The following is a 72,089-nucleotide window of genomic DNA, read 5'->3' as shown; positions in this document are numbered from 1 at the left end:
CTAATCCTAACACTCCCCCTCAACCTAACCGTAATCCTTACCCTAACCCTCACCCTAACCCTAAACCTCACCCTCCCTGAAACCCTAACCCTCAAGCTAACCCTCACCCTAACCCTAACCCAAACCTAAACCTTAATCTAACACTAACCCTAACCCTCACCCTCACTCTAGCCCTCATACTAACCCTAATCCTCATCCTCACCCTCACCCTAACCCTAAACCTAACGCTAAACCTCAACCTAACCCTAACGCTCACGTTCACCATAACCCTAACCCTAACCCTCACCCTAACCCTAAACTTAACCGAACCCTAATTCTCAAGCTAACCCTAACCCTAACTCACCCTCACCCTAACCCCCACCCTCACCCTCTCTGTTAGACTAACCCTAAGCCTAAACTTTACCCTAACCCAAACAGTCACACTCACCCTAACCCTTACCCTAAACCAATCCTAACCCTAAGTGTAACCATCACACTGAACCTAACCCTCATGCTAACCCTAACTCAAACAGTAACCCTAACCCTAACCCTCAAACTCAGCCTCATCCTAACCCTAACTCTAACCCTAAACCTCACCCTCACTCTAACCTTAACCCTAAACCTACACTTCACCCTAACCCTAACCCTAAGCCTAAACGTAACCCTAACCCTGACCCTTACAGTAACCCTCACCCTCAGCCTAAGCCTCACCTTTAACCTTACCATCATCCTCACCCTAAACCTCACCCTAACCCTAAACCTCATCCTAACACTCACCCTAACCGTAAACCTAACCATCACCCTAACCCTAACCGTCACCGTCAATCTCAGGCTCAGCCTAACCCTAAGCCTAAGCTTAAGCCTAACCCTTAGCTAAGCCTCACCCTCACGCTAGCCCTCACCCTAACCCTAATCCTAACCCTAACCATCACCCTAAACCTAATCCTTACCCCCAACCTCACTCTCTGACTAATCCTAAGCCTAAGCCTAACCCTAACCCTAACCCTCACACTCACCATCACCCTCAACCTAATCCTAACCCAACCCCTAATCATAACCCTAAAACTCAACTTAACCGTCACCCCAACCATAACCCTTAAACTAACCCTAACACTAACCCTCGACCTAACCCTCCAACTAACCCTAAATCTAACCTTAAACCTCACCCTCACCATAACCCTAATCCTAACCCTAACCCTAAACCTCATTCTAACCCTAATCCTAATCCTCACCCTGACCATCACCCTCACCCTCACCATAACTCTAAACCTAACCCTAACAATAACACTAATCCTAACCCTAAACCTAACCCTAACCCTAATCCTAACAGTCTCCCTCACCCAAACCCTAATACTAACACTTACACTAAACCTCACACTAACCCTAACCCTCACCCTTACCCTAGCCCTCACCCTAACCTTAATTCTAACTCTCACCCTCACCCTAAACCTGACCCTCATCCTCACCCTAAACCTCACACTAACCCTAACACTAATCCTCAATCTAAACCTCATCCTATACCTAACACTAACCCTTACACTAACTCTAAACCTAACCCTAACCCTCACCCTTATCTTAATCCTCACACTCAGGGTAAACCTCACCTTTACCCTTTCCATCATCCTCACCCTAACCCCAACCCTCATCCTCACTGTAAACCTAACCCTCAAACTAACCCTCACCCTAAGCCTAACTCTAACCCTAACCCTTAATCTAACACTAACCCTAAACCTCACCCTCAACCTAGCCGTCACCCTATCCCTAATCCTCATCCTTACCCTCACCCTAACCCTAATCTTAACCCTTACCCTAACCCTAATCCTAACCCTAAGCCTCAACCTAACCGTAAAACACAAGCTCACCATAAATCTAACCCTAACCCTCACCCTAACCCTAAACTTAACCAAACCCTAACTCTCACCGTAAACCTAACCCTGACCCTGACTCTCAACCTCACCCTCAGCCTAACCCTATGCCTAACCTTAACCATAACCCTCACACACACAATAACCCTTATGCTAATCCTAATCCTAAACTTAAGCCTAACCCTCAACCTCAACCTAACCCTCACCCTAACCCTAACTCTAACACTAAACCTAAACATCAATCTCAGCCTCACCCTAACTCTAACTGTAAACCTCAGCCTCACCCTAACCCTACCCCTAACCCTAACCCTAAATCTCACCCTAACTTTAACCCTAAAGCTCAACCTCAAACTAGCCCTCACCCTAACCCTAACCATAACACTAACCCTTAACCTAACCCTAACAATCACCCTCACTTTAACCCTTACCCTAACCCTCACCTAACCCTAAACTTAACACGAACCCTAACTCTCACCCCAACCCTAACACTAACCCTCACCCTAACCCTAACCCTCAACCTTACCGTAACCCTCACCCTCAGCCTAACCCTCACCTTTAACCTTACTGACACCCTCACCCTAACCCTATACCTAACCCTAAACCTCAACCTAACGCTAACCGGAAACCTCAACCTCAAACGAGGCCTCACCATAACCCTAATCCTAAACCTAACCCTCATCCTAACCCTCACTCTAACACTAACCCTAACCTTCACATTCACCCTAACCCTAATCCTAACACTAACCCTCAACCTAACCCTAACCCTCATCCTCAACATAACCCTTAACCTAACCCTCAACCAAAACGTAAACTTAACCCGAACCCTAACTCTCACCCCAACCCTTACTAACGCTCAGCCTCAGCCTAAAGTTCAACTTTAACCTTACCGACACCCTCACCCTAACTCTATCCATAACCCTAACCCTAACCCTAAACCTCAACTTAACCCTAAACCTCACCCTCACCATCAACCTCACCATAACTCTAAACCTAACCCTAACAATAACACTTACCCTAAACCTAACCCTAACCCTAACCCTAACCAAAACCCTCACCCTCAGCCTCAACCTCAGCCTAAATGTAAGCCTAAGCCTAACCCTAACCATAACCCTCACCATAATCCTAACCCTAACCCTAAACTTAACCTTAACCCTAACCCTAATTCTAACCCTCACCCTCACCCTAAACCTGACCCTCATCGTCACCCTAAACCTCACACTAACCCTAACACTAATTCTAAATGTAACACTCTTCCTATCCCTAACCCTAACCCTTACACTAACCCTAAACCTAACCCTAACCCTCACCCTTATATTAACCATTACCCTCAGCATAAACCTCACCTTTACCCTTAACATCATCCTCACCCTAACCTCACCCTAACCCTAAACTTCATCCTAACCCTCACCCTAACCGTAAACCTAAACTTCACCCAAACCCTAAACCTCACCCCCAACCTCACCCTCAGCCTAACCCTAAGCCTAAGCCTAACCCTAACCCTAAGCCTCACACTCAACCTCACCCTCACCCTAATCCTAACACTAACAATAACCCTAACCCTAAACCTCATCCTAACCCTCATCCTCACCCTCACCCTCAACCTCACTGTTACTCTAACCATATCCCTAACAATAACACTAATCCTAACGCTAAACCTAAACCTAACTCTAAACCTAACCTTAATCCTAACACTCACCCTCACCCTAACCCTAATACTAACACTGAACATCACTCTAACCCTAACCCTCACATCACCATAACACTAACTCTCATCCTAACCCTCACTCTAAACCTAACCCTAAACCTAAACCTCATCCTAACACTAACCCGAATCCTCAACCTCACCCTAGCCCTCAACCTAACCCTAATCCTAACCCTAATCCTCATCCTAACCCTCACCCTAACCCTAATATTAACCCTAACACTCACCCTAACCCTCAACTTAACCCGAACCCTAAGTCTCACCCTAACCCAAACCCTCACCCTCATCCTAACCCTAACCTTAACCCTCACCCACACATTCAGTCTAAAGGTAGCCTAACCCTAATCCTAAACCTAACCCTCACACTCACCCTAACCCTTATCCTAATCCTAATCTTAACCCTAAGCCTAAACCTCACCCTCACCCTAACCCTCACCCTAAACCTAAATCTAACACTAACCCTAACCCTAACCCTCACCCTCAGCCTCACCCTAACCATAATTCTAACCCTAAACCTCACCCTCACCCTAACCCTAACCCTAAAATTAAGCCTCACCTTACCCCTAACCCTAATCCCCACCCTCACAATAGACCTCCCCATAACCTAATCCTAACCCTAACCCTTATCCTAACCCTCACCCTAAACCTAATCCTAAACCTCACCCTCACACTCATCCTAACCCTAAACCTAACCCTAACCCTCAACATAACCCTAACCCTCACCCTCACCATAACCCTTACCCTAACCCTCACCCTAACCCTAAACTTAACCCAAAACCTAACCCTCACCCTAACCCTAACCCTCACCCTCAACCTCACGCTCAGCCTAACCCTAAGCCTAAACCTAAACCTAACCCTAACACACACACTCACCCTCACCCTGAACCAAATCCTAAACTTAACCCTAACCCTAACCCTAACCCTCCCCCTTACTCTCACTGTAACCCTAATGCTAACACTAACCCTAACCCTTTCCTAACCGTCACCCTAACCCTAACTAACTCTAAACCTCCCGCTCACAATAAACCAAACTCTAACACTAACCCAAACCCCTAAACCTCGCCGTAACCCCAAGCCTAACCCAAACCCTCACCCTAACCCTAACCCTAAACCTAAACCTCATCCTAACCCTAACCCGAACCCTCAACTTCACCCTCACCATAACCGTAACTCTAACCCTAACCCTAACAATAACCTCACCCTAACCCTAACCCTCACCTTAATACTTACCCACACACTAACATTAACCCTAACCCTAACACTAACCCTCACACTAACCCTAACCATCACCCTAACCCTAACCCTCATTCTAACCTTTTCTCTAACCCTCACCCCCACCCTAGCCCTCACCCTAACACTAAACCTCATCCTCACCCTAACCCTCACCCTCACCCTCACCCTAAGCCTAAGCCTAACCCTAAACCTAATCCTAAACCTATCCCAAACCCTCACCCTCACCCTAACCCTCACCCTAACCCTAACCCTAAAACTAACACTATCCCTAACCTTAACCCTCACCGTCACCTTCACCCTAACCCTAACTCTAAATCCGAACCTCACCGTCACCCTAACCATGAACATGAACCTCACCCTAAACCTAACCCTAAACCTCACCCTCACCCTAGCCCTTACCCTAACTCTAATCCTAACCCTAACTCTCATACTAAACCTCCCCCTAACCCTAAACCTAACCCTCACCCTAACCCTCAACCTCATGCTCACCCTCAGACTAAACCTAAGCCTAACCCTAGACCTAACCCTAACAAACACACTCACCCTCAACCTAATCCTAATCCTATCCCTAAACCTAACACTAACCATAACCCTCCCCCTAACTATCACCCTAACCCTAACCCTCACCCTAACCTTAATTATAACCCTAAACCTCACCCTCACCCATACCCTAACTATAACTCTAACCCCAACCTAAACATCAACCTAACACTAACCCTAACCCTCAACCTCACAGTAACCGTAAACCTAAACCTAACCCTAACAATAACCCTAAACCTAATCCTAACCCTCACCCTTACCATAACCCTCACCCTAACCCATACCCTCATTCTAACACTAACCCTTACCCTAACACTAACCCTCACACTAACCCTAACCCTAACCGGAAACCTCAACCAAACCCTCACCCTCAACCTAATCCTAACATTAAGCCTAATCCTAACACTCACCCTAACCCTCCCCCAAACGGTATATCGAAACCTATCCTCCAACCTAACCCTAACCCTAACCCTCACCCACCCCCTCACCTTCACTGTAACTCTAACCCTAAACCTAAAATTAACACTAACCCTAACCCTAACCATCAACCTAACCCTAATCCTCACCCCACCCTCACCCTCAGCCTAACCCTAAGCGTAAGCATAACCCTCACCCTAACCCTCACACTCACCCTCAATCTAACCCTAATCCTAAAGGTAAACCTATCCCTCAACCTCAACCTAAACTTCAACTTCAAACTAACCCAAACACTAATCCTAACCCTAAACCTCACCCTAACCCTCCCCCAACCAATAACTCTAACCCTCAACCTCACCCTCACCCTAACCCTAACCCTATCCCTAAACCCCACCCTAACCCTAACCCTCACCCTCACCCTCAACCTCACCGTAACTCTAACCCTGACCCTAAGAATAACACTAATCCTAACCCTAACCCTAACAATAACACTCACCCTCAGCCTCACCCTCACCGCAAACTTTAACCTAAACATAACCCTAACAATAACCATAACCCTAAACCTAACCCTAATCCTAACTCTAATCCTCACCCACAACCTCACCCTCAGCCTAACCCTAAGCTTAACCCTAACCCTAACCCTCACCGAAACCCTAACCCTAACCCTAACCCTAAGAGTAACCCTAAACCTAAACCTAACCCTAAACTTAACCCTAATCCTCAGCCTCACCTTCACCCTAACCCAAACCATAACATTAACACTCACCCTAACTCTAAGCCTAAACCTAACCCTAACTCTCACACTCACCCTCACCCTAACCCTAATCCTAAACCTAACTCTATTCCTATACCTAGCCCTCACCTTAACCCTCACCATAGCCCTCACACTTACCCTAATCCTAACACTAAACCTCATCCTATACCTCACTTTAACATTAACCCTAACCCTCACCCTCACCCTCACACTCAGCCTAACCCTAAGCCTAACCCGAACCATAACCCTAACCCTCACTGTAACCCTAACCCTAACCTTAACCATGACACTAACCCTAAACCTAAACCTAGCCATAAACCTAACGCTAAACCTAACCCTAATCCTCAGCCTCACACTCACCCTACCCCAAGCCCTAACCCTAACACTCACCCTAACCCTAAGCCTAAACTTAACCCTATCCCTAACCCTCACCCTAGCCCTCCAACTAACCCTATATCTAAACCTAAACCTCACCCTCACGCTAAGTCTAATCCTAACCCTAACCCTCACCCGCACCCTCACCCTCACCTTAATTCTAACACTAACGCTAACAATAAAACTAACCTTATCCCTAACCATCACCCTAACACTATTACTCACCCCCACCCTCACCATCAGCCTAACCCTAAGCCTAAACCTAACCCTCACCCTAAGCCTTACACTCACCCTCACCCTAAACCTAATCCTAAACCTAAGCCTATCCCTAAACCTCAACTTAACCCTCACCCTCACCCTCACCCTAACACTAACCCTAACCCTAAACCTCACCCTAACCCTCCAACGAATACTAACTCTTACCCTAAACCTCACGCTCACACTAACCCTAACCCTAACCATAAACCTCACCCTAAAACTCAACCTAACCCTAAACCTCACCCTCATGCTCAACCTCACCGTAACTCTAACCCTAATCCTAACAATAACATTAACCCTATCCCTACCCATAACACTAATCATAACCCTCACCCTCAGCCTCACCCTCATCGCAAACTTAACCCTAACCATAACACTAACAATACCCCTAACGCTAACCCTAAACCTAACCCTAATCCACACCCCACCCTCACCCTCAGCCTAAGCCTAAGCCTAAGCCTAAGCCTAACCCTCAACTTAACCCTAACCATAACCATAACCCTAAACCTAAACCTCACCCTCACCCTAAACCTAACCCTAATCCTCCGCCTCACCCTCAACCTAACCCACAACCTCACCCTAAGCCTTAGCCTAACCCTAAACCTAACTCTCACACTCACCCTCACCCTAAACCTAAACCTAAACCAAACCCTATCCCTAAATGTAACTCACACACTACCCTCATCCTAGCCCTCACCCTAACCCTAATCCTAACCCTAAAACTAATCCTAAGCCTCACCCTAACCCTAACCCTAACCTTCACCCTAACCCTAACCCTAAAGCTCACCCTCATTCTCTGCCTAAGCCTAAACATAGCCTAACCCTAAACCTAGCCTAACCCTAACCCTAACGTTAACCCTCATGGTAAAGATAACCCTAACACTAACCCTAACTGTAACCCTAAATCTCAACTTCATCCTAAACCTAACTCTAACCCTAACCCCAAACCTAAACCTCATCCTAACCTTAACCCTAACCCTCACCCTCACTGTAACTGTAACCCTAACCCTAACCCTAACCCTAACAATAACCCTAACCCTAACCCTAACCCTCACCCTAACCCTAACCTTAAGCGAACCCTAACTCTCACCCTAACACTATCCCTCACACTAACCCTAAACCTCACACTCACCCTCATCCTAAACCTAAGCCTAACCCTAACCCTAACCCTCACAATCACCCTAACCCTTACCCTAATACTAATCCTAACCCTAAGCCTAACCCTCACCCTCTACCTAACCCTCACCCTAACCCTAACTCTAACACTAACCCAAACCCTAACCATCAACCTCAGTCTCAACCTAACCCTAAACCTAACCCTAAACCTCACCCTCACCCTAACCCTAAACCTAACCCTAACCATAAACCTCAACCTAACCCTAAACCTAAACCTCACCCTCACCCTAGCCCTCACCCTAACCCTAATACTAACACTAACCCTCATCCTAACCCTCACCCTAACACTAACCCTAACCCTCTCCCTTACCCTAACCCTAATCGTAACCCTAACCCTCAACCTAAACCTAACTCTCACCCTCACCCTAACCCTTACCCTAACCCTCACCCTAACCCTAAAATTAACCCGATCCCTAACACTCACCGTAACCCCAACCCTAAACCTCACCCTAACCCTCACACTTAGCCTAACCCTCACGTTTACCCTTACCGTCATCCCCACCCTAAACCTCACCCTTACCCTAACATTCAACCTAACACTCACCCTAACCCTAACTCTACTCCTAAACCTCACCCTCACCATAACCCTAACTCTAACACTATCCCTAACACTAATCCACACCCTAAAACTAACCCTAACACTCAAACTAACCCTAACACTCACCCTCACCCTCACCCGCAGCCTAAACCTAAGGCTAACCCTAACCCTCACACTCACCCTAACCCTTACCCTAATCCTAATCCTAACACTTACCCTAACCCTCACCCTCTGCCTCAGCCTCACCCTAACCCTAATTCTAACTCTAAACCTCAACCTCACCGTAACCCTAACGCTATCCATAACCATAACCTTAACCCTAACCCTAACCCTCCCCCTAACTTTCACCCTCACCCTGAACCTAAGCCTAAACCTAACCCTAACTCTAACCCTCACACTCCTCCTTTCCTTAAACCTAATCCTAATCCTAACCCTAACCCTAAGAGACACCCTCACCCTAAACCTCACCTTAAACCTACCTCTAACACTAACACTAAGCCAAACCCTCACCCTAACACTCACCTTAAAACTATCTGTAACACTAAACCTCAAACTCACACTGACCCTAACCCTAACCCTAAACCTCACCCTAACCCTAACCCTAAACCTCAGCTTCAACCTAGCCCTCACCCTAAACCTAATCCAAAACCAAACCTTCATCCTAACACTCACACTAACCCTAACCCTAACCCTCACCCGAACCTTAAACCTCCCGCTCAACCTAACCCTCAGCCTAAACCTAAGCCTAACCCAAAACCTAACCCTAACCCACACACTCACCCTCACCCTAACCCTAATCTTAACCATATCCCTAACACTTAACCTCACCCTAACCCTAAACCTAAAACTAACCCTAACCCTAACCCTCATCCTAAACCTCACCTGAACCCAAACTCTAACCTTAAACCTCACACTCACCCTAACCCTAACTCTAACCCTAACCCTAAACCTAAACCTCCCCTAAACTTAACCCTCATCCTCACCCTCACCGTACCCCTAACCCTAAACCTAAAAATAACCCTAAAACTAACCGTAAACCTCACCCTAACCATAACCCTCACCCTAACACTAACCCTCACAGTAACCCTAATTCTAACCCTAACCCTAAACCTCACCCTAACCCTACCCCTCAGCCTCAACCTAGCCCCCACAATAAACTTAATTCTAACCCTAACCCTCACCATAACCTAACCCTCATCCTCACCGTAAACCTCACAATAACCCTAACCCTAATCCTCAATCTATCCCTCACCCTCACCCTAACCCTCACCCTAACCCTTACCATAACCATCACCCTAATCCTAACCCTCACGCTTAGGGAAATACTCACCCACAGCCTAACCCTCACCTTTACTCCTACGGTCACACTCATCCTAACACTCACCCTAACCCTAACCCTCATCCAAACACTCACCTTAAACCTAACCCTATCCATCACCCTAACCCTAACACTCACCGTCACCCTCACCCTCAGCCTAAACCTAAGCCTAAGCCTAACACTAACCCTAACACTCACCCTCACCCAAGCCCTCAGGCTAAACCTAATCCTAACCCTACCCTCATCATAACCCTAACCCTAACCGTAATATTAATCATCACCCAAAATATATTCCTCACCGCCACGATCACGGTCAGCCAAAACCTAAGCCAATAACTAACCCTAGCCGTAACCCTCACCCTCAGCCTCACCCTCACTGCAAACTTAACCCAAAACATAACACTAACAATAACCCTAATTTAAACCCTAACCCTAACCCTAATCCTCACCCCCACCCTCACACTCAGCCTAACCCTAAGCCTCACCCTCGGACGAACCCTAATCCTCACTGTAACCCTAAAACTATCCCTAACCCTAAACCTAAACCTAAGCCTAGTCCTCAGCCTCATCCTCACCCTAAACCAAAACCTAACCCTAACCCTCAACCTAACCCTAACCCTAACCATAACGCTCACACTCAACCTCCCCCTAACCCTAATCCTAAACCTAACCCTATCCCTAACCCTAACCCTCACCCTAACCCTCACCCTAGCCCTCACCCTAAACCTAAATCTAAACCTTAACCTCAACTTAACCCTAACCCTAACCCTAACCCTAACCCTCACAAACATGCTCAGTCTAAGCCTAAGCTTAAGCCTAAGCCTAACCCTAACCCTAAACCTAACCCTTACCCTAATCCTAAAACTAACCCTCACCCTAACCCTAACACAAACCCTAACTCTAACCCTAAACCTCACCTTCACCCTAACCCTGACCCTAAACGTAATCCTAAACCTAAACCTCATCCTAACCCCAACCCTAATCCACACCCTTACCCTCACCGTAACCCTGAACCTAACCCTAACCCTAACCCTAACCCTAACCTTCAACCTAACCCTAACCCTAACCCTAACACTAACCCTCACACTAACCCTAACCATCACCCTAACCCTAAACCTCACCCTAACACTAACCCTAACCCTCACCCTCATCCTAGACTTCACCCTAACCCTAACTCTCATCCTCACCCTAAAACTCACACTAACCCTAACACTAATCCTCAATCCAACCCTCACCTTCACCCTAACCCTATCCCTAACCCTCACCCTAACCCAAACCCTCACCCTTACAATAACCCTCGCCCTCAGCATAACCCTCATTTTTGGCTTACAATCACCCCCACCCTAACACTCACCCTAACCATAACCCTCACCCAAACCCTCCTCCCTAACACTAACTCTACCCCTAAACCTCACCCTAACCCTAAGCCTAACTCTAACCCTAACCCAAACACTAAACCTCACCCTAACCCTAACCCTCACACTCACCCTCACCGTAACCATAATACTAGACCTAAATATAACCCTCACCCTAACCCTAACTCTCAACCTAATACTATCCCTAACCCTCACACTCACCGAAACACAAACCCTAATCCTAATACTAACCCTTAGCCTCAGCTTAACCCTCACCCTAACCCTAAACCTAACACTCACCCTAACCCTAATCCTCACCCTCAGCCTCACGCTAACCCTAACTCTAACCCTAAAACTCACCCTCACCCTAACAGTAACCCTAACTGTAAACCTCAACCTAACCCTAAGCCTAAAACTCACCTTCACCCTAGCCCTTACCCTAACCCTTATCCTAACATTAAGCCTCATCCTAAACCTCCCCCTAACCCTAACTCTAACCCTAAACCTCACCCTCACCCTAACCATAACCCTAACCCTAACCCTAAACCTCACCCTAAACCTCACCCTAACCAAAACCCTCACTCTCACCCTCAACCTCAACGTAACTCTAACCCTAAACATAACAATAACACTAACACTAACCCTAACGCAGACCCAAACCCTAAGCCTAACAATAACCCTCACCCTAACCCGAACCCTCACTTTAACACTTACCCTCACACTAACACTAACTCTAACCCTAACACTAACCCTCACACTAACCTAAACATCACCCTAAACCTCACCCGCAATCTAACCCTTTCCCTAACCCTCATCCTCACCCTAACCCTCACCCTCACCCTCACCCTCAGCCTAACCCTAATCCTAATCCTAATCTTAAACCTATCCCTAAACCTCAACCTCACCCTAACTCTCACCCTAACACTAACCCTAAAACTAACACTAACCCTAAACCTAACCCTCACTCTCAGCCTCACCCTAAACCGAACTCTAAAATTAAACCTCAGGGTCACCCTAACCCAAACCCTAAGCGTAAACATAAACCTCACCCTAAACCTAAACCTAAACCTCACCCTCACCCTAGCACTTACCCTAACCCTAATCCTAAACCTAATCCTCATTCTAATCCTCCCACTAACCCTAGCCCTAACCCTCACCCTAATCCTAAAACTCAACCTCACCCTCACCCTCAGCCTAAACCTAAGCCTAACCCTACACCTAAAGCTAACACACACACTCAGCCTCAACCTAATCCTAATCCTATCCCAAACACTAACCCTAAACTTAAACCTCCCCCTAACTATCACCCTAACCCTAACCCTAACCCTCACCCTAACCCTAAACCTCACCCTCAACCATACCCTATCCCTAACCCTCACCCTAACCCTCACCCTCACCCTAACCCTAATCCTAAACCTAACCCTATTCCTATCCCTAGCCCTCACCCTAACCCTCACCATAGCTCTCACCCTTACCCTATTGCTAACATTAAACCTCATCATAAACCTCACACTAACCCTAACCCTAAACCTCACCCTCACCCTCATCCTCAGCCTAACCCTAAGGCTAAGCCTAACCCTAAACCTAACCTTAACCCTAAACCTCACCGTAACCCTAACCCTAACCCTAACACTAACACTAACCCTAAACCTAAACCTAACCCTAAACGTAACCCTAACCCTAACACTAACACTAACCCTAAACCTAAACCTAACCCTAAACGTAACCCTAAACTTAATCCCAAACCTCAGCCTCACTCTCACCCTAACCCAAACCCTAACCATAACTCTCAAACTAACTCTCAGCCTAACCCTAACCCTAACCCTAACCTTCATGTTAACCCTCACTCTAAACCTAACCCTAACACTAACCCTAACTCTAACCCTAAATCTTACCCACATCCTAAACCTAACTCTAAACATAACCTAAACCTAAACCTCATCCTAACCCAAACCCTAACCCTCACCCTCACTGTAACTGTAACCCTAACCCTAACCCTAACCCTAAAAATAACCCTAAACCTAATCCTAACTCTCACCCTAGCTCTAAACTTAACTGAACCCTAACTCTCACCCTAACCCTAACCTTAACACTCAACTTTACCCTAACCCTGACCCGTACCCTCACCCTCAGCCTAAACCTAAGCCTAAACCAAAACCTAACCTTAACACGCACAGTCACCATAACCCTTACCCTAATCCTATTCCTAACTCTAAGCCTAACCCTCATCCTCAACCTAACCCTCACCCTAACACTAACTCTAACACTAACCCTAACCCTAACGCTCAACCTCAGTCTCAACCTAACCCTAAATCTAACCCTAATCCTTTCCCTCACCCTAACCCCAAACCTAACCCTAACCCTAAGCCTCACCCAAAACCTAATCCTAAACCTCACCCTCAGCCTACCCCTCCCCCTAACCCTAACCCTAACCATAACCCTCATCCTAACCCTCACCGTAACCCTCACCCGCAACCTCACCCTCACCTTAACTCTAACACTAACCCTAACAATAAAACTAACCTTAACCCTAACCATCACCCTAACACTATTCCTCACCCTCACCCTCACCCTAAGCCTAAACCTAAGCATAAGCCTAACCCTGACCCTAAGCCTTACACTCACCCTCACCCTAAACCTAATCCTAAACCTAACCCTATCCCTAAAACTCAAACTAACCCTCACCCTCACCCTAACCCTAACCCTAACCCTAAACCTCACCCTAACCCTCCCCTAACCCTAACTCTAACCCTAAACCTCAACCTAACCCTAACCCTCACCCTCACGCTCAACCTCACCTTAACTCTAACCCTAAGCCTAAAAATAACACTAAACCTAACCCGAACCATCACCCTAACCCTAATCCTCACCCCACCCTCACCCTCGGCCTAACCCTAAGCGTAAGCCTAACACTCACCCTAACCCTCACACTCACCCTCAAACTGACCCTCATCCTAAAGTTAACCCTATCCCTCAACCTCAAAATAACCTTCACCTTCACACTAACCAAAACACTAACCTAAACTCTAAACCTCACCCTAACCCTCCCCCTAACAATAACTCTAACCCGAAACCTCACACTCACCCTAACCCTCACCCTCACCCTCAAACTCACCGTAATTTTAACCCTAACCCTAACAATAACACTAACCCTAACCCTAACCCTAACGATAACCCTCACCTTCAGCCTCAACCGCACCGCAAACTTAAACCTAAGTATAACTCTAACAATAAACCTAACCCTAAGCCTAAGCCTAACTCTAACTCTAATCCTCACCCCAACCCTCACCATCAGCCTAACACTAAGACTAACCATAACCCTAACCCTAACCCTCACCATAACCCTAACCCTAACCCTAACCCTAACCTTAAACCTAAACCTAACGCTAAACCTAACCCTAATCCTCAGCCTCACCCTCACCCTAACCCAAACCCTAACCCTAATCCTCACCCTAACTCTAAGCCTAAACCTACCACTAACCCTAACTCTCACACTCACCCTCACCCTAACCCTAATCCTAAACCTAACTCTATTCCTATTCATAGCCCTCAACCTAGCCCTCACCATAGTCCTCACGCTTACCCTAATCCTAACACTAAACTTCAACCTAAACCTCACCGTAACCCTAACCCTAAACCTCAGCCTCACCCTCACCCTCAGCCTAACCCTAAGCCTAAGCCTAAGCCTAACCCTAACCCTAACCTTAACCCTCACCGTAACCCTAACCCTAACCCTAACACTAACCCTAAACCTAAACTTAACCCTAAACCTAACTCTAAACTTAACCCTAATCCTTAGCCTCACCCTCACCCTAAACAAAACCATAACCCTAACCCTCCCCCTAACTCTAAGCCTAAACCTAACCCTAACCCTAACTCTCACACTCACCCTCACCCTAACCCTAATCCTAAACCTAACCCTATCCCTATCCCTAGCCCTCACCCTAACCCTCAAACTAGCCCTCACTCTTAGCCTAATCCTAACCCTAAAACTCATCAATGACCTCACCCTCAACTAACCCTAACCCTCACCCTAACCCTAATCCAAAACCTCACCCTCATGCTCAGCCTAAGCCTAAGCCTAACCCTAACCCAAACGTTAACCCTCACCCTAAACCTAACCCTAACACTAACCCTAACTCTAACCCTAAATCGCACCCTCATCCTAAACCTAACTCTAAACATAACCTAAACCTAAACTTCATCCTAAGCCTAAACCTAACCCTCACCCTCACTGTAACTGTAACCCTAACCTTAACCATAACCCTAACAATAACCCTAACCCTAACCTAACCCTCACCCTAACCCTAAACTTAAGCGAACCCTAATTCTCACCCTAAACTTAACCCTAACCCTAACCCTAACCCTAATCCACACCCTCAACCTCACGCTCAGCCTAAGCCTAAGCTTAAGCCTAACCCTCAACTTAACCCTTACCCTAACCCTAACCCTAATCCTAACCCTAACCCTAACCCTAACCGTCAGCCTCACCCTCAACCTAAACCAAAACCTCACCCTAACCCTAAGCCTAACCCTAACCCTAACCCTCACACTCACCCTCACCCTAAACCTAATCCTAAATCTAACCCTACCCCTAAAAGTAACCCACACCCTAACCCTCACACTAGCCCTCACCCTAACCTTAATCCTAACCCTAAAACTCATCATAAGCCTCACCCTAACCCTAACCCTAACACTCACCCTAACCCTAACCATAAACCTCACCCACATTCTCTGCCTAAGTCTAAGCCTAAGCCTAACCCTAACCCAAACGTTAACCCTCACCCTAAACCTAACCCTAACACTAACCCTAACTCTAACCCTAAATCTCATCCTCATCCTAAACCTAATTCTAAACCTAACCCAAAACCTAAACCTCATCCTAACCTTAACCCTAACCCTCACCCTCACTACAATTGTAACCCTAACTCCAACCCTAACCCTAACAATAACCCTAACCCTCACCATAACCCTAACCCTAACCCTAACCCTAAACCTCACTCTAAACCTAATCCTAAACCTCACCCTCAGCCTAGCACTCACCCTAACCCTAATCCTAACCATAACCCTCATCCTAACCCTCACCGTAACCCTCACCCGCACCCTCACCCTCACCTTAACTCTAACACTAACCCTAACAATAAAACTAACCTTAACCCTAATCATCACCCTAACCCTATTCCTCACCCCGACCCTCACCCTAAGCCTAACCCTAAGCCTAAGCCTAACCCTCACCCTAAGCCTTACACTCACTCTCACCCTAAACCTAACACTATCCCTAAACCTCAACCTAACCCTCACCCTCACCTTAACCCTAACACTAACCCTAAACCTATACATCCCCCTAACCCTCCCCCTAACCCTAACTCTAACCCTAAACCTAAACCTAACCCTAACCCTCACCCTCACGCTCAACCTCACCGTAACTCTCACCCTGACCCTAAGAATAACACTAACCCTAAACCTAACCCTAACGATAACACGCACCGTCAGTCTCACCCTCACCGCAAACTTAAACCTAAACATAACCCTAACAAGAAGCCTAGACCTAAGCCTAAGCCTAACCCTAACTATAATCTTCAGCCCCAACGTCACCCTGAGCCTAACCCTAAGCCTAACCCTAACCCTAACCCTAACCCTCACCTTAACCCTAACCCTAACACTAACCCTAACACTAACCCTAAACCTAACCCTAAACCTAACCCTAATCCTCAGCCTCACCCTCACCCTAACCCAAACCCTAACCCTAACCCTCACATTAACTCTAAGCCTAAACCTAACCTAACCCTAACTCTCACACTCACCCTCACCCTAACCCTAATCCTAAACCTAACCCTATCCCTATCCCTAGCCCTCACCCTAACCCTCACCATGGCCCTCACCCATACCCTAATCCTAACACTAAATCTTATCCTAAACCTCACCCTAACCCTAAACCTAACCCTCACCCTCACCCTCATCCTCAACCTAACCATAAGCCTAACCGTAAACCTAACCCTAACGCTAACCCTCACCATAGCCCTAACCATAACCATAACCCTAACACTAACCCTAAACCTAAACCTGACCCTAAACCTAAGCCTAATTCTTTGCCTCACCCTCACCCTAACCCAAACCCTAACCCTAACCCTCACCCTACCCCTAAACTTAACCGAACCCTAACTCTCACCCTAAACCTAACCCTAAACCTCACCCTTAACCTAAGCCTCAACCTCACCCTCACCCTCAGACTAAACCTAAGCCTAACCCTAACCCTAACCCTCACACTCAGCAAAACCCTTACTCTAATCCTAATCCTAACCCTAACCCTAACCGAACCCTCAACCTAACTCTCACACGAACCCTAACTCTAACACTAACCCTAATACTAACCCTCAACCTCAGTCTCAACCTAACCCTAAATCTAACCCTAAACCTCACCCTCACCCTCACCCTCACCCTAACCCTAATGCTAAACCTCACCCTAACCCTAATCCTAAACATCACCCTCAGCCTAGCCCTCACCCTAACCCTAATCCTAAACCTAACCCTCATCCTAACCCTCACCCTAACACTAACCCTAACCCTCACCTTCACCCTAACCCTAATCGTATCCCTAACCCTCAAGCTAACCCTAACTCTCACCCTAACCGTAACCCTCACCCTAACCCTCACCCTAACCCTAAACTTAACCTGAACCCAAACTCTCACCATAACCCTAACCCTAACCCTAACCCTAACCCTAACCCTCACTTTTACATTAACCCTCAACCTTAGCCTAACCCTGACGTTTACTTTTACCATCACCCCCACCTTAACACTCACCCTAACACTAACACTCTACCTAAACCTTACCCTAGCCCTAACTCTACACTTAAACCTCACTCTCACCCCACCCCTAACTCTAACACTAACCCTAACACTAAACCACACCCTAACCCTAACCCTAACATTCAAACTAACCTTAACACTCACCCTCACCCTCACCCTCAGCCTAAACCTAAGGCTAACACTAAACTTCACACTCACCCTAACCCTAATCCTAAGTCTAATCCTAACCCTAACCCTAACACTCACCCTCTCCCTCAGCCTCATGCTAACCCTAATTCTAACCTTAAACCTTACCCTCAACCTAACCATAATGCTAAGCCTAACACCCAACCTAACCCTAACCCTAAGCCTCACCCGCACCCTCACCCTCACTTTAACTCTAACCCTAACCCTAAAAATAACACTAACCCTAACCCGAACCATCACCCTAACCCTAATCCTCACCCCACCCTCACACTCGGCCTAACCCAAAGCGTATGGCTAACCCTCACCCTAACAATCACACTCACCCTCAAAGTGACCCTCATTCTAAAGGTAACCCTATCCCTCAACCTCAACATAACATTCACCCTCACACTAACATAAACACTAACCTTAACTCTAAAACTTACCCTAACCCTCCCCCTAACAATAACTTTAACCCTAAACCTCACCCTCACCCTAACCCTAACCCTAACCCTAAACCTCACCCTAACCCTAACCCTTACCCTCACCCTCAAACTCACCTTAACTTTAACCCTAACCCTAACAATAACACTAACCCTTACCCTAACCCTAACGAGAACTCTCACCCTCAGCCTCACCCTCACCACAAACTAAAACCTAAATATAACGCTAACAATAAACTTAACCCTAAGCCTAACCCTAAACTTAACTCTAATCATCACCACAATCCATACCCTCAGCCTAACCCTAAGCCTAACCCTAAACCTAACCTCAACCCTCACCGTAAACCTAAGCCTAAACCTAACCCTAACCCTAACCTTAACCTTCACCGTAACCATAACCCTAACCCTAACACTAACCCTAAACCTAAACTTAACCCTAAACCTAACTCTAAACTTAACCCTATTCCTTAGGCTCACCCTCACCCTAACCCAAACCATAACCCTAACCCTCCCCCTAACTCTAAGCCTAAACCTAACCCTAACCCTAACTCTCACACTCACCCTCACCCTAACCCTAATCCTAAACCTAACACTATCCCTATCCCTAGCCCTCACCCTAACCCTCAAACTAGCCCTCACCCTTAGCCTAATCCTAACCCTAAAACTCATCAATGACCTCACCCTAAACCTAACCCTAACCCTCACCCTAACCCTAACCCAAAACCTCACCTTCATGCTCAGCCTAAGCCTAAGCCTAACCCTAACCCAAACGTTAACCCTCACCCTAAACCTAACCCTAACATTAACCCTAACTTTAATCCTAAATCTCACCCTCATCCTAAACCTAACTCTAAACATAACCTTAACCTAAACCTCATCCTAACCCTAACCCTAACAATAACCTTAACCCTCACCCTAACTCTAAACTTAACCGAACCCTAATTCTCACCCTAAACCTAACACTAACCTCACCCTTACCCAAACCCTCACACTTACCCTCATCTTCAGCCTAAACCTAAGCCTAACCCTAACCCTAACATTAACCCTCACAGCCACCCTAACCTTTACCCTAATCCTAATCCTAACTCTAAGCCTAACCCTCACCCTCAACCTAACCCTCACCCTAACCCTAACTCTAACACTAACCCTAACCCTAACCCTCAACCTCAGTCTCACCCTAACCCTAAATCTAACCCTAAACCTCACCCTCACCCTAACCCTAATCCAAAACCGCACACTAATCCTAATCCTAAACCTCACCCTCAGCCTAGCCCTCACCCTAACCCTAATCCTAACCCTAACCCTCATCCTAACCCTCACCCTAACCCTCACCCGCAACCTCACCCTCACCTTAACTCTAACACTAACCCTAACAATAAAACTAACCTTAACCCTAAACATCACACTAACCCTATTCCTCACCCCCACCCTCATCCTCAGCATAACCCTAAGCGTAAGCCTAACCCTCACCCTAAGCCTTACATTCACCCTAACACTAAACCTAACCCTAAACCTAACCCTATCCCTAAATCTCAACCTAACCCTCACCCTCACCCTAACCCTCACACTAACCCTAACCCTAAACCTCAACCTAACCCTGCCCCTAACCCTAACTCTAACCCTAAACCTCACCCTCACCTTAACACTAACCCTAACCCTAACCCTATACCTCACCCTAAAACTCAACCTAACCTAACCCTCACCCTCACGCTCAAACTCACCGTAACTCTAACCCTAACACTAACAATAACACTAACACTAACCCTACCCCTAACACTAATTATAACCCTCACCCTCAGCCTCACCCACAAGGCAAAATAAACCCTAATCATAACACTAACAATACCCCTAACCATAGCACTAACCCTAACACAAATCCACATCCCCACCCTCACACTCAGCCTAAGCCTAAGCCTAAGCCTAACCCTCTACTTAACCCTAACCCTAACCCTAAACCAAACCCTAACCCTAAACCTAACCCTAAACCTAACCCTAACCATAACCCTAATCCTCAGCATCAAACTCAATCTAACCCAAAACCTCACCCTAACCCTAAGCCTAACCCTAACCCTAACCCTCACACTCACCATCACCCTAACCCTTATCCTAAATCTAACCCTACCCCTTAACGTAACCCACACCCTAACCCTCACCATAGCCCTCACCCTAACCCTAATCCTAACCCTAAAACTCATCATAAGCCTCACCCTAACAATAACCCTAACACTCACCCTAACCCTAACCCTAAACCTCACCCTCATTCTCTGCCTAAGTCTAAGCCTAAGCCTAACTCTAACCCAAACGTGAACCCTCACCCTAAACCTAACCCTAACACTAACCCTAACTCTAACCCTAAATCTCACCCTCATCCTAAACCTAACTCTAATCCTAACCCAAAACCTAAACCTCATCCTAACCTTAACCCTAACCCTCACCCTCACTACAACTATAACCCTAACCCCAACCCTAAACCTAACAATAACCCTAACCCTCACCCTAACCCTAACCCTAACACTAACACTAAAACTCACCCTAACCCTAATCCTAAACCTCACCCTCAGCCTAGCCCTCACCCTAACCTTAATCCTATTCCTAACCCTCATCCTAAAACTCACCCTAAAACTAACCCTAACCCTCACCCTCACCCTAAACCTAATCCTAACCCTAACCCTCAACCTAATCCTAACTCTCACCCTAACCATAAACCTAACCATCACTGTAACACTAACCCTAACCCTAACCCTAAACCTAAACCTAGTCCTCAGCCTCACCCTCACCCTAACCCAAAACCTAACCCTAACTCCCACCCTAACCCTAAGCCTAACCCTAACCCTAACCCTAATGCTCACACTCAACCTCACCCTTACTCTAATCCTAAACCTAACCCTATCCCTAAAACTAACCCTCACCCTAACCCTAAACCTAAACCAAAACCTCAACCTAACCCTAACCCTAATCCTAACCCTCACACTCATGCTCAGTCTAAGCCTTAGCTTAAGCCTAAGCCTAACCCTAACCCTATCCCTTACCCTAATCCTAACAATAACCGAACCCTAACCCTAACACTAACCCTAAATCTAACCCTAAACCTCACCCTCATGGTAACCCTAACCCTAACCTAATGCTAAACCTGAACTTCATCCTAACCCCAACCCAAACCCAACCGCTTAGCCTCACCGTAACCCTAACCCTAACCCTACCACTAAACTTAACCCTAACCCTAACCCTAACCCTCAACCTAACGCTAACCCTAACCCTAACACTAACCCTCACACTAACCCTAACCCTCACCCTCACCCTAGCCCTCACCCTAACCCTAACTCTCATCCTCATCCTAAACCTCACACTAACCCTAACACTAATCATCAATCTAACCCTCACCTTCACCCTAAACCTAACCCTTACCCTCACCCTAACCCTAACCCTCACCCTAACCGTAACCCTCACCCTCAGCATAACCCTAAAATTTATCCTTACCATCACCCCCAACCTAACCGTCACCCTAACCATAACCCTCAATCATACCCTCCTCCCTAACCCTAACTCTACCCCTAAACCTTACCCTAAACCTAAGCCTAACTCTAACCCTAAACCAAACACTTAACCTCACCCTAACCCTAATCTTCACACTCAACCTCAGCTTAACCGTATTCCTAGCCCTAACCATAACTCTCACGCTAACCCTAACACTCAACCTAACACTATCCCTAACCCTCACACTCACAGAAACCCTAACCCTAATCCTAATCCTAACCCTAACCCTAACCCTCACCCTCAGCTTAACCCTCACCCTACCCCAAACCCTAACACTCACCTTAACCCTAATCCTCACCCTCAGCCTCACGCTAACCATAACTCTAACCCTAAACCTCACCGTCACCCTAACCCTAACCCTAACCCTAAACCTCACCTAACCCTAACCCTAAAACTCACCCTCAACCTAGCCCTTACACTAACCCTAATCCTAACCCTAACCCTCATCCTAAACCTCCCCCTAACCCTAACTCTAACATTAAACCTCACCCTCACCCTCACACTAACCCTAACACTAACCCTAACCCTTAACCTCACACTAAACCTCACCCTAACCAAAACCCTCAGCCTCAACCTCAACATAACTCTAACCCTAAACCAAACAATAACACTAACCTTAACCCTAACCCTGACCCTAACCCTAACACTAACAATAACCCTCAGCCTAACCCTAACCATCACCTTAACACTTACCTTTACACTAACACTAACTCTAACCCTTACACTAACCCTCAAACTAACCCTAAACATCACCCAACCCTCACCCTCACTCTAACACTATCCCTAACCCTCACCCTCACGCTAGCCCTCACCTTAACACTAACCCTCATCCTCACCATAACACTCACCCTCACCCTCACCCTCAGGCTAACTCTAACCCTAATCCTAATCCTAAACCTATCTATAAACCTCACTCTCATCCTAACCCTAACCCTCATCCTAACACTAACCCTAAACCTCACCCTCACCCTCAACCTAACCCTAACCCTAACTCTAAACCTAAACCTCACTGTGACTCTAATCCTAACACTAATCCTAAACATAAACCTCACCCTAAACCTAACCCTAAACCTCACCCTCACCCTAGCCCTTACCCTAACCCTAATCCTAACCCTAACCCTCATCCTAACCCTCCCATTAACCCTAACCCTAACCCTCACCCTAAACCTAACCCTCAACCTGACCCTCACCCTCAGCCTAAACCTAAGCCTAACCCTAGACTTAACGCTAACACACACACCCTCAACCTAATCCTAATCCTATCCCTAACTCTAACCCTAACCATAACCCTCCCCCTAACTATCACCCTAACCCTCATCCTAACCCTAACTATAACCCTAAACCTCACCCTCACCCAAACCCTAACTCTAACCCTAACCCCAACCAAACCTCAACCTAACCCTAACACTAACCCTCACCATCACATTAACTGTAACACTAAACCTAACCAACACAATAAACCTAACACTAATCCTAACCTTCAACCTTACCATACTCCTCACCCTAACGATACCCTCAACCTAAAATGGAACCTCATCCTAACACTAACCCTAACCCTAACACTAACCCTCACACTCACCCTAACCCTAAACCACAACCTAACCCTCACCCTCACCCTAACCCTAAGCCTAACCCTAAACCCAAACCTAACCCTAACCTTAACCCTCACCTGCACCCTCCCCCTTACTTTAACTCTAAACCTAACCCTAAAAATAACACTAACCCTAACCTGAACCATCACCCTAACCCTAATCCTCACCCCATCCTCACCCTCAGCCTAACCCTAAGGGTAAGCCTAACCCTCACCCTAAGCCTCACACTCACCCTCAACCTGACCCAAATCCTAAAGGTAACCCTAACCCTCACCCTCAACCTAACCTTCAACCCCACACTAACCCAAACACTAACCTTAACTCTAAACCTCAACGTAACCCTAACTCTAACCCTAAACCTCACACTCACCCTAACCCTAACCCTAACCCTAAACCTCACCCTAAACCTAACCCTCAACCTCACCCTCAACCTCACCATAACTCTAACCCTAACCCTAACAATAACACTAACCCTAACCCTAACCCTAAAGATAATCCTCACCCTCAGTCTCACCCTCACCACAAACTTAAACCTAAACATAACCCTAACAATAACCCTAAACCTAACCCTATCCCTAACCCTAACTCTAATCCTCACCCCCCACACTCACCCTCACCGTAACCCTAAGCCTAACACTAACCCTAACCCTAACACTAACCCTAAACCTAAACCTAAGCATAAACCTAACCCTAATCCTCAGCCTCACCCTCACACCCTAACCCAAACCCTAACGCTAACCCTCACCCTAACTCTAACCATAAACCTAACCCTAACCCTCACTCTCACACTCACCCTCACCCTAACCCTAATCCTAAACCTAAACCTATTCTTACCACTAGCCCTCACCCTAAACCTCACCATAGCCCTCAACCTTACCCTAATCCTAACACAAAACTTCATCCTAAACTTCACCCTAAACCTAACCCTAACCCTCACCCTCACCCTCACCCTCAGCCTAACCCTAAGCATAAACCTTATCTTAACCCTAATCCTAAACTTAACCCTCACCATAAACCTAAGCCTAAGCCTAAGCCTAACCGAGACACTAACCCTAAACCTAAACCTAACCCTAAACCTAACCCTAAACTTAACCCTAATCCTCAGCCTCACACTCACCCTAAACTAAACCATAAGCCTAACCCTCACCCTAACTCTAAGCCTAAACCTAACCCGATCCAGAACTCTCACACTCACCCTCACCCTCACCCTAATCCTAAACCTAACCCTATCCCTATCCCTAGCCCTCACCCTAACCATCACCATAGCCCTCAACCTTACCCTAATCCTAACCCTAATCCTCATAAATAACCTCACCCTAACCCTTACCCTAAACCTCACCCTAACCCGAAGCCTAAAACTCACCCTCATATTCAGCCTAAGCCTAAGCCTAAGATTAACCCTAACTCTAATGTTAACCCTCACCCTAAACCTAACCCTAACACTAACCATAACTCTAACTCTAAATCTCACCCTCATCCTAAACCTAACTCTAAACATAACCTAAACCTAAACCTCATCCTAACCCTAACCCTAACAATAACCCTAACACTAACCCTCACCCTCACCCTAACCCTAAAATTAACCGAACCCTAATTCTCACCCTAACCCTCACCCTTACCCAAAACCTCACCCTTACCCTCACCCTCAGCCTAAACCTAAGCCTAACCCTAACCCTAACCCTCACAGCCACCCTAACACTTACCCTAATCCTAATCCTAACTCTAAACATAACCCTCACCCTCAACCTAACCCTCACCCTAACCCTAACTCTAACACTAACCCTAACCCTAACCCTCAACCTCAGTCTCACCCTAACCCTAAATCTAACCCTAAACCTCATCCTCACCCTAACCCTAACCCAAAACCGCACACTAATCCTAATCCTAAACCTCACCCTCAGCCTAGCCCTCACCCAAACCCTAATCCTAACCCTAACCCTCATCCTAACCCTTACCCTAACCCTCACCCGCAACCTCACCCTCACCTTAACTCTAACACTAACCCTAACAATAAAACTAACCTTAACCCTAAACATCACACTAACCCTATTCCTCACCCCCACCCTCACCCTCAGCATAACCCTAAGCGTAAGCCTAACCCTCACCCTAAGCCTTACATTCACACTAACACTAAACCTAACCCTAAACCTAACCCTATCCCTAAATCTCAACCTAACCCTCACGCTCACCCTAACCCTCACACTAACCCTAACCCTAACCCTCACCCTCACCCTCATCTTAACTCTAACCTTAACCCTAACAATAACACTAATTCTAACAATAAACCTCACCCTAACCCTAATCCTAACCCTAATTCTCCTCATAACCCTCAGCCTAAACTTAAACCTAACCCTCACCCTAACCCTAACCCTAACCATCAACCTAAACCTAACACTCACGCTCACCGTAACCCTAATCATAACGCTCACCCCAACGCTAACCCTCACCCTAACACTTACACTCACCCTAACACTAACCCTAACACTAACACTAACCCTCACACTAACCCTAACCATCACCCTAACCCTAAACCTCACTCTAACCCTAACCCTAGCTTTCACCCTATCCCTAATTCTCAATCAAACCCTAACCCTCAACCTTCCCCTAACCCTAACTCTCACCCTAACCCTAACCCTTACGCTCACCCTAAACCTAACCCTCACCCTCACCCTAACCCTAACCCTAACCCTAACCTTAACACTACCCCTAACCCAAACCCTAATCCGAATCCTAAACCAAACCTTAACCCTCATCCTCAACCTAACCCTAACAGGAACCCTAACCCTAAACCTCACCCTCAGCCTCACCCTAATACTAATTCTAACACTAAACCTCACCCACATCCTAACGCTAATGCTAACACTAACGCTAACCCTAACCCTCCCCCTAACTCTAATCCGAACCCTAACCCTAACACTAACCCTAAACCTAAACCTCAACCTAACCCTCACCCTAATCCTAATTCAATCCCTATACCTCACCCTCACCCTAACTCTCATTCTCATACTAACCCAAACACTAAACTTCACCCTAACCCTAATCCTAAACCTCACCCTAACCCTCACAGTAACTGTAAGCCTAACCCTAAACCTAACAATAACCCTAACACTAATCCTAACCCTCAACTAACCATAACCCTCACCCTAAACCAAACCCTCACCCTAACACTTACCCTCACCCAAACACTAACCCTAACCCTAACACTAACCCTAAACCTCAACCTAATCCTCACCCTCACCCTAACCCTAACAATAACCCAATCCCTAACCCTCACCTGAACCCTCTCCCTAACCCTATATCTAAACCTAAACCTCACCCTCACCCTCACCCTAAACCTAACCCTAACACTAAAACCCATCCTAACCCTAAGCCTAACCCTCACCCGCACCGACACCCTCATCGTAACTCTATCCCTAACCCTAACAATAACACTAACCCTAACCCGAACCATCACCCTAACCCTAATCCTCACCCCCACCCTCACCCTCAACCTAAGCCTAACCCTCACCCTCAACTTCACCCTAACCCTAGTCCTAAACCAAACCCTATCCCTAAACTCAACCTAAGCCTCACTCTCACCCTAACCCTAACACTGACCTTAACCCTAAACCTCATCCTAACCCTGCCCCTAACCCTAATTCTAACCCTAAACCTCACCCTCACCCTAACCCTAACCCTATCCCTAACCCTAAGCCAAACCCTAACCCTAATCCTAATCCTCAATGTAACCGTAACCAGAGCAGTAACCCTAAACCTAACAATAACCCTAACCCTAAACCTAACACTAATCATAAGCTTCAACCTCACCCTAACCCAAAACCAAACCCTAACCCTGACCCTCACCGTCAGCCTAAACCTAAGCCTAAACCTAACCCTAACCCTAAGCCTCACCGTAACCCTAACCCTATCCCTAAACCTAAACCTAACCCTAAACCTAAACCTAAACCTAATCCTAATCCTCAGACTCACCCGCACCCTAACCCAAACCTAACCCTAAGCCTCACCCTAACCCTAAGCCTAACCCTGACCCTAACCCTAAGCCTCAAACTCACCCTAAGCCTAACCCTAATCCTAAACCTAACCTACCCCTAAACCTAACCCTCACCCTAACCCTCAGCCTAGCACTCACCCTAACCCTAATCCTAAACCTAAACCTCATCCTAACCCTCACCCTAACCCTCACCCTAACCCTAAACCTCACTCTCAACCTCATGCTTGGCCTAAGCCTAAGCCTAAGCATGAGCCTAACCTAACCAAAACACTAACCCTCACCCTAACCCTAACCTTAACACTAACCCTAACTCTAACTGTAAACCTCACTCTCACCCTAAGCCTAACTCTCACCCTAACCCTAAATCTAAACCTTATCCTAACTCTAACCCTAACCCTCAACATCACCCTCACCATAACCATAACCCTAACCTTAACCATAACAATAACCCTAACCCTAAACCTCACCCTCACACTTACCCTCACCTAACACTAACCCTAATGCTAACACTAACCCACACACTAACTCTAACCATCAACCTAACCCCAAACCTCACCCTAAACCTAAAGCTAAACCTCACCCTCACCCTAGCCTTCACCCTAACCCTAACCCTCATCCTCACCCTAAACCTCACACTAACCCTAACACTAATCCTCAATCTAACCCTCACCACACAGTTCCTCTAACCCTAACCCTCACCCTAACCCTAATCCTCACCCGAACGTAACCCTTATACTCAGCCTAACCCTCATGTTTACACTTACCATCACCCCACCCTAACACGTACCCTAAACCAAACGTTCACCCTAACCCTCACCCTAACCCTAACTCTACCCCTAAACCTCATCCTCACCCTAAGCCTAATCCTACCCCTAAACATAAACCTAACCCTAACCCTAACCCTAACCCTCACCCTCACCTTAACTCTAAACCTAACCCTAAAAATAACACATTTTAACCCTAACCCTAACCCTAACCCTAACGCTTATCCTAACCCTCACCCCTCAACCTCAGCCTTACCTGAATCCTAATTCTAAAACTAAACCACACCCACATCGTAACCCTAAGGCTAACCCTAACCCTAACACTAAAACTCCCCCTAACTCTCAACCTAACCCTAACACTAACACTAACCCTAACCCTAAAACTCAACCTAACTTTCACCCTAACCCTAAATCTATACCTAAACCTCACCCTCACCCTAACCCTCACTCTAACCCAAACCCAAACCCTAAACCTCAGCCTAACAATAACCCTAACACTCACCCTCACCCTCACAGTAACCGTAACCCTAAACCTAAACCTAAAAATAGCCCTAACCCTAATATTAACCCTCACCATAACCATAAACCTCACCATAACCCAAACACTCACCCTAACACTTACCCTCACCCTAACACTAACACTCACACTAAACCTAACCCTAACAGTAAACCTATACCTCAAACTAACCCTCACCCTCACACTAAGCCTAAAACTAACCCTATCCCTAACCCTCACCTTAACCCTCTCCTGAACCCTATATCTAACCCTAAACCTCACCCTCTCCCTAACCCTAACCCTAACCGTAACCCTAAACCCTACCTTAACCCTAAAACTAACGCTCACACGCATCCTCACCCTCACTGTAACTCTAACCCTAACCCTAACAATAACACTAAACCTAAACCGAACCATCATGCTAACCCTAATCCTCACACTCACCCTAACCCTCAGCCTAACCCTAACCCGAACCCTCAACCTAACGCTTACCCTCACCCTAACACTAACCCTAAACCTTACACTAAATCTCACACTAGCCCTAAACATCACCCAAACCCTAAACCTCACCTTAACCCTAAAACTAAAACTCACCCTCACCCTAGCCCTCACTCTAATGCTAATCCTCAATCTAACCCTCACCCTCACCCTCAGCCTAAACCTAAGGCTAACACTAACCTTAACCCTAACCCTCACACTCACAGTAACCCTAACCCTAATCCTAATCCTAACCCTAAACCAATCCCTCACCGTCACCCTAACCCTAACACTAAATCTAACACTAACCCTAACCCAAAACCTCACTATCAATATCAAGCTCAGCCTGTTAATAAGACTAACACTAACCCTTACCCTAACCCTCACCCTCACCCTAGCCCTCACCCTAAACCTAATCCTAACCCTAATGCTCATTCTAACCCTCACACTAAACCTAACCCTAACCATCACCCTAACCCTAATCTTCACTTCCACCCTCACTCTCAGCCTAACCTTAAGTCTATGCCTATCCCTAACCCTAACCCTCACACTCACACTCACCCTAAACCTAATCCTAACCTTAACCCTAACCCTAAACCTCAACATAACCCTCACACTAATCTTAACCCAAACATTTACCCTAAAACTAACCCGCGACCTAACCCTCCAACTAACCCTAAATCTAACACTAAACTTCACCCTCACCCTAACATTAATCCTAACCCTATCCCTAAACCTCACCCTAACCCTAACCATAACCCTCACATGCACACTCACCCTCACCCTCACCATAACTCTAAACCTAACCCTAACAATAACACTAATTCTAACCCTAAACCGAACCCTAAGCCTAACCCTAATGCTAACAATCACTCTCACCCTAACCATAATCCTAACCTTAACCCTCACCCTAACCCTAAACCTCACCCTGAGTGTAACCCTAACCCTCATCCTAACCATCAACTTAACCATAACCCTAACCCTAAATTTTACCCTAAAACTAAACCTAAACCTAACCCTCACCCTAGCACTCACCCTAACCCTACTCTTAACAATAATCCTCATCCTAACACTCACCCTAACCCTAAACCTCAACCTCACCATCAGATTAACCCTAAGGCTAACACTAACCCTAACCCTCACACTCACCCTAACCCTTACCCTAATCCTAATGGTAACTCTAACCCTAATCCTCACCCTCAGCCTCAGCTTAACCCTAACTCTAACCCTAACCCAAACTCTAACCCTAAACCTCACCCTCACACTAACCCTAACTCTAACCCTAACCCTAACCCTAAACCTCACCCTCACCCCAGCCCTCACCCTAACCCTAATCCTAACCCTACACTCATCCTAACCCTACACATAACACTAACCCTAACCCTCACCCTAACCCTAACATTCACCCTCACCCTAAGCCTAACTCTAACCCTAACCCTCACCCTCACACTCACCCTAACCCTAACCCTAATCCTCACACTAACCCTAAACCTCAACTTCACCCTCACCCTTAGCCTAAACCTAAGCCTAACCCTAACCCTCACTCGAACCTTCACACTCACCATAACCCTAACCCTACTCCTACACTTAACCCTAATCCTAACCCTCACCCTCATCCTAACCCTCTCCTTAAGCCTAACCCTAACATTAATCCTAACCCTAACCCTCACCCTCAGCCTCACCCTAACCCTATGTCTAACACTAAACCTCACCATGACCCTAACCTTAAACCAAACACTATGCCTCAACCTCACCCTAAACCTAACCCTCACCCTAACACTTTCCCTCAGGCTAAAACTAACCCTACCCCTAACATTAACCATCACACTAACCCTAACACTAATCATCAATCTAACCCTCACCCTCACCCTAACCCTAAACCTAACCCTCACCCTAACCCTAACCCTCACCCTTAACATAACCCTCAACCTCAACCTAAACCTCAACTTTACCGTTACAGTTACCCCCACCTTAACCCTCAGCCTAATCCTAACCATCACCCTAACCAAAACTCTACCCATAAACCTCACCCTCACCCTAACCCTAACTGTAACCCTAACCCTAACACTAAACCTCACAGTCACCCTAACCCTCACTCTAAGCCTAAGCTTAAACCTCACCCTAATACTTACCCTAAACCTCACCCTCACCCTAGCCCTCACCCTGACCCTCACCCACACCCTCAGCCTCAACGTAACTCTAACCCTAACCCTAACAATAACCCTAACCCTAAGCCTAACCCTAAACATAACTCTAACCCTCACCCACACCCTCACCCTCAGCATAACCCTAAGCCTAACTCTAAACCTAATTCTAAACCTCACAGTAACCCTAACCTTAACCCAAACCCTATTAGTAACCCTAACCCTAAACCTAACTCTAAACCTAACCCTAATCCTCAGTCTCACCGTCACTCTAAAGCAAACCCAACCCTAACCCTCACCCTAACTCTAAGCCTAACCCTAACCCTAAACCTAATCCTCACACTCACCCTAACCCTAACCCTAATCCTAAAACTACCCCTACCCTTAACCTTAACCCTCACCCTAACCATAATTTTAACCCTAAACCTCAACCTAACCCTAACCGTAACCCTAATTCTAACCCTAAACCTCACCCTAACCCTAAACCTAACCCTAACCCTAACCCTAAACCTCACCTTAACCCTAACCCTAGCCCTAACCCTAAACCTAACACTAAACCTAACCCTAATCCTAACACTAATCCTCAACCTCACCTTCACCCTAACCCAAACACTAACCCTAACCCTCACCCTCACCCTCAGCCTAACCCTAAGCCTAAGCCTAACCCTAACCTCACCCTAACCCTAACCCTAACCCGAAAACTAACATTAACCCTAAACTTAACCCTAAACCTAACCCAAACCCTCAGCCTCACCCTAACCCTAACCCTCACCCTAAAACTTACCTTCAACCTAACACTTACCCTCACCCTAACACTAACCTTAACCCTAACATGAAACCTAACCCACGAACTAACCCTCCCCCTAAACCAAATATAACCCAAAACCTCACCCTCACTTTAACCATAATCCTACCCCTAACCCTAAACCTCACCCTAACCCTAACTCTAACCCTCACCCTCACCCTCACCCTCACCTTAACTCTAAACTTAATGCTAACAATAACACTAATACTAACAATAAACCTAACGCTAACCGTAACCCTAATCCTAACACTCACCCTAACGCTAACCCTAATCCTAACCCTCACTCTCACCCAAACCCTAAACCTAAACCTCAGCATAAAATTAACCCTCATCCAAACCCTCAACCTAACACTAACCCAAACACTAAACCTCATTCTAACACTAACACTAACCCTAACCCTCACCCTAGCCCTCACCCTAACCCTAATCCTAACCCTAATTCTAGTCATAACCCTCAGCCTAAACCTAAAACTAACCCTCACCCTAAACCTAACCCTAACCATCAACCTAACCATAACCTTCACGCTAAACGTAACCCTAATCATAAACCTCATCCTAACCCTAAACCTCACCCTAACACTTACCCTCACTCTAACCCTAACACTAACACTAACACTAACACTCACACTAACCCTAACCATCACCCTAACCCTAAATTTGACCCTAACCCTAACCCTAACCCTCACCCTCACCCTAGCCCTAACCCTAACCCTAATCCAAAATCAAACCCTCACCCTCAACCTTCCCCTAACCCTAACACTCAACCTTACCCTAATTCTCACCCTTACCCTAACCTCACCCTTAGCCTAACCCTCAGGTTTACCCTTTCTGTCACCCCCAACATAACAATCACCCTAACTCTAACCCTCAACCAAACCTTCATCCTAACCCTAAAGCTAATCCTAAACCTCACCCTCACCCTAACCCTAACTCAAACCCAAAACCTAACACTAATCGTCAACCTAACCCTAACCCTTAGCCTCACCCTAAACCTAACCCTCACCCTCACCCTAACCCTAACCCAAACCCTAACCCTAACACTACGCCAAACCCTAACACGAATCCTAATCGTAAACCTAACCCTAACCCTCTCCCTCACCCTAACCCTAATTCTAAGACTAATTCTCACCCACATGCTAACCCTAACCCTAACACTAACACTGAACCTAAACCTAAACCTCAACCTAACCTTCACCCTACCCCTAACTCTATCCCTAAACCTCACCCTCACACTAACCCTCACTCTAATCCTAATCCAAACCCTAAACCTCATCCTAACCCTAAACCTAACCCTCAACCTCACCCTCACAGTAACTGTAACCCTAAACCTAAACCTAACAATAAACCTAACCCTAATCCTAAACCTCACCCTAACCATAACCCTCACCCTAACCCAAACCCTCACCCTAACACTTACCCTCACTCTAACACTAACCCTAAACCTAACACTAACCCTCACACTAACCCTAACCCTAAACCTAACTCTAAACCTCACCCTCACCCTCACCCTCACCCTAGCCCTAACAATAACCCTATCCCTAACCCTCACCCTAACCCTCTCCCAAACCCTATATCTAACCCTAAACTTCACCATCACCCTCACCCTAACACTAACCCTAACCCTAAAACCCACCCTAACCCTAACCCTAAACCTCACCCGCACCCTTACCCGAACCCTCACCCTAACACTTATTTTAACCTAACACTTACCCTCACCCTAACACTAACCTTAACCCTAACGCGAACCCTAACCATAAACCACGAACGAAACCTCCCCCTAACCCAAACCTAACCCGAAACCTCACCCTCACTCTAACCCTAATCCTACCCCTAACCCTAAACCTCACCCTAACCCTAACCCTAACCCTCAACCTCACCTTAACTCTATCCTTAACCCTAACAATAACACTAATTATAACCCTAAACCTAACGCTAACCCTAACCCTAATACTAACACTAAACTTAAACCTAACTGTATTCCTAAACCTAACTCTCACCCAAACCCTAACCTTCACCCTCAGCATAACCTTAACCCTCATCCAAACCCTGACCCTAACACTAACCCTAACCCTAAACTTCACTCTAATGCTAAACCTACACCTAACCGTCACCCTAGCCCTCACCCTAACCCTAATCCTAACCCTAATTCTCCTCATAACCCTCAGCCTAAACCTAAACATAACCCTCACCCTAACCCTAACCCTAACCATCAACCTAACCCTAACTCTCACGCTCACCGTAACCCTAATCATAACCCTCACCCTAACACTAACCCTCACCCTAGCCCTCACCCTAACCCTAATCCTAACCCTAATTCTCCTCATAACCCTCAGCCTAATCCTAAACATAACCCTCACCCTAACCCTAACCCTAATCATCAACCTAACCCTAACTCTCACGCTCACCGTAACCCTAACCTCATCATAACCCTCACCCTAACCCTAACCCTCACCGTAGCCCTCACCCTAACCCTAATTCTCCTCATAACTCTCAGCCTAAACCTAAACATAACCCTCACCCTAACCCTAACCCTAACCATCAACCTAACCCTAATACTCACGCTCACCATAACTCTAATCATACCCCTCACCCTAACCCTAACCCTCACCCTAACACTAATCCTAACACTAACACTAACCCTCACACTAACCCTAACCATCACCCTAACCCTAAACCTCACCCTAACTCTAACCCTAAACCTCACCCTCACCCTAGCCCTCACCCTAACCCTAATCCTCAATCAAAACCTCAAGCACAACTTTCCCCTAAACCTAACACTCACCCTAACCCTAATCCTAACCCTTACCGTAAACCTCACCCTCAGCCTAACCCTCAGGACTACCCTTACCGTAACACCCAACATAACCTAGACCCTAAATCTAACCCTCAACCTAACCCTCATGCTAACCCTAACATTACCCCTAAACCTCACCCTCACCCTAACCCTAACTCTAACCCAAACCCTAACACTAAACCTCAACCTAACCCTAACCCTTACCCTCACCCTAAACCTAACCCTCACCCTCACCCTAACCCTAACCCTAACACTATCCCTAACCCTAACCCTAATCCTAATCCTAAACCTGACACTAACCCTCACACTCACCCTAACCCTCACCCTCACCCTAACCCTAACAGTAACCCTAAACCTAAGCCTCACACTCAGCCTCACCCTAACCCTGATTCTAACACTAAACCTCACCCACATCCTAACCCTAATGCTAACACTAACGCTAACCCTAACCCTCCCCCTAACTCTAAACCTAACACTAACACTAACACTAACCATAAACCTCAACCTCAACCTAACCCTCACACTAACCCTAACTCTATCCCTAAACCTCAGCCTCACCCGATCCCTCACTCTAACACTAAACCAAACCCTAAACCTCACCCTAAACCTAACACTACCCCTAACCGTAACCCTAATCCTAATCCTAAACCTGACCCTAACCCTCACCCTCACCCTAACTCTCACCGTCAGCCTAACCCTAACAGTAACCCTAAACCCAACCCTCACCCTCAGCATCACCCTAACCCTGATTCTAACACTAAACCTCACTCACATCCTAACCCTAAAGCTAACACAAATACTAACCCTAACCCTCCCCCTAACTCTAAACCTAAACCTGACACTAACACTAACCCTAAACCTCAACCTCAACCTAACCGTCACCCTAACCCTAAGTCTATCCCTAAACCTCACCCTCACCAGATCCCTCACTCTAACCCTAAACCAAACCATAAACCTCACCCTAATCCAAACCCTAACACTCACCCATACACTCACAGTAACTGTAACCCTAAAACTAAACCTAACAATTACCCTAACCCTAATCCTAACCCTCAGCCTAACCATAACCCTCACCCTAACCCAAACCCTCACCTCAACACTAACCCTCACCCTAACACTAACCCTAATCCTCCCACTAACCCTAACCCTAAACCTAAACCTAAACCTCAACCTAATCCTCACCCTCACCCTAACCCTAACAATAACCCTATCCCTAACCCTCACCCTAACTCTCTCCCTAACCCTATATCTAACCCTAAACCTCACCCTCAACCTAACCTTAACCCTTACCCTAATCCTAAAACCCACACTAAACCTAACCCTAACCCTCACCCGCACCCTCACCCTCATAGTAACTCTAATCCTAAACCTAACAATAACACTAACCCTAACCTGAACCATCACCCTAAACCTAATCCTATCCCCCACCCTCACCCTCACCATAACCCTAACCCTCACCCTAATCCTAAACCTCGCCCTAACCCTAAAACTAACCCTAACCCTCTCCCTCATCCTAGCTCTCACCCCAACCTTAATTTTAACCCTCAGCCTCACCCTAATCGTAACCCTCATCCTCACCTTAAACTTCACATTAACCCTAACCCTAATCCTCAATTTAACCCTTACCATAACTCTAAACCTAACCCTAACACTCACACTTATTTTAAACCTCACCCTCAGCCTCAACCTAACCTTTACCATTACCATCATCCTCACCATAACTCTAACCCTAACCCTAAAGCTCATCCTAACCTTCCCCCTAACCGTAAACCTAAATATCACCCTAACCCTAACCCTCACCCTCAACCTCAAGATCAGCCTAACCTTAAGCCTAAGTCTAATCCTTACCCTAACCCTCACCCTCACCCTAGCCCTCACACTAAACCTAATCTTAACCCTAAACCTCATCCTAACCCTCACCCTAACCTAACCCTAACCATCTTCCTAACACTAATCTTCACACCCAAGCTCAACCTGAGCCTAACCCTAAGCCTAAGCCTAAACTTAACCCTAACCTTCTCACTCACATTCACCCTAACCCTAACCCTAATCCTAACCCTAACCCTAACCCTTAACCTCAACCTAACCCTCACCCTAAACTTAACCCTAACACTAATCCTAACCCTAACCAAGGAAAGAACCTTCCCCCTAAACCTAAATCTAAACCTAAACCTCACCCTCAGCCTAACCATAACTCAAACCCTCACCCTCACCCTCACTGTAACTCTAAACCTAACCCTAAAAATAACACTAATCCTAACCCTAAACCTAAACCTAACCCTAAACATAACCCTAATCCTAGCACTCACACTCACCCTAACCCTAATACTAAACCTAACCCTAACACTAACCCTAACCCTAACCCTAATCCTAATCCTAATCCTAAACCTAACACTAACCCTCACCCTCACACTAACCCTCAACCTAAACCTAACCCTAATACTAACCCTAACCCTCACCCTCAGCCTCACCCTAACCCTAACTCTAACCGTAAATCTCAACCTCACCCTAACCCTAACCGAAAACCTAACACTAAACCTCACCATAACCCTAACCCTAAACCTCACCCTCACCCTAGCCCTCACCCTCAACCTCACCCTCAGCCTAAACCTGAGCCTAACCCTAAACCTAACCCTAACACACAAAGTCACCCTCACCCTAACACTAATCCTAACCCTAACCCTAACCCTAATCCTCCCCCTAACTCTCACCCTAACCCTAATCCTAACACTAACCCTAACCCTCAAACTAACCATCACCCTAACCCTGACTCTAACCCTAAACCTCATCCTCACCTTTACCCTAACTCTAAACCTAACCCAAACCCTAAACCTCTCCCTAAACCTAACCCTAACCCTCACCCTCATCTTAACTGTAAACATGAACTGTACCCTAACAATAACCCTAACCCTAATCCTAAGCCTCACCCTAACCCTAACACTCACCCTAACCATAATCCTCACCCTAACCCGCCCCATAACCCTAACTCAAACCGTAAACCTCACCCTCACCCTCACCCTAACCCTAAACCTCACCATAAACCTCACCCAAACCTTCATTCACACCCTCACACCGTACCTCATTGTAACTCTAACCCTAACCATAACAATAAGACTAACACTAATCCTAACATTAACCCTATCCATAACCATAACCCTCACCCTCAGCCTCACCCTAACCGCAAACTTAACCCTAACCATAGCACTAACAATAACCATAACAGTAACTCTAAACCTAACCCTAACCCTAACCCTTACCTAATCCTCACCCCCACCCTCACCCTAAGCCTAACCCTAAGCCTAGCACTAACCCTAACCCGAACCCTCACCGTAACCAAACACAAATCATAATGCTAACCCTAACCAAAACCCTAACCCTAACCCAAAACCTAACCCTAAACCTAACCCTAACACTAACCCTAATCCTCACCCTCACCCTCAGCCTAACCCAAAAAATAACCCTAACCCTCACAATAACCCTAAGCCTAACCCTAACCCTAACCCTCACACTAGCCCTCACCTTAACCATAATCCTAAAACAAACCTTATCCCTAACAGTAACCCTCACCCTAATCCTCACCCCATCCCTCACCCTAACCCTAACCCTAACCCTAAACCTCATCCTAAACCTCACCCTATCCCTAGACCTAAACCTCACCCTAACCCTCAACTTAACTCTAAACCTAACCCTAACAATAACCCTAAACTTAAACCTAACCCTAAACCTCACACTCACCGTAATTCTAACCCTAACCCTAACACTAAACCTCATGCTAATGCTAATCATAAGCCTCAACCTCACTCTAGCCCTCACCCTAACCCTAATCCTAACCCTAAACCTCATCCTAACCCTAACCCTAACCCTAAAACCCTAACCCTCACATTAATCCTAACCTTCACCCTCACGATCGGCCTAAGCCTCCTAAGCCTAAGCCTAAGACTAACTCTAACCCTCACACTCACCCTCACCCTAACCCTAATTGTAACACTAACCCTAACCCTAATCCTCACACTAACCCTCAACCCAACGCTAAATCTAACCCTAAACGTCACCCTCACCTAACCCTAACACTCACCCTCAACCTCAACCTCCGCCTAATACTAAGCCTAACCCTAACCCCAACCCTAAACCTAACACTAAACCTAACCCTAACCCTCACCCTAACACTCAAGCTTTCCCTAGCCCACACCCTAAACCTAAGCCTAAGCCTAACCCTCACCCTAACCCTCACTCTAACCCTAACCCCAACCCTCACCCTAAACCTAACTCTCACCCGCACCCTCACCCTAACTATAATCCTAACTCTAACCCTAACCCTAACCCTCAACCTAACCCTCACTCTAACCCTAACCCCAACCCTCAGCCTAAACCTAACTCTCACCCGCACCCTCACCCTAACTATAATCCTAACTCTAACCCTAACCCTAACCCTCAACCTCAGACTCACACTAACCCTAATTCTAACACAAAACCTCACCCACATACTAACCTAACACTAACCCTAACCCTAACCCTCTACCTAACTCTCAACCTAAACCTAACACTAACACTAACCCTAACCCTAATTCTATCCCTCACCCTCACCCTCACCCTCACTCTAACCCTTACGCAAACCCTAAGCCTCACACTAACCCTAACCTAACCCTCACAGTAAATGTAACCCTAAACCTAACACTAACCTTATCCCCAACCCTCACCTTAACCCTCTCCCTAACCTCATATCTAACCTTAAACCTCACCCTTACCCTTACCCTAACCCTAAACCCCACCCTAACCCTAACCCTAACCCTCACCCGCACTCTCACCTCACTGTAACTCTAAACCTAACCCTAACAATAAAACTAACCCTAACCCGATCCATAACCCTAACCCGAACCATCACACTAAACTTAACGCTCACCCCCACCCTCACTCTCAGGCTAAACCTAAACCTAACCCTAACACTAACCCTACACCTCACCCCCAAACTCACCCTCAGTCTAACCCTAAGACTAAGCCTAACATTCACCCTCACCCTCATCCTAACCCTTGTCCTAAACCTAACCCTTTCCCTAAACCTCAAACTAACACTCACCCTCACCCTCATCCTAACACTAACCCTGAACCTAAACCTCACCCTAACCCTACCCCTAACCCTAACTCTAACCCTAAACCTCACACTCACCCTAACCCTAACCCTAACCTTAAGCCTAACCCTAAGCCTAACCCTCAACCTCACCCTAACACTAACCCTAGCCCTAACCCTAAACCTAAACCTAAGCCTAACCATAAACCTAACAGTAATCCTCAGTGTCACCCTCACCCTAACCCAAACCCTTAACCTAACCCTCACCCTCACCCGCAGCCTACGCCTAAGCCTAACCCTAACCCTATCCCTAACCCTCACTGTAACCCTCACCCTAACCCTAAGCGTAACCCTAAAGCCAACCCTCACCCTAACCCTAAACCTAACACTAATCCTCAGCCTCACCCTCACACTAAACCAAAACCTAACCCTAAACCTCACCCTAACCCTAAGCTTAATGCTAACCCTAACCATAACCCTCACCCTCACAATGACCCTAACCCTAATACTAACCTAACCCTACCCCTAAACCTAACCATCACCCTAACCCTCAGCCTAGCCTTCACCCTAACCCTAATCCTAACCCTAAAACTCATCCTAACCCTCACCCTAACCCTAACCCTAACCCTCACCCTCATGCTCGGCCTAAGCCTAAGCCTAAGCCTAACCTAACCCTAACCATAACCCTGACCCTCACCCTAACCCTAACACTGACCCTAACTCTAAACGTAAACCTCACCCTCAAACTAACCCTAACTCTAACCCTAAAGCTAACAATAAACCTCTCCATCACCTTAACCCTTACCCTCACCCTAAACCTAAACCTCACCCTCAACCTCACCCTCAGGCAAAACCTAAGGCTAACACTAATCCTAACCCTAACCCTCACACTCACCCTAACCCTAACCCTACTCCTAATCCTAACCCTAACCCTAATCCTCCCCCTAAATCTCAACCTAAAGCTAACACTAACACTAACCCTAAACCTAAACCTGAACCTTACACTCACCCTAAACCTAATTCTATCCCTAAACCTCACCCTCAACCTAACCCTCACTCTAACCCTTACCCAAACCCTAATCCTCACACTAACCCTAACTTAACCCTCACCCTCACCCTCACAGTAACTGTAACCCTAAACCTAACACTAACCCTATCCCTAAACTTCACCTTAACCCTCTCCCTAACCCTGTACCTAACCTTAAACCTCACCCTCACCCTAACCGTACCCTAAACCTAAACCCCACTCTAACCCTAACCCTAACCCTCACCATCACCCTAAACCCCACCCTCATCTTCACCCTCAGCCTAACATTTCGACTATCCCTAATCCCAACGCTAACCCTAACACTAACCCTAAACCTCACCCTAACCCTCACCCCAACCCTAACCCTAACCTTCACCCTCACCCTAGCCCACACCCAAACCCTAACCGTAATCCTCACCCTCACCCTCACCCTAACTCTAATACTAATCCGAACAGTAACCCTAACCCTAACCCTAACCCTCACCCTAACCCTAACTCTAACCCTAAACCTCACCTTCACGCTAACCCTAACCCTAACCCTAATACAAAACCTTACCCTAAACCTATACCTTACCCTAACACTGACGCTCACCCTAACACTAACACAAACCCTAACACTAACCCTCACACTAATGCTAACCATCACCCTAAACCTAAACCTCACCCTAACCCTAACCCTAACCCTCAACTTCACCCTATCTCTCACCCTAACCCTAACCCTCATCCTCACCCTAAACCTCACACTAATCTTAACACTAATCCTCAATCTAAACCTCACACTCAACCTAACCCTAACCATCACTCTCACCCTTACCATAACCCTCAACCTCAGCCTAACCCTCAACTTTATTCTTACTGTCACCCTCATCCTAACCCTCACCCTAATCCTAACACTCATCTTAACCCTAACTTTAACCCTAACCATCACCCTAACCCTAACCCTCACCTCACCTTCAGCCTCAGCCTAAACCTAAGCCTAAGACTAACCCTAACCCTAAACCTCACACTCACCCTAGCCCTCACCCTAACCCTAATGCTAACCCTAACCCTAAACCTAAACCTCAACCTAAACCTCACACTAACCCTAACCTTAACCCTCACCCTCACCTTAGTCCTCACAATAACAATCACTCCAAACCTAACCCACACCCTCACCATAACACAAACCCTCACCCTAAACCTAAACCTAACCCTAGCCCTCATCCTAACCCTAATCCTAACCCCAACACTCATGTTAACCCTCACCCTAACCCTCACCCTAACTGTCACCCTAAAGCTAGCACTAATCCTATCCCTCAACCTAAACCTAAACCTCACCCTCACCATAACCCTAACACTAACCCTAACCCTATCGCTAAACCTAACCCTCACCCTAATGCTCACTCTAACCCTAACCCTAATTCTAACCCTAAACCTCACCCTCACCTGAACCCCCACCCTCAACCTCACACTCAGCCTTTCCCTAAGCCTAACCCTAACCCTAACCCTAAACTTCACACTCACCCTCACCCTAACCCTAATCCTAATCCTGACCCTAAACCTAACCTTCACCCTAACCCTGAACCTCACCCTAATCCTAATCCTAACACTATCCCTAACCCGAAACCTCACCCTATCCCTCAACCTAACCCTAACTATAACCCTAAAACTCACCCTCACCCTCATCCTAACCCTAACCCTAACCCTCACCCTAACACTAAAACTAATTCTAACCCTCAACCAAACCCTAACCCTGACCCTCTCTCTAACTGTAACCCTAACCCTCACCCTAACCCTAAACCGAAACCTAAACCTGACCGTAACCCTAACCCTAATCCTCACCCTAACCCTACCCCTAACCCTAACTCTAACCCTTAACCTCACCTTAACCCTAACCCTAAACATAAACCTCACCCTAACCCTAACACTTACCTCACCCTCACCCTAGCTCTCATTTTAACCCTAATTGTATCCCTAATCCTCACCTTAACCCTCAACCTAACCCTAACCCTAACCCTCACCCTAATCCTAAACCTAATTCTAACCCTCAACCAAAACCTAACCCTGACCCTCACTGTAAGCCTAACCCTAACTCTCACCCTAACCCTAAACCTAACCCTAAACCTAAACCACACCATAACCCTAACCCTAACCCTCACTCTCACCCTAGCCCTCATCCTAACCATATTCCTAACCCTATCCCTCATTATAACCCTCGCCAAATCCCTAACCCTAACCCTAACCCTAAACGTAGACCTAATCCTAACCCTCAAACTAACCCTAACTCTCACCCTCACCATAACCCTAACCCTAACCCTGAACCTATCCCTAAACCTAACCCTAACCCTAAACCTCACCCTAACCCTAACCGTAACCCTCACCCTAACACAAGCCCTCTCCCTAACCCTAATCCTAACCTTAACCCCCATCCTGACTCTCACCCTAACCCTAAACCTAACCCTCACTCTAAACATAACCCTCACCCTCAACCTAACACTTAGCCTAACCCTAAGCCTAAACCTAAACCTAACCCTAACCCACACACTTACCCTCATCCTCACCATAATCCTAATCCTAACCCTAACCCTAACCCTAAACCTCACCCTCACCCTAGCCTTCACCCTAACCCTAATCTTAGCCCTAAAACAAACTCTAAATGTAACCCTAACACTAAACCTCACCCTAAACCTCACCCTAACCCTCACCCTCACCATAGGGTAACCATAACCCTAACACTAACAATAACCCTAACCCTAACCCTAACCCTCACCCTAACACTTACCCTCACCATTACACTAACCCTAACCATAACACTAACCCTCATGCTAATCTTAACACTCCACCTAAACCTAAACCTCACCCCCACCCTAAACCTAACCCTAATACTCACGCTCACCCTAGCCCTCACCTTAACCCTAATTCTAACCCCAACCCTCACCTTAAACCTAACACTCATCCTCACCCTAAACCTCACACTAACCCTAACCCTAATTCTCAATCTAACCCGCACCCTCACCCTAACCCTAACCGTAAACCTTACCCTAACCCTCACCCTAACCCTAACCCTTACCCATATCTTAACCCTCATACTCACCCTAACCCTCACCTTTACACTTACCATCACCCTCACCCTAAGCCTAACCCTCATCCTAATCCTCACCCTAACCGTAAACCTAAACATCACCCTAACCCTAAACCTCACCCTCAACCTCACGCTCAGACTAAACCTAAGCCTAAGCCTATACCTAACGCTAACCCTCAACCTCAACCTAGCCCTCATCCTAACCCTAATACTAACCCTAACCCTCATCCTAACTCTCAACCTAACCATAACCCTAACCATCACCAAAACCCTAATCCTCTTCCCCAACCTCACCCTCAGCCTAACCCTAAGACTAAGCCTAACGCTAACCCTAACCCTCACAATCACCCTCACCCTAACTCTCATCCTAACCATAACCCTAACCATAACGCTAAACCTCAACCTAAACCTCACCCTCACCCTAACACTAAAAATAACCCTAACCCTAACCCTCACACTAACCCTCCCCTAAACCCTAATTCTAATCCTAAACCTCACACTCACCCTAACCCTAATCCTAACCCTAACCCTAAACCTCAACCTAACCCTAACCCTAACCCTGAACCTTACCCTCAACCTCACCCTCACCATAACTCTAACACTAACCCTAACAATAACACTAATCCTAAACCTAAACCTAACCCTAACACTAATCCTATTCCCAACCCTCACCCTCAGCCTCAACCTCACTGAAAACATAACCATAACCAAAACACTAACAATAATCCTAACTCTAACCCTAATTCTTACCATCACCCTTACCCTAACCCTCATCCTATCCCTAACCCTCACCCTAACCTTAAACCACACCCTCAACATATCCCTAACCCTAAGCCTAACCCTCACCCTCACCCTAACCCTAACCCTAAACCTCACCTGAACACTAACCCTAACCCTCACCCTCACCCTAGCCTTCACCCTTACCCTAATCCTAACCCTAATCCTCAACCTAACACTCATCCTAACCTTAACCCTAACCCTCACCCTAAACATAATCCTATCCCTAACCCTCAACCTAACCCTAACCCTCACCCTCACTGTAGCCTGAACCCTAAACCTCACCCAAACCCTAAACTTAACCCTCATCCTATCCTTCACCCGAAATCTTACATTAACCTTAACCCTAACCCTCACCCTAACCCTAACTCTAACCCTAAACCTCACCCTAAGACTAATCCTCACCCTCACCCTCACTGTAACTCTAACCCTAACCCTAACAATAACACTAACCCTTACCCTAAACCTATCCCTAATCCTCACCTTCACCGTAACCCTAAACCTAACCCAAACCTCATCCTAACCTTAACCCTAACCCTCACCCTAAACCTCATCCTAACCCTAACTCTAACCCTGAACTTCACCCTCACCCTAACCCTAATTCTAACCCTAACCCTAATACTAAAACTCACCCTAAACCTAACCCTTACCCTCACTCTAACCCTAACCCTCACCCTCACCGTAACTCTAACCCTAACATTCTCCCTAACCCTAAAACTAACCCTAACCCTAAATCTCACCCTAATGCTAACCCTAAGCCTAACCCTCACCGTAGCCCTCACCCTAGTCCTAAACCTAAACCTAAACCTCACCCTAACCCTCACCCCAACCCTGAAACCCTAACAATCACACTAACCCCAAACATCACCTTCACCCTCAAGCTCGGCCTAAGCCTAAGCCTAAGGCTAAGACTAACCTTAACCCTCACACTCACACTCACCCTCACCATAACTGTAACACTAACCCTAACCCTAAACCTCACACTAATACTCACCCTAACGCTTACTCTAACCCTAAACCTCACCCTCATCCTAACCCTAACCCACACCCTCACCCTCTCCCTTCGCCTAACACTAAGCCTAAAACAAACCCTAACACTAACCCTAAACCTCACATTCAAACTCAGGCTAACCTTAAGCCTAAGCCTAAACCTAAATCTAACCCTCGCCCTCACCCTAACACTCAGCCTAAACCTAAGACTAAGCCTAACCTTAACCCTAACCCTCACACTCACACTAGCCCTCACAATAACCCTAAACCTAACCCTAACCCTGACACAAACCCTCACATTCACCCTCACCTTAACCCTAATCCTAATCCTAATTCTAACCCTAACCCTCACCCTCACCCAAACCCTACTGCTAACACTAACACTAACCCTAAACCTCAACCTAACCCTCATCCTAATCCTAACACTAACCCTAAACCTCACACTTGCCTTAACACTAATCCTAACCATAACCCTGAACCTCATCATAACCCTAACCCTAAACCTCACCCTCACCCTAAACCAAACCCTAACCATAACCCTAACCATAAGCCTAACTCTAAACCTCATCCTAACCGTAACACTAAACCTCAACATCACCCTCATCCTTACCTTAACCTTAACCCTACCTCTAACCCTAAGAATAAACCTAATCCTAAACCTAATCCTAAATCTCACCCTCACTGTAACTCTAACCCAAACCCAAACCCTTAAACTAACCCTAACCCTGACAATAACCCTAAACCTAAACCTCACCCTAACCCTAACCCTAACACTAACCCTCACCCTAGCACATACCCTAACTCTAACCCTAAACCTAACCTTCACCCTAACACTCATTCTAACCCTAAAACTAACCCTCACCCTAAATCTAACCCTCACACTCACCCTCAGCCTCAGACTAACCCTAAGCCAAACACTAACCCTAACCCTAACACTTACACTCACCGTCACCGTAACCCTAATCCTAATCCTAAACCTCACTCTAAACCTAACCCTATCCCTCAATCTCACCCTAACCCTAATCCTAATCTTAATCCTAACTCTAACCCTCACACTCACTCTCACCTTAACCCTAATCCTAATCCCAACCCTAACCCTATCCCTCACTCTCACCCTAACCCTCACCCTCACTCTAACCATCAACCCAACCCTACTCTTAACACTAACACTAACCCTAAACATCACCCTAACCCTCACCCTAACCCTAACTCTAACCCTAAACCTCACACTCGCCCTAACCCTAACCCTAACCATAAACCTAAACCTCAGCCTAACCCTAACCTTAAAAATCACCCTCACCCTAAACCTCACCCTAACCCTAATCCCAAACCTCACCCTCACATTAGACTTCACCCTAAACCTAACCCTTACCTTAACCCTCACCCTAAACATAACCCTCACCGTAACACTAACACTCACACTAACCCTAACCCTAACATTCACCCTCACCTTCACACTAAAACTAACCCTAACCCTCACCCTCACCCTAAACCAAACCCTAACCCTAACCCTCACCCTAACCCTAAGCCTAACCCTAACCCTAACCCTAACCCTCACACTCACCCTCAACCTAAACCTAACCCTAATCCTCACCCTAAACCTCACCCTTGCCTTCACCCTCAATCGCACAGTAACTCTAACCCTAGCCCTAACAATAACACTAATCCTAACCCTAAAGCTTAACTAAACCCTAATCCTATCCCTAACTCTCACCCTCAGCCTCCCCCTACTGCAAATGTCATCATAATCATAACAATAACCATAATCCTGACCCTAACCCTAATCCTAAAATTCACCCTCACCCTAACTCTAATCCTAAACCTAACCCTCACCCTAATCCTAACCATAACCCTCACTGTAACCCTAACCCTCATGCTAACCCTCACCCTAAACCTCACCCTCACCCTATCCCTCACCCTAACCCTAAACCTAACCCTCACACTCACCCTAACCCTAACCCTAACCATCACCCTCACCCTAAACAAAACCCTAACCCTAACCCTCAAACTAACCCTAAGCCTAACCCTAACACTAATCCTAACCCTCCTTCACACTCACGCTCAATTAAAACCTAATCCTAAACCTAACCCTATCCCTAACCCTAACCATCACACTAACCATCACCCTAGTACTCACCCTAACCCTAATCCTAACCGTACACCTAATCCTAGCCCTCAACCTAATCCTAACCCTAAGCCTCACCCTAACCCTAACCCTAACCCTCACCCTCACCCTAACCCTAACACTAACACTATCTCTAACCTTAAACCTCACCCTCACCCTAACCCTAACACTAATCCTAAGCCTAAACATAAACCTCACCATAAACCTAACCTTAACCCTCACCCTCACCGAAACCGAAACCCTAACCCTAACAATAACCCTAACCCTAACCCTAACCCTCATTCTAACCATAACCCTTACCCTAAACCTAACCCTCAGCCTAACACTTACCCTCATCCTTACACTAACCCTAACCCTAACACCAAACTTCACACTAACCCTAACCATCACCCTAACCCTAAAACTCAACCTAATCCTGTCCCTTACCCTAACCCTAGCCCACACCCGAACACTAAGACTCATCCTCACTCTAAACCTCACACTAACCCTAAAACTAATCCTCAATCTAAAACTCACCCTCACTCTAAACCTAACCCTAACCCTCAACCTAAACCTAACCCTCACCCTTACCGTAATCCTCACACTCAGCCTAACCTTAACGTTTACCCTTACAGTAACCCTCACCCTAACCCTCACCCTAAAACTAACCCTCATCCTAACCCTCACTCTGACTGTAACCCTCAGCATCAACATAACCCTAACCCTCACCCTCACCCTCAGACTCAGACTAAACCTAAGCCTAACCCTCACCCTCACCCTCACCCTAGCCCTCACCCTAACCCTAATCCTAACCCTAACCCTAATACTAACCCTAAAACTAACCATCAACCTAACCATTATTCTAAACCTAATCCTCATCCCCAACCCCACCCTCAGCCTAGCCCTAAGCCTAAGCGTAAACCTAACCCTAACCCTCATACGCACCCTCACCATAACCTTAATCCTAAACCTAACCTGAACCCTAATCCTAAACCTCAACCTAACCCTCACTCTAACCCTAAACCTAACACTAACCCTAAACCTAACACTCAACCTAACCCACCCCTAACCCTAATTATAACCCTAAACCTCACCCTCAGCCTAAACCTAACCCTAACCCTAATCCTCACCCTCACCCTCACCCTCACTGTAACTCTAACACTAACTCAATCCCTCACCCTAACCCTAACCCTAAACCTCATCCTAAACAGAACCCTAAACCTCACCATAACCCTAACGCTCACCCTCCCAGTAACCCTAACCCTAACCCCACCCTAACAGTAAACCTAACCCCAAACCTAAACCTCACCATAATGCTAACCCTAACCCTCACCCTCACCCTTGCCCTCATCATAAACCTAATCCTAACCCTAAAACTCATCCTAACCCACACCCTAAACCTAACCCTAAGCCTCAGCTCCACCCTCACCCTCAGAATAACCCGAAGCCTAAGCCTAACACTAACCCTAACCCTCACTCTCACCCTCACGCTAACCCTAATCCTAACCCTAACCCTAACCCTAAACCTAACCGTAACCCTAAATTTAACTCTAAACCTAAACCCCACCCTCCACCTAACCCAAAATCTAACACTAACCCTAAACCTCCCCTTAACCCTAACCCTAACCCTCACCCTCACCCTCACCCTCACCGTAACTGTAACCCTAACCCTAACAATAACCCTTACCCTAACACTAACCCTAACCCTAACCAGAACCCTCACCCTAACACTAACCCTCACCCTAACACTTACCCTCACCCTAAACTAACCCTAATCCTAACACTAACCTTCACACTAACTCTAACCATCACCTTAAACCTAAACCTCAACCTAACCCTATCCGAACCATCAACCTCACCCTAGCCCTCACCCTAACCCTAACCCTCACATTTACCGTAATCCTCACTCTCAGCCTAAACCTCAACTTGACCCTTACTGTCACCCTCACCCTAACCCTCACCCTAACCCTAATCCTCATACTAACCCTCAGCCGAACCGTAACCCTAGCCATTAAGCTAACACTAAATCTCAACCACACGCTCACGCTCAGCCAAAACCTAAGCCTAACCCTAACCCTAACCCTCACACTCACCCTCACCCTCAGTCTAACCCTACCCTAACACTAACACTAACCCCAAACTTCACCCTAACCCTCACCCTAAACCTAAATCTAACCCTAAACCTCACACTCGCCCTAACCCTAACCCTAATCCTCACCCTAAACCTGAGCCTAACCCTAACACTAAACCTCGATCTCAACCTAAACCTCACCCTCAATGTAGCCCTCACCCTAACCCTACCCATACCCCTAATCCTCATCCTAACCCTCACCCTGACCGTAACCCTAAGCATCATCCTAAACCTAACCCTCACCCACATCCTAACCCTAAAACAAACACTAACACTAACACTAAATCTAAGGCTACACCTCACCCTCACCATAACCCTAACCCTCAAACTCACCCTCACCCTCAGAATAAACCTAAGCCTAACCCTAAGCCTAACCTTCACACTCACCTCACGCTCAGCCTAACCCTACCCCTAACACTAACACTAACGCTCAACCTCACCCTAACCCTCACCCTGAACCTAACTCTAACCCTAAATCTCACACTCGCCCTAAACCGAACAATAACTCTAACCCAAAACCTCAGGCTAACCCTAACACTAAACCTCACTTTCGAAGTAACCCTCACCATAACCCTAAACCTAACAGTAACCCTCACACTAAGCATAACCCTAACACTCACAATAAACCTAACCCTCACCCTCAACATCACCCTCAGCCTAACCCTAAGCCTAACGCTAAACCTAACCCTAACCCACACACTAACACTCAGCTTAACCCTAATCCTAATTCTAACCATAACCATAACCCTCAACGTAACCCTATCACTCACCCTAAACCTAACCCTAACACTAACTCTAACCCTAACCCTAACTCTAACACTCAATCTCACCCTCACCCTAACCCTAACACTAAACCTCAAACTAACCCTAACCCTAAACCTCACCCTAACCCTAGCCAACATCATAACCCTAATCCTAAACCTAACCCTCACTCTAACCCGAACCCTCTCACTCAAACTCACTCTCAGCCTAACCTTAAGCCTAACCCTAAACCTAACCCTAACCCACACACTCACCCTCACCCTAACCTTAATAGTAAACCTAACCCTAACTCTAAACCTAACCCTCACACAAACCCACACCCTAACCCTAACCTAACACTAACCCTAACCCTAACCCTCACACTAACCCTCACCCTAAGCCTAAATCTAACCCTAAACCACACCCTCACCCTAACCATAACTCTAACCTAATCCTAACCCAAAAACTCACCCTAACCCTAAACCTAACCCTCACCCTCACCCTCACCGTCAACATAACACCAAACCTAAAATTAACAAAAACCCTAACCCTAACACTAAACCTCACCCTAACTATAACACTCACCCTAAACCTAACCCTCACCATAACAATTACCCTCACCCTAACACTAACCCTAACCCTAACACTAACCCTCATACTAACCCTAACCCTCAGCCTATCCTTAAAACTCACCCTAAACCTAACCCTAACCCTAGCCCTCACCCTCACCCTAGCCCTCACCCTAACAATAAACCTAACCCTAACCCTCATCCTAACCCTCACCCTAATCCTAATTATAACCCTAACCCTCATCCTAACACTCACCCTAATCCTAAACCTAACCATCACCCGAACCCTAATCCTCACCACCACCCTCACCCTCAGCCTAACGCTAAGCCTAAGCCTAACCTCAACCCTCACCCTCACCCTCACTCTAACCCTAATCCTAAACCTAACCCTAACCCTAACCCTGAACCTCAACCTAACCCTCACCCTAACCCTCCCCCTAACCATACCTCTAACCCTAAACCTCACCCTAACCCTCCCCCTAACCATAACTCTAACCCTAAACCTCACCCTCACCCTAACACTAATCCTCACCCTAGCCCTAAATCTAACCAAAAACCTAAACCTAACCCTCACCCTCACCATAAATCTAACCCTAACCTTAACAATAACACTAATCCTAACTCCAAACCTAACCCTAACCCTAATCCTAACCCTAATCCTCACCCTCAACCTCACCATCACAGCAAAGGTAACCTTAACCATAACAATAACAATAACACAAACCCTAATCCTATCCCTCACCCTCACCCTAATCCTAACCCTAATCGTAACCCTCACCCTCACCCTAACCCTAATCCTAACCCTAATGGTCACACTAACCCTAACCCTCACCCTCACCTTAAACCTAAACCAAATCCTAACCCTCACCCAAACAATAATTCTCACTCTCACTGTAACCCTAACCCTCTCACCTACCTACACACTCAACCTAACCCTTAGCCTAAGCCTAACCCTAACCCTCACACTCACCCTCACCCTAACCCTAATCCTAACATTAAGCCTATCCCTAAACCTCAACCTAACCCTCACCCTAAGACTAACACTAACCCTAACCCTACCCCTCACACTTACCCTCCCCCTAAACCTAATTCTAAACTTAACTCTCACCCTCAACCTAACCCTAACACTAAACCTCACCGTAAACCTCACTCTAACCCTAAGCCTCACCCTAACACTCACTGTAACTCTAACCCTAACCCTAACAATAACACTAACCCTAACCCTAAACCTAAACCTAACCCTAACCATAAACCTCACACTCAGCCTCACCCTCACCGCAAACTTAACCCTAACCATAACACTAACAATAACCCTAACCCTAACCCTAACACTCATTCTCACCCTAAACTTCACCCTAACCCTAACACTAATCCTCAATCTAACCCTCACCCTCACCCGACCCCTTCCCCTAACCCTCACCCTAACCATAACCCTAACCCTTACAGTAACTCTCAACCGCAGCCTAACCCTAACCTTTAGCCTTAACGTCACCCCCACCCTAACCATCACCCTAACCCTAACCCTCACCCTCAAAACAGGCCATAATCAAACCCTAGGCCTAAGCCTAACCCTGACCCTAACCCTCACTCTAACCCTAAACCCAAAACTCACCCTAACGGTAACCCTCACCCTCACCCTCACCCAAACTCTAATCCTAATCCTAACCGTAATCCTAACCCTCACACTCACCCTCACCTTAACCCTAATCCTAATCCTAACCCTAACAGTAACCCTCACCCCCACACTAAACCTCACCATAACCCTAATCCTATCAGTAACCCTAACCCTAACCCTAACCATCACCCTAACCCTAACTCTAACCCTAAACCTCACCCTCACCCTAACCCTAACCCTAACCCGAATTCTAAACCTTACTCTCAACCTAAACCTTACCCTAACTCTTAACCTCACCCTAACACTAACACTAACCCTAACACTAACCCTCACACTAACGCTAACCATCACCCTAAACCTAAACTTCACCCTAACCATAACCCTTACCTTCAACTTCACCCTATCCCTCACCCTATCACTAACCCTCATACTCACCCTAAACCTCACACTAACCCTAACACTAAACCTCAATCTAACCCTCACCCTCAACCTAACCCTAACCCGAACTCTCACCCTAAACATAACTCTCACTCTCAGCCTAACCCTCAACTTTACTCTTACTGTCAACCTCATCCTAATGCTCACCCCAATCCTAAACCTCATCCTAACCCTCACCCTAACCATAACCCTAACCATCACCTTAAACCTAACCCTCACCCTCACCTTCAGCCTCAGCCTAAACCTAAGCCTAAGCCTAAACCTAACCCTTAACCTCACATTCAACCTAGCCCTCACCCTAACCCTAATCCAAACCCTAACCCTCATCATAACCCTCAACCTAACCAAAACCAGAACCATCACTCTAAACCTAATCCTCATCCCCACCCTCACCCTCAGCCTAACCCTAACCTAAGCCTAACTCTAACACTAACCCTCACACTCACACAAAACCTCACTTTAATCCTAACCCTAACCCTAACTCTAAACTTAAACCTAAACCTAACCCTCACCCTAACCGTAACCCTAACCTTCACCCTCTCCTTAGTCCTAACACTAACCCTCACCCCAAACCTAACCATCACCCTCACTGTAACCCGAACCCTAATGCTATCCCTAATCCTAATCCTAACCCTCACCCTAACCCTAACACTTAACCTCACCCTCAACCAAGCCCTCACCCTAACCCAAATTGTAACCCTAACCCTCATACTAACCCTCACCCTAACCCTAAAACTAACCCACATCCTAACCCTAAACCAAGTTCTAACCCGCACCCTAACCCTAACCCTGACCCTCACCGTGACACTCACCCTAACCCTCACCCTAAAACTAAACATAACCCTAAACCTCACTGTAAACCTAACCCTAACACTCAGCCTCAAACTAGCACTCATCCTAACCCTAATCCTAACCCGGACCCTAATGCTAACATTCACCTTCACCTTAAAACTAGACCTAATCCTAATCCTCAACCTAACCCTAACCTTCACACTCAACATAACCCTAACCCTCACCCTAACCCTAAACCTCACTCTAACACTAACCTTAACCCTCACCCTCACTCTAGCTCTCACAATAACACTAATCCTAACCCTAATCCTCATCCTAACTCTCACCCTAATCCTAACCGGAACCCTCACCCTAACCATAATCCTAACACTAACCATCAACCTAACCCTAACCCTCAACCTCACCATAACCCTGACCCTAACCCTCACCCTAAACCTAAACGTAACCCGAACCCTAACTCTCACCCAAACGCTAAACCTAACCCAAACCCTAACCCTAAACCTCACCCTCACCCTCACCCTCAGCTTAACACTAAGCCTAACCCTAAACCTAAGCCTAACCCAAGCACTCAATCTAACACTAAATCTAATCCAAATCCTAACCCTAAAGCTAATCCAGACCCTAACCATCAACTTCATCCAAACCCTCACCCTAACTCTAACCCTAACAATCACACTAACCCTCACCCTAACCCTAACACTCACCCTTACCGTAACCGTAACCCTTACCCAAACCCTCACCCTAACCCTTACCCTAACCCTAACCTAAACTTCACCCTAAACCTAAACCTAACCCTCACCCTCATCCTCACCCTCACTGTAAATTTAAACCTAACCATAACACTAAAAATAACACTAAACCTAACTCTAACCCTCACACTCACTCTCACCCTCACCGTAACCGTAACACTAACCCTAAACCTCACACTAACCCGCACCGTAACGCTAACCCTAAAACTAATCCTGACCCTGACCCTAAAGATAACCCTCACCCTCACCCTCACCCTCACCCTCCGCCTGGCACTAAGCCTAACCCTAACCCAAACCCTAACCCTAATCCTCACACTCAACCTCAGCCTAACCCTAAGCCTAAGCCTAACCCTAACCCTCACCCTCAGCTTAACCGTAAGCCTAAGCATAACCCTAACAATACCCTCACCCTCACACTAGCCCTCACCATAAACCTAACCATAGCACTAAACTAACCCTAACACTCACACTAAACCTAACCCTAACCCTAACAATAACACTAAACCTCACCTTCACCCTAACACTAAACCTAATCCTAACCCTAATCCTAACACTCAACATCACCCTAACCCTCACCCTTACCTTAACCTTAACCCTAACCCTAACCCTAACAATAACCATAACCCTAAACCTAAACTTAAACCTCACCCTCACCGTAACTCTAACCTTAACCCAAACACTCACACTAACCCTAATCCTGATCATAACCCTAAAGCTAAACCTCACACTAAACCTAAACGTTAGTGTTAGGCTAACCCTCACCCAAGGACATACACTAACCCTAATTCTAACCCTAACCCTCACCCTAACCCTCACTCTAACACTAAACCAAAAACTCAGCCTAAATCTAATCCTCACCCTCACGCTCAGCCTCAGCCTAACCCTAAGCCTAAAACTAACCCTAACCCTAACTGTTACACTCACAGTCACCGTAACCCTAATCCTAAACCTAACACCAACCCTAACCTTAAAACTAACCCTAACCCTAACCCTCAACCTAACCCTCACCCTAACCCTAGCCCTAACCCTATTGCTCATCCTAGCACATAACCTAACGTTAATCCTAACACTTACTCTCACAATAACCCTCACCCTAAAGCTCACTCTAAACATAACCCTAACCCTAACCCTCATCCTCACCCTAACCCTAATCCTAAACCTAACACTAACCCTAACACTCACCCTCACCTTAACCTTAATCCTAATCCTAACCCTTACCCTAACCCACACCCTCACCCTAACCTTCATCCTAACCCTACCCCTAACACTAACACTAACCCTAACCCTCACCCTAACCCTCACCTAACCCTAACTCTAACCCTAACCCTCACCATCGCCCTAACAATAACCCTAACCATAACCCTAAACCACACCTTAACACTAACCCTAAACCTCATCCTCACCCTAAACCTCACCCTAACCCTAACCCTAAACCTAACTCTAACCCTCACCATAACCATAACCCTCACCTTAACCCTAACATTCACACTAACCCTAACACTCTCCCTAACCCTAAGCCTAAACCTAACCCTAAACCTAAACCTCACATTCACCCTCAATCTAAACCTAATCCTAAACCTATCCCTATCCCTAACCCTAACCCTCACACTAACCATCACCCTAGCGCTCACCCTAACCCTAATCCTAACCCTACACCTCATCCTAAGCCTCACCCTAACCCTAACCCTAACCCTCACCCTAACCCTAACCTTAACCCTATTGCTCATCCTAGCACATACCCTAATGGTAATCCTAACCCTTACCCTCACCATAACCCTCACCCTAACCCTCACTCTAAACATAACCCTAACCCTAACCCTCACCCTCACCCTAAACCTAATCCTAAACCTAACCCTAACCCTAACACTAACCCTCACACTCACCCTCACCTTAACCCTAATCCTAATCCTAACGCTTACCCTAACCCTCACCCTCACCCTAACCTTCATCCTAACCCTACCCCTAACACTAACACTAACCCTAACCCTCACCCTAACCCTCACCTAACACTAACTCTAACCCTATCCCTCACCATCGCCCTAACAATAACCCTAAACATAACCCTAAACCACACCCTAACCCTAACCCTAAACCTCATCCTCACCCTAAACCTCACCCTAACCCTAACCCTAAACCTAACTCTAACCCTCACCATAACCATAACCCACACCATAACCCTAATATTCACACTAACCCTAACACTCACCCTAACCCTAAGCCTAACCCTAACCCTAAACCTAACCCTCACATTCACCCTCAATCTAAACCTAATCCTAAACCTATCCCTATCCCTAATCCTAACCCTCACACTAACCATCACCCTAGCGCTCACCCTAACCCTAATCCTAACCCTACACCTCATCCTAAGCCTCACCCTAACCCTAACCCTCACGTCACCCTAGTCCTCACCCTAAACCTAACCCTCATCCTCACCCTAAACCTCACACTAACCCTAAAACTAATCCTCATTCTTAACCTCAAACTCACCCTAACCCTAACCCTAAACCTCAACCTAACCCTATCCCTCACTCTCACCTTCAGACTCAGCCTAACTCTCAGCCTAACCCTCACCCTCACCCTAGCCCACACCCTAACCCTAATCCTAACCCTATCCATAACCCTAAACCTAACCCTAAACCTAACCATCACCCTAAAGCTAATCCTCATTCCCACCCTCACCCTCAGCCTAACCCTAAGCCTAAGCCTAACCCTAACCCTAACCCTCACACTCACCCACACCATAACCCTAATCCTAAACCTAACTCTAAACCTAACCCTAAAACTCAAGTAACCCTCACCCTAACCCTAACCCCAGCACTAACCCTAACCCCAACCCTCACCCTCACCCTCACCATCACAGGATCCGTAACCCTAAACCTAACCCTAACAATAACCCTAACCTTAACACTAAGCCTAAACCTAACCATAACCCTCACCCTAAGCTTAACCCTCATGCTAACACTTACCCTCACCCTAACAGTAACACTAATCCTAACACTTACCCTCACACTAACCCTAAAAATCACCTTAAACCTAAACTTCAACCTAACTCTATCCCTAACCCTCAACCTCACCCTAGTCCTCACCCTAACCCTAACCCTCATCCTCACCCTAAACCACACACTAACCATAACACTAATCCACAATCTAACCCTCAACCCCATCTTAACCCTTACCCTAATCCTCACCCTAACCCTCACCCTCACCCTAATAATCACCTTTACCCTTACAGTCACCCTCAGCCTAACCCTAACCATAACCCTAACACTCATGCTAACCCTAAGCCTAACTGTAACCCTAACCATCACGCTAACCCTAACCCTCAACCTCACCCTCAGCCTCAGCCTAACCCTAAATCTAAGCCTGACTGAAACCCTAAACTTCACCCTCACCCTTGTCCTCACCCTAAACCTCATGCTAACCCTAACCCTCATCCTAACACGAACACTAACCCTAACAATAACCCTAACCCTATCCCTAACCCTCATTCTAACCATAACCCTCACCCGAACCCTAACCCGAACAACACTTACCCTCACACTAACACTAACCCTAACTCTTACACTAACCCTCACACTAACCCTAACCATCACCCTAACCGTAACACTCACCCTAACCCTAACCCTAACCCTCACCCTCACCCTAACCCTAACCCTCATCCTCACCCTAAACCTCACACTAACCCTAAAACTAATCCTCAATCTAAACCACACCCTCACCCTAACCCTAACTCTAATCCTCACCCTAACACTAACACTCACATTTACCGTAATCCTCACTCTCAGCCTAACCCTCAACTTGACCCTTACTTTCACCCTTACCCTAACCCTCACACTAAACCTCACCCTCACCCTCACCCTCAGCCTAATCCTATGCCTAACCCTAACCCTACCCCTCACAATCACACTCACCCTCAGCCTAACCCTAGCCCTAACACTAACACTAACCCTAGACCTCACCCTAACCCTAATTCTAACCCTAAACCTCACACTAATCCTCAACGAAAACTAATCCTCACCCCCACCCTCATCCTCAGCCTAAGCCTAAACCTAAACCTAACACTCACCCTCACCTTCACCCTAACCCTAATCCCGACCCAAACCCTATCGCTAACTCTAACCCTAACCCTAAACCCAACCCTAATCCTCACCCCCACTCTCACCCTCAGCCTAACCCTAAGCCCAACACTAAAACTAACCCGAACTCTAAACCTGAACATCACCCTGAACCTAACCCTATCTCCAACCCTAACACAAAACCTCACCCTAACCCTAACCCTAACCCGGACCCGAAACCTCACTCTCACCGTAACTCTAAACCTAACCCTAACAATAACACTAACCCTAACCCTAAACCTCACCCTAAACCTAACCCTCATCCTCACCCTAAACCTCACACTAAACCTAACCCTAATCCTCAATCTAACCCTCATCCTCACAATAAACCCTAACCCTCAAACTTACACTAACCCTCACCCTAACCCTAACCCTCACCCTTATCTTAACCCTCCCCCTCAGCGTAACCCTCAACTTTACACTTACCATCACCCTCACTCTAACCCTCACCCTATCCCTAAACCTCATGCTAACCTTCAACCTAACTGTAACCCTAACCATCACCATAACCCTAAACCTCACCCTCAAGGTCACACTCAGGCTAACCCTAAGCCTAAGCCTGACCCTAACGCTCACCCTCACCCTCACTCTAGCCCTCACCCTAACACTAATCCTAACCCTAACCCTCATCCTAACCCTCACCCTAATCATAACCCTAACCATCACCCAAAAACTAATCCTCACCCCACACTCACCCTCAGCCTAACCCTAAGCCTAAGACGAAGCCTAACCCTAACCCTCACAGTCACCCTCACCCTAACCCTAATCCTAAACCTAACCCCAACCCTAACCCTAAACCTCCACCTATCCCTCACCTTAACCCTCACCGTAACCCTTTCCCTAATCCTAACTCTAACCCTAACCCTAACCCTCATCCTAACACTCTCTCCCCCTAACACTAACCCTCACACTAACACTAACCATAACCCTAACCCTAAACCTCAACCTAACCCCTTATCCTCACCCTCAACCTAGGCCTCAACCTAACCCTAACCCTCATCCTCACCCTAAACCTCACACTAACCCTAATCCTAAACCTCACCCTAAGCCGAACCCTCACCCTCACCCTCACCCTCAGCCTCACCATAACTCTAACCATAAGCTTAACAATAACACTAATCCTAACCCTAAATATCACCCTCAGCCTCACCATCACTGCAAAGGTAACCTTAACCATAACATTAACAATAACCCTAACCCTAACTCTAATCCTAACCCTCACCCTCACCCTAACCCTAATCCCAATGCTAACCCTGACCCTAACCCTAACCTTCACCCTCAACTTAGTCCTAACCCAAATGCTAAACCTCACCCTAAACCTAATCCTCACCCTCACCATAACCCTAACACTCACACCTATCTTCATCCTCAACCTAATCCTAAACCTAATCCTCAACCTAACCCTCACACTCACTCTTAACCTAACCGATAATTCTAACCCTAAGCCTATTCCAAAACATCAACCTAACCCTCACCCTCACACTAAGACTAACACTAACCCTAACCCTACCCCTCACCCTAACCCTCCCCCGAAACCTAAACCTCACCCTCAACCTAACCCTAACCCTAAACCTCACCGTAAACCTCAACCTAACCCTAACCCTCACCTCACCCTCACTGTAACTCTAACCCTAACCTTAACAATAACACTAACCCAAACACTAAACCTAAACCTAACCCTAACCATAAACCTCACCCTCAGCCTCACCCTCATCGCAAACTTAACCCTAACCATAACACTAACAATAACCCTAACCCTAACCCTAATCCTCACCCTAAACCTCACCCTAATCCTAACACTAATCCTCAATCTAAACCTCACCCACACTCTACCCCTAAACCTAACCCTCACCCTAACTCTAACCCTCAGCCTTACAGTAACTCTCACCCTCAGCCGAACCCTAAAATTTACTCTTACCTTCACCACCACCCTAACAATCACGCTAACCCTAACCCTCACCCTAACCCTCACCCTAACCCCACTGTACCCCTAAACCTCACCCTCACCATAACCCTAACTCTAACCCTAACCCTAACACTAAACCGCACCATAACCCACGGACTCACCCTCACCCTAACCCTAATCCTAACCCTAACCCTCATCCTAACCCTCAACCTTACCCTAAACCTAACCCTAACCTAAACCTATCCCTCACCTTCAGCCTCAGCCTCAGCCTAACCCTAAGCCTAACTTTAAACCTAACCCTAATCCACACACTCAACCTCACCCTACCATAATCCTAACCCTAATAGTCCCTCTAACCCTTACCCTCACAATAAACCTCACTCTAACCCTAACCTAAGACTAACCTTAACACTAATCCTCACACTAACCCTCACATTAAGCCTAACTCTAACCCTAAACCTCATCCTCACCCTAACCCTAACCCGGAACCGCAACCTCACCCTCACCATAACTCTAACCCTAACCCTAACAATAACACTAACCCTAACCCTAACCCTCACCCTAACCCTAACCCTCATCCTCACCCTAAACCTCACACTAAACCTAACCCTAATCCTCAATGTAACCCTCACCCTCACAAAAAACCCTAACCCTCACGCTTACCCTAACCCTAACCCTCACCCTTAACTTAACCCTCCCTCTCAGCCTAACCCTAAACTTTACCCTTACCCTCATCCTCACTCTAACACTCAACCTACCCCTAAACCTCATGCTAACCTTCAACCTAACTGTAACCCTAACCATCACCATAACCTTAACCCTCACCCTCAACATCACCCTCAGCCTAACCCTAAGCCTAACCCTAACCCTAACCCTCACCCTCACCCTCACTCTAGCCCTCACTCTAACACTAATCCTAACCCTAACCCTCATCCTAACCCTCACCCTAATCGTAACCCTAACCATCACCCAAAAACTAATCCTCACCCCCACCCACACCCTCAGCCTAACCCTAAGCCAAAGCCGAAGCCTAACCCTAACCCTCACAGTCACCCTCACCCTAACCCTAATCCTAAACCTAACCCCAACCCTAACCCTAAACCTCCACCTATCCCTCACCTTAACCCTCACCGTAACTCTTTCCCTAATCCTAACTCTAACCCTAACCCTAACCCTCACCCTAACACTCTCTTCCCCTAACACTAACCCTCACACTAACGCTAACCATAGCCCTAACCCTAAACCTCACCTTAACCCTTACCCTCAACCTCAACCTAGCCCTCAACCTAACGCTAACTCTCATCCTCACCCTAAACCTCACACTAACCCTAACCCTATACCTCACCCTAATCCGAACCCTCACCCTCACCCTCACCCTCACCCTCACCATAACTCTAACCATAAGCTTAACAATAACACTAATCCTAACCCTAAATCTAACCCTAACCGTAATCCTAACCCTAAACATCACCCTCAGCCTCACCATCACTGCAAAGGTGTCCTTAACCATAATATAAACAATAACCCTAACCCTAACTCTAATCCTAACCCTGACCCTCACCCTAACCCTAATCCTAATGCTAACCCTCACCCTAACCCTAACCCTCACCCTCAACTTAATCCTAACCCAAATCCTAAACCTCACCCTAAACCTAATCCTCACCCTCACCATAACGCTAACACTCACACCTATCTTAACCCTCAACCTAATCCTAAACCTAACCCTCAACCTAACCCTCACACTCACCTCACCCTCACTGTACCACCAACCCTAACCTTAACAATAACACTAACCCAAACCCTAACCCTAAACCTAACCCTAACCATAAACCTCACCCTCAGCCTCACCCTCATCGCAAACTTAACCCTAACCATAACACTAACAATAACCCTAACCCTAACCCTAATCCTCACCCTAAACCTCACCCTAATCCTAACACTAATTCTCAATCTAAACCTCACCCTCACACTACCCCTAAACCTAACCCTCACCCTAACACTAACCCTCAGCCTTACAGTAACTCTCACCCTCAGGCCAACAATAACATTTACTCTTACCTTCACTACCACCCTAACACTCACGCTAACCCTAACCCTCACCCTAACCCCAACTGTACCCCTAAACCTCACCCTCACCATAACCCTAACTCTAACCCTAACCCTAACACTAAACCGCACCATAACCCACAGATTCACCCTCACCCTAACCCTAATCCTAACCCTAACCCTCATCCTAACCCTCAACCTTACCCTAAACCTAACCCTAACCTAACCCTATCCCTCACCTTTAGCCTCAGCCTCAGCCTAACCCTAAGCCTAACTTTAAACCTAACCCTAACCCACACACTCAACCTCACCCTAACCCTAATCCTAACCCTAACAGTCCCTCTAACCCTTACCCTCACAATAAACCTCACCCTAACCCTAACCTAAGACTAACCTTAACACTAATCCTCACACTAACCGTCACATAAAGCCTAACTCTAACCCTAAACCTCACCCTCACCCTAACCCTAACTCTACCCCTAATCCTACACCTAAACCTCACCCTAACTCTAACCCTAACCCTCACACTCACCCTCACCCTGAATGTAACCCTAAACCTAAAATTCACAATAACCCTAACCCTAACCCTAAACCTAACCCTCACCCTAACTATAACCCTCACCCTAACCCTAACCCTCACTCTAACACTTACCCTCACCCTAACACTAACCCAACCATAACACTAACCCGCACACTAAACCTAACCCTCACCCTAACCCTAAAACTCACCATAACCCTAACCTTACCCTCACCCTCACCCTCAGCCTAGCCCTCATCCTAACCCTAATTCTAACCCTAACCCTCACCCTAACCCTAACATCATCCTCACCCTAAACCTCACACGAAACCTAACCCTAATCCTCAATCTAACACTCACACTCACCCTAACCCCTAACCCTCACCATTACCCTAACCCTCATCCTAACCGTAACCCTCACCCTTATCTTTACCCTGACCCTCAGCCTAACCTTCAACTTTACCCTTACCATCACCAACAACCTATCCCTCACCCTATCCCTAAACCTCAGGCTAACCTTCAACCTAACCATAACCCTAACCTCACCCTAACCCTGACCCTCACCCTCAAACTCACACTCAGCCTAAACATAAGCCTAAGACTAACACTAACCCTAACCCTCACCCTCAAACTAGCCCTCACCCTAAACCTAACCCTCAACCTAACCCTCCCCCATAACCCTAACTCTAACCTTATACCTCACCCTAACCCTCACCCTAACCCTAACTCTAACCCTAAACCTCACACTCGCCCTAAACCTAAACCTAACTATAACCCTAAACCTCATCCTAACCCTAACCCTAAACCTCACACTCAACGTAGCCCTCAACCTAACCCCAAACCTAATCGTAACCGTCACCCTAAACATAACCCTCACTGTAACCATAAGGCTCACACTAAACTTAACCCTCAGCCTCAACCTCACCCTCTGCCTAACCCTAAGCCTAACACTAAAATTAACCTTAACCCACACACTCACCCTCACCCTAACCCTAATCCTAATCCTAAACATAACCATAACATCACCCTAACACTATCACTCACCCTAACCCTAACCCTAACACTAACCCGATCCCTAACCCTCACCCTAACCCTAACTCTAACACTCAACCTCACCCTAAACCTCACACTACACCTCACCCTAACCCTAAACCTAAACCTCACCCTCACCCTAGCCATCAATCTAATCCTAATCCTAACCCTAACCGTCATCATAAATCTCACCCTAACCGTAATCCTAACCCTCACCCTAACCCTAAACTTCACCCTCAACCTCACTCTCAGCCTAACACTTAGCCTAAACCTAAACCTAACCCTAACCCACACACTCACCCTAACCCTAACCTAACACTAACCCTAACACTCACCCTAAGCCTAAATCTAACCTTAAACCTCACCCTCACACTAATCATAACACTAACCTAATCCTAACTCTAAACCTCACCCTAACCCTAACCCTAACCCTCACCCTCACCCTCACCCTCACCATAAACATAACCCTAAACCTAAAATTAACAAAAACCCTAACCCTAACACTAACCCTCACCCTAACTATAACCCTCACCCTCACCCTAACCCTCAACCTAACACTTACCCTCACCCTAACACTAACCCTAACCCTAACGCTAAACTTCACACTAACCCTAACCCTCACCCTAACCCAAGCCCTCACCCTATTCCTAATTCGATCACTTACCCGCAACTAACCCTAACCCTCATGTTCACCCTAAACCACACACTAACCCAAACCCTAATCCTCAATCTAACCCTCACCCTCACCCTAATCCCTAACCCTCACCCTTACCCTAACCCTCACCCTAACCGTAACCCTCACCCTTATCTTAACCCTCACCCTCAGCCTAACCCTCAACTTTAAACTGACCATCACCCACACCCTAACCCTCACACTATCCCTAAACAGCATCCTAACTTTCAACTAACCATAACCCTAACCATCACCCTAGCCCTAATTCTAACACTAACCCTAACCCTAAACCTGAATCTAACCATCCCCCTAACCCTAACAGTAAACTTAACCCTAACAGTAACACTCACACTAACCCTAAACCTCACCCTAAGCCTAAACCTCACCCTAACCCTAAACCTAACCCTCAACCTCACCCTAGCCTTCACCCTAAACCTAATCCTAACCCTAACCCTGATCCTATCCCTCACCTTCATCCTAACCCTAACCATCACCCAAACACTAAGCCTCACCCTCACCCTCACACTAAGCCTAAGCCTAAACCTAACACTAACACTCACACTCACCCTCACTCTAACCCTAATCCTAAACCTAACCCTAACCCTAACCCTAAACCTCAACCTATCCATCATACTAACCCTAACCCTCAGAGTAACCCTAACCCTAATGCTGACCCTAACCCTCCCCCTAACCCTAACACTAAACCTAACCCTCACCCTAACCCTAACCCTCACCCTAACCCTAAACCTCACCCTAAACCTAAGCTTAACACTCACCCTCACCATAATCCCAAACCTAAGCCTAAGCCTAATTCTAACCCTAACACTCACATTCACACTCACCCTAAACCTAATCCTAACCCTAAACCTATCCCTAAACCTCAACCTAACCCTCACCCTCACCCTAAGAATAACACTAACCCACAACCTAATCCTAACCCTAAACCTCACCCTAAAACTCACCCTAACCCTAACCTTCACCCTCACCTTCACCCTAACCGTAACTCTAACCTTAACCCTAACAACAACACTAACACTAACCCTAACTCTAAACCTAACCCTAACCATAAACCTCACCCTCAGCCTCACCCTCACTGCAAAATTAATTCTAACCATAACACTAACAATAACCCTAACCCTAACCCTAAACCGAACTCTAACCCTAAACCTAACCCTAAACCTAATCCTCACCCCCACGCTCACCCTCAGCCTAAACCTAAGCCTAACGCTAAAAATAACCCTAACTCTAACAATAAACCTTACCCTCACCCTAACCCTATCTCTAACACTAACCCTAAACCTCACCTAACCCTAACCCTAATCCTCAACCCCACCCTCTCACACTTAGCCTAACCCTAACCCTAACCCTAAAACTAATCCTAATCCTCACCATCACCCTCACTCTAAACCAAACCCTAACCCAAACCCTAACCCTATGCCTAACCCTAACCCTAAGCCTAAACATCACACTCACCCTCAACCTAACCCTAATCCTAAACCTAACCCTATCCCTATCCCTCACAATAAACTTCACACCAGCGGTCAACCTAACCCTCATCCTAACCCTAAACCTCATCCTAACCCTCAATCTAACCCTAAATCTAACCCTCACCCTAACCCTAATTCTCACCCTCAACCTCACCCTCAGCCTAACCCTAAGCCTAACACTAAACCTAACCCTAACCCAAACACTCACCCTCACCCTAATACTAATGCTAACTATCACTCTAACCCTAACCCTCAAACTAACCCTCACCCTAACCCTAACCTAAAACTAACCCTAACCCTAACCCTCACACTAACACTCACCCTAAGCCCAACTCTAACCCGAAACCTCACCCTCACCATAACCCTAACTCTAACCCTAATCCTAACCCTAAAACTGACCCTAACCCTAATCCTAAACCTAACCCTCACCCTCACCCTCAATGTAACCCTAAACCTAACAATAACAATAACCCTAACCCTAACCCTCACCCTAAATATAAACCTCATCCGAACCCTAAACCTCACCCTAACACTTACCCTCACCCTAACACTAACTCTAACCCTAACACTAACCCTCACATTAACCTTAAACCTCACCCTAATCCTAAAACTCATCCTAACCCTAACACTAACCCTAACCCTCACCCTCTCCCTAGCTCTCAACCTAAACCTAATTCTAACCTTAACCCTCACCATAACCCTAACCCTCATCCTCACCATAAACCTAACCCTAATCCTCAATCTAACCCTCACCCTCAGCATAACCCCCAACCCTCACCCTTACCCTAAGCCTCACCCTAAACCTAACCCTCACCCTTATTTTAATTCTCACTCTCAGCCTAACACTCAACTATACCCTTACCATCACCCTCACTCTAACCCTCACCTTATCACTAAATCTCATGCTAACCTTCAACCTAACGGTAACACTAACAATCACCCTAACCATAACCCGCATCCTCAACCTCTACCTCAGCCTAACCCTAAGCCTAACCCTAACCCTAACCCTAATCCTCACCCTCACCCTAGCCCTCACCCTAACCCTAATCCTAACCCTAACCATCACCCTAACCTAACCCTCACCCTCACCTTAATCCGAACCCAAATCTTAACCCTCACCCCAACTGTAATCCTCACCCTCACTGTAACCATAACCCTCACACCTACCTTCACCTTCAACCTAAACCTAAGCATAAACCTAAACCTAACCCTCACACTCATGCTCACCCACACCCTAATTCTAACCCTAAGCCTATCCCTAAACCTCAACCTAACCCTCACCCTCACCCTAACACTAACTCTAACCCTAACCCTACCTCTCACGCTATCCCTCACAATAAACCAAATTCAAACTCTAAAACTCACCCTCAACCTAACCCTAACCCTAAACCTCACCATAAACTTCACCCTAAACCTAACCCTCACCCTCACCCTCACTGTAAATCTAACCCTAACCCTAAAAATAATACTAACCCTAACCCTAACCCTAAACCCAACCATAACCATAAACCTCACCCTCAGCCTCACCCTCACTGCGAACTTAACTGTAACCATAACACTAACAATAACCCTAACCCTAACCCATACACTCATCCTCACCCTAAACCTCACCTTAACACTAATCCTCAATCTTACCCTCACCCTCACACTACCCCTAACCCTAACCCGCACCATAACCGTAACCCTAATCCTCACATTTACTGTAATCCTCACTCAGCCTAACCCTCAACTTTACCCTTACTGTCATCCTCACCCTAACCCTCACACTAACTCTCACCCTAATGCTAACCCTCTCCCTGACCATAACCCTAAGCATCACCCTAACCCTAACCCTCACCCACACCCTAACTTTAACACTAACCCTCACACTAACCCTCACCCTAACCCTAACACTCACCCTAACTCTCACACTCACCCTAACCCAAATCCTAACCCTCACCCTCACCCAAGCCCTCACCCTAACCCTAACTCTCATCCTCACATTAAACCTCACACTAACCCTAAAACTAATCCTCAAACTAAACCACACCCTCACCCTAACCCTAACCCTAACCCTCACCCTAACCCTAACCCTCACATTTACAGTAATCCTCACTTTCAGTCTAACCTTCAACTTTACCCTTACTGTCTCCCTCACTCTAACCCTCACACTAAAACTCACCCTCATGCTAACCCTCTCCCTGACCATAAACCTAAGCATCACCCTAACCCTAACCCTCTCCCACACCCTAACTTTAACAATAACCCTCACACTAAACCTCACACTAACACTAACACTAAACCTAACCCTCACACTCACCCTCACCCTAAACCTAACCCTCACGCTCAACCTAACCCTAAGCCAAACCCTTACCCCAACCCACACACTCACCCTCAACCTAACCATAATTCTAATCCTAACCATAACCATAACACTCACCCTAAACCTAAGACTCACCCTATCCCTAAACCTAACACTAACCATAACCCTAACCCTCACCCTAACCCTAACTCTAACACTAAACCTCACCCTCACCCGAACCCTAACCCACAACCGCACCCTAACCCTAACCGTAAACTTCACCCTCACCCTTGCCCTCACTCTAACCGTAATCATAACCCTAACCCTCATCCTAACCCTCACACTAACCCTAATCCTAACCCTCACCCTAACCCCTAACCTCACCCTCAACCTCACCCTCAGCGTAACGCTAAGCCTAACCCTAAACCTAACCCTGACCCACACACTAAACCTCACCCTAACCCTATTCTAACACTAACCGAACTCTAACCATAACCCTCACACTGACCCTTACCCTAACCCAAACCTAACACTAACCCTCACCCTAAGCCTAAATCTAACCCTAAACCTCACCCAAACCCTAACCCTAACTCTAAACCTAATCCTAAACCTATACCTCACCCTAACCCTAACCCTAACCCTAACCCTCACCCTAACTATAACCCTCACCCTAAAACTTACCCTCACCATAACACTAACCCTAACCCTAACACTAACACTTACACTAACCCAAAACATCACCCTAAGCCTAAATCTCACCCTAACCCTAAACCTAACCCTCACCCTCAACCTAGCCCTCACCCTAACCCTAATTCTAACCCTTACCCTCACCTAACCCTAACCCTCATCCTCACCCTAAACAACAACACTAACCATTACCCTACTCCTCAATCTAACCCTCACCCTAGTACCTAACCCTCAACTTTAACCTAACCCTCACCCTAACCGTAACCTTCACACTTATCCTAACCCTCACCCTCAGCGTAACCCTCAAATTTACCCTTACCATCACCCTTACCCTAACCCTCACCCTATCCCTAAACCTCATCTTAACCTTCAAGCTAACCGTAACCCTAACCATCACCCTAACCATAACCCTAACACTAACCCTAACCCTAAGCCTGACCCTAACACTCCCCCTAAACGTAACACTAAACATAAACCTAACACTAACACTCACACTAACCTTAACCCTCACCTTAATCCTAAACCTCATTCTAACCCTAACCCTAACCCTCACTCTCACCCTAGACCTCACCCTAACCCTCACCCTAAACCTAATCCTAACCATCACACGAAAACTAATCCTGACCCACACCCTCACCCTCAGCCTAAGCCTAAGCCTAAACCTAACACTCACCCTCACCCTCACCTTAAACCTAACCCTTAAACTAACTCTAACCCTAATATTAACCCTAACACTAAACCTGACCCTAAACCTCCCCCTAAGCCTAACACTAAACCAAACCCTAACACTAACACACTAACCCTAACCCACACGCTAACCCTAAACCTCAATCTAACCCTAACCCTAACACTCACGCTCATCCTAATTCTAACCATAAGCCTAAGCCTAAACCTAATCCTAAACCTCACATTCACCCTCACCCTAACCCTAATCGTAAACCTAACCCTATCCCTAAACCTCAACCTAATCCTCACCCTCACCCTAAGACTAACACTAACCCTAAACCTAACCCTCACCCTAACCCTCCCACTAACCCTCACTCTAAACCTAAAACTCACCCTCAACATAAATCTAACCCTAAATCTCACCCTAACCCTAACCCTCACCCTCACGCTCACTTTCACCATAACTGTAACCCTAACACTAACACTAAAACTAACATTAACCCTAACCCTAAACCTAACCCTAACCATAAACCTCACCCTCAGCCTCACCCTCAATGCAAACTTAACCTTAGACATAACACTAACAATAACCCTAACCCTAACCCTAAATCTAATTCTAACCCTAACCCTATCACTAATCCTCACCCCCACTCTCACCCTCAGCCTAACCCTAAGCCCAATCCTAACACTAACCCTAACTCTAACCCTAAACATCACCCTCACCCTAACCTTATCTCCAACCCTAACCTAAACCTCACCCAAACCCTAACCCTAACCCTCACCCACAACCTCAGCCTCACCGTAACTCTAACCCTAACCCTAACAATAACACTAACCCTAAACCTAACCATCACCCTAACCCTAATCCTCACCCCCACCCTCACCCTCAGCCTAACCCTAACAGTAACACTAACACTAACCCTAATCCTCACCCTACCCCTCACCCTAAACCAAACCCTAACCCTAAACCTAATCCTAACCCTAAGCCTAACCCTAACTCTAACCCTAAAACTCACACTGACCCTCAACCTAACCCTAATCCTAAACCTAACCCTATCCCTAACCCTAAGCCTCACACTAACCCTAACCCTCACC

This window comes from Dipodomys merriami, unplaced genomic scaffold, assembly GCF_024711535.1.
Source record: "Dipodomys merriami isolate MVZ:Mamm:240054 unplaced genomic scaffold, mDipMer1.0.p SCAF_79, whole genome shotgun sequence".
NCBI lineage: Eukaryota > Metazoa > Chordata > Mammalia > Rodentia > Heteromyidae > Dipodomys > Dipodomys merriami.
Note: the sequence above shows the minus strand (reverse complement) of the source record.